The 72,089-nt window shown below is 39.2% G+C and overlaps 3 protein-coding genes and 1 long non-coding RNA gene across 5 annotated transcripts in view; 3 read left to right on the top strand and 1 right to left on the bottom strand.

The window, feature by feature from the left end:
• LOC149079901 (teneurin-m-like) overlaps positions 1 to 10,544 on the top strand; it is a 20,060-nt gene extending 9,516 nt beyond the window's left edge. For both annotated transcript variants that reach the window (XM_089240402.1, XM_089240401.1), the window contains 11 exons: positions 39 to 315; positions 429 to 696; positions 789 to 929; positions 1,324 to 1,573; positions 2,293 to 2,528; positions 2,615 to 2,772; positions 2,898 to 3,942; positions 4,974 to 5,239; positions 5,346 to 5,654; positions 6,523 to 8,128; positions 9,008 to 10,544. In XM_089240402.1, coding sequence (XP_089096528.1) covers positions 39 to 315; positions 429 to 696; positions 789 to 929; positions 1,324 to 1,573; positions 2,293 to 2,528; positions 2,615 to 2,772; positions 2,898 to 3,942; positions 4,974 to 5,239; positions 5,346 to 5,654; positions 6,523 to 8,128; positions 9,008 to 9,873 — 5,422 coding nt within the window. In that variant the 3' untranslated portion in view covers positions 9,874 to 10,544. The remainder of the gene's footprint in view (positions 1 to 38; positions 316 to 428; positions 697 to 788; positions 930 to 1,323; positions 1,574 to 2,292; positions 2,529 to 2,614; positions 2,773 to 2,897; positions 3,943 to 4,973; positions 5,240 to 5,345; positions 5,655 to 6,522; positions 8,129 to 9,007) is intronic.
• Positions 10,545 to 21,854: 11,310 nt separating this feature from the next.
• LOC149079900 (uncharacterized) lies at positions 21,855 to 43,554 on the top strand. The gene is made up of 13 exons (XM_089240400.1): positions 21,855 to 22,136; positions 29,429 to 29,551; positions 31,008 to 31,285; positions 31,432 to 32,281; positions 32,461 to 32,598; positions 36,074 to 36,354; positions 36,709 to 37,471; positions 38,672 to 38,809; positions 38,903 to 39,180; positions 40,128 to 41,625; positions 42,104 to 42,235; positions 42,367 to 42,650; positions 42,946 to 43,554. The coding sequence occupies exons 1-13, from the start codon at positions 22,067 to 22,069 to the stop codon at positions 43,426 to 43,428; spliced, it is 5,316 nt and encodes a 1,771-aa protein (XP_089096526.1). The 5' UTR covers positions 21,855 to 22,066; the 3' UTR covers positions 43,429 to 43,554.
• A 2,294-nt stretch (positions 43,555 to 45,848) lies between these two features.
• LOC149079899 (uncharacterized) lies at positions 45,849 to 54,874 on the top strand. The gene is made up of 4 exons (XM_089240399.1): positions 45,849 to 46,106; positions 49,827 to 49,952; positions 52,315 to 52,583; positions 52,677 to 54,874. Exons 1-4 carry the CDS (start codon positions 46,028 to 46,030, stop codon positions 54,648 to 54,650), a joined length of 2,448 nt encoding a protein of 815 aa, XP_089096525.1. The 5' UTR covers positions 45,849 to 46,027; the 3' UTR covers positions 54,651 to 54,874.
• Positions 54,875 to 62,941: 8,067 nt separating this feature from the next.
• LOC149079898 (uncharacterized) lies at positions 62,942 to 71,762 on the bottom strand. Its single transcript, XR_016193653.1, has 3 exons — positions 71,491 to 71,762; positions 69,929 to 70,201; positions 62,942 to 63,192 (listed from the first exon to the last, which is right to left on the bottom strand). It is a non-coding gene; the product is annotated as an uncharacterized LOC149079898 (long non-coding RNA).
• Between the last annotated feature and the right edge of the window lie 327 nt (positions 71,763 to 72,089).

The following is a 72,089-nucleotide window of genomic DNA, read 5'->3' as shown; positions in this document are numbered from 1 at the left end:
CATAACAAATGGCTATTTTCCCTAATTTACTCACGCAGGTTTGATTTAATGGTCAACGGTGGAGGTGCTGTAACTTTGCAGTTCCAGAGGGAACCATTCAAGCTCCACGAAAGAACAGTTGTAGTCCCGTGGAACGAAATAGTCGTAGTTGAAAAGATAACCATGAAGGTTAAGGAAGATACGTTGCCGGATTATAGATCCAACCTGTGTACGGATCACGATTACGACAACATGAGGCCAGTCGTATTAGCCACATGGAAGCATGGCTTTCAAGGCGGATGTCCCGAGAAAAGCTCCATTCTAGCTGAATCTCAAGTACGTACGAGTAGTGGTTATCTTGTATACATCAAACAAGTGTAAGTGATTTTCTTGAAATGTCATGAAATATGAATTTTTGTGACAATCGTATTTGTTTTCCACATCCTCAGGTCGTTCAAGAGAGTTTATCGATACCCGGTACTAATCTACACCTGGTTTACCACAGCAGTCGAATGGGTGGTTATCTCTCGACAATTCAATTGAGGCTGACACCAGATGACATACCAGCAAGTCTGCGATTCATACACCTTCGTATCACCATCGAAGGAATATTGTTCGACAAAACTTTCGAAGCTTCTGCTGCCATAAAGTTCACCTACTCGTGGGATAGACGGAATGTCTACAGGCAAAAAGTTTATGGAGCTGCTACAGCAACTGGTATTTTATAATCGGAATCAGTTAAATAAAAAAAGTAACAGTAATTTTTGATTTTTTACATTCCGACTCAATGTAATCGTATTTATTTTCAGTTCATGTCGGTTATGAATACGGCACGTGTCCCCATATCATCTGGGAAGTTCAGACCACTGAAGTCAGTGGCCATGACATGAGTATATCAGAAATCGGTGGTTGGAATTTAGATATACATCATCGGTACAACTTTCATGAAGGTAAATTATATTGTACAAAAAAAATTTCTGAATTTTTGCATTACAAATTTATTTGCATGTAAGAATAGTGGGCGATGCTGATTTCGCGTTGCTGGATATTCATGAAACGTATATTCCAGAGCTGGACTAATCTATTACCCGACAAGCCCGGGGCATGTAAAAATTTTGACTCCTGTATTTCCTTTTACCACATGCCCGACGCGGGCATGTAAAAGAAAGTTTAAACACTAGTTTGTTTTTTTTTAAATTATATTTTAATGATGAAAGTGTTCCTAGGTATTGTTACACCGGCTCGTAGTCCAGCTCTGATAGTTGTGATAGTTTCTCTGAATACTTATGTTTGAGTGTCGATGTACGTTAATTCTTGGATTTTGATTAATATTGCTTCATGCAGGGATACTTCAGAAAGGAGATGGCACGAACATGTACCTGAAGAACAAACCTAAAGTTCTCGCCACTGTCATGGGTGACGGCCACCAGAGACCTGTCCACTGTCACCAGTGTAATGGCATCGGGAAAACTCAGAGGCTTCTGGCGCCCGTAGCTTTGGCTTCGTCACCTGATGGGAGCTTGTACATCGGTGATTTCAATTTGATTAGACGTCTTATGCCTGATGGTCACGTCATGACTGTTGTGGAACTGAGGTAAAAAAAGATTATATGTTTAGTTTATCAGTTTAATTTTGCTGACACTACTCCGGCCTATGTAGCGCCCGTTGTGGTGGAGGGATTTCACTGAAACTTTGTACATACATTATTTAGATTATGGGTAAAAGGTAACTGCAATAAAAAAAGCCACAATTTCCACCTTGGTGGTCAAAAATTGCACTATTTTTGGTATGTTTCTTTTCCCCCAGTCCATATATCTTATATACCAAATTTCATCAAAATACCTCCATCAGTACGTCTGAGTAGTGCCACTTTATTTATAACCACCCTGTGTTTTTCATGGTGAACAGGCATCAGTAGATATTTCGTACGATTTTTAGTCCGCTGGAAACCGCAGTGTTTATGTAGTTTTTAGTTCTTCTGCCACCTAAGAGATATAGACTGTCAAGCCAGCATAACAGCTTTCTTAGATATGAAATGCGGCAGTTCGCGCTACGTGCGTAAAGTTCCATCAGTGCACTTGTACAAAATGTAACATCTTATTTTAAGGTTTCGGATGATGGCTGACAATGGTGGCCGGCGTCACGTCTTAATTGCACCAATCAAAATTAAAGCTAAATGTCAAATTATGAATATAGAAATATATGTCAGCTAGGGGGTTATTTAAGAACCAATTTTTTTGTGTTTCCTTAAAATTTGGCGTATATAACATAGAAACAATATATGATGATAACAATCTGATGTTTTTCTTCTAGCGCTGCGCAAGTAGCGTACAGATACCATTTAACAGTGCATCCAACTGACAGCAAACTATACATATCTGACCCGGAAAAACATCAGATATTCAAAGCAGTTGAATACGCGGACATAACAGACGTAAAAAACAACCTAGAGGTGGTTGTGGGCAGCGGCAGGAAATGTCTTCCAGGAGACAAGATGCTCTGTGGAGATGGAAGAAAAGCTAGAGATGCAAAATTGGCGTATCCCAAAGGTACAGTTTGTACCCTGTTCAAACACATGTCCCCGGTAGATGCTTGCCAATTTTGGTAAATCATTAATGCATTTCTTCATTCCCAGGTTTGGCCATTTCTGCCTATGGGGAAATGTACATAGCTGATGGAACGAACATCAGAATGGTCGATCGAAATGGCGTGATTCACACTATAATTGGTGACCACTATCACAAGAGCCATTGGAAACCATTTCCATGTGGGAGAACTGTATCACTATCTCAGGTCAGTAGTTTTGCCCTGCTTATTTTATGAAGTGTGCACAGAATACAATTTATTTTGTCGAAGTCAATATGGATTGGTTAAAAATATTCTTATATTTATGTTTTTATTTCCGGATGCCATTTTAGGTCAATCTCAGATGGCCCACAGAACTAGCCATCAATCCACTGGATGATTCCCTTCACATCTTGGATGACCATATTATCCTAAGGCTAACTCCAGACAAACGGCTGAAGGTGATCGCTGGTAGACCCCTCCAATGTCCAATCTTGGCCTCCAGCAGCGAGAAATCCGATATCGCCACTGAAGCTTACTTGGAATCACCTCAGAGTATATCATTTTCTCCCAAGGGTGAACTCTACATCGCCGAGAGCGATTCCCAAATGGTGAACAGGGTGCGAGTCGTGAGCAGCGATGGCAGGATATCGACTTACGCCGGTGCCGAGTCCAAATGCAGCTGTCTGGATGTCAACTGCAAATGTTTTGACGAGGAACGTGTACTTGCCGCAACGTCACTGTTGAGTACTATATCGTCGATAGCCATTACGCCGGATGGTTACTTGCATATATGTGACCAGGGTAATCTCAGGATACGGTCCGTAGTTGCATCTCTGCCCGAAGCCAATGAGCTCGGAGAGTTCCACATTTATTCTTCCGAGACTCAAGAGATCTACATCTTCAACCGTCATGGTCAGCACGTCTCTACGAAGAACATACTGACCGGGAGAACTATGTACCTGTTCTCGTACAATGTCAACACCAGTCTCGGCAAACTGAGCACCGTCACTGACGAAGCTGGGAATAAGATATACATACTTAGGGACTACAGCAATCAGGTGAATACGATCGAGAATACCCAAGGTGGAAAATGCCATCTGGAGATGTCTAGGATGCACATGTTGCAAGGGTTCACTACTCCGGATAATTTCAAGACCTCCTTCGAATATCTCGGTAGTACGGGTCTGCTTCGTGGGAAGATGGACAGTGCCAGGAAAGCTGTCGTCTACAGCTACGATGCGTATGGTAGGCTCACGCAGGCCGTGACTCCTACTGGGGAAGTCATCAAGCTCAACTACAATCTCAGCATGAAAGGCGCGTCTGTTACTGTTACGAGAGACGATGAGGAGTCGATGTCGTTGCTTATCAGAGGATTAGACGTCACATCGAGATCAGGTGAGAAACGTCATGATAGTGTGTGTCAATTCTCATTTAATATGTGAGTTACATACAATGTGTTTAGGGAGCGTGTAAAAAGCTGTGAAATCAAAAATTTCATTCATCGATATCTCGACGAATTTTGGTCCTATACAGGTAAAAATCTTTGTATAGTCGACAGAGACTAAAGCTCTACAGGGCATAAGTTTTTCCTGATTTGTGGCCGTATAAAATTTTTGATGACCCCCCCCCCCCCTCATTCTAACGCAAATTTTAGTGCATCTGAGGATTTTCGGCGAACTCAGAACCAAATTTCTCAAGCTTATCAATGGCAATCATTTCTATTCTTTCTCCTCTAAAGAGTTTGACGTGGAATTTACGTGAACGTGCTTTGCTGTTGAAACCATTTTACAAACACTGTGATTCCGCACAGAGACAGAGCACAACATACAAAAATGTTTGGTCTTTAAAAGGTATTGGAAAATTCTCTCCATCCCATCACTAACCCTGACAGTGGCAATCTCTCAAACTTGATCTGCTTCGTTTCGGTCACCCCGATATATCTCGGGTTCTTACCATTGTTTTATTTCCAATGTGGCAGTTGAAATGCGGATCAGGAAAATTTTAAAAACCGCTTAGAGAGTTAAGATGCTCCAAAGTCTCGTAATTTCCTGATGGATAGTTAAAGGCGTTATAGTGAAATAATTTACGATAAGAATCAGATTGCTTTGATCACTGTTCATTATGATGAGCTTGGTTGACCGAGACAGCTCAGAACGCACTAACTGTAAGGTTGGTGAAACAATCGTTGATCACCAACAATCAATTGGTGAAACAACATTCACCAATCTAACATTGATTAGTGAATATTGTCATTAAGTGTGCTGAAATACTCACGAATTGCAGTAACGTACGTTACGTTTTTTTTTCCTGTGACCAGTAATGTATGTCACCAATATTGAAGCTAATGCACCGGGGACCACAAAAGTGAAACACATTCGTGTAGAAGCAAATCAACGCATTATTAAATGCGCTTTTAATCTTTACAGGTAACGTTCAGAATCGTATCACTCAGTACCAAGATGGCAGCTTGATTCTTGCCTTGGATAATGCCGAAACCATCGAGATAGAAACGGTTCCTAGCCCAGTGATATCAGATCAAAGCCAAGTTCTTGGAGAGATTTTCCCAGTTCCAGCCAAAATGAAAACCAGTTTAAGTGACGACAATGTCCACAGGTTCGAATGGAAGTATTACCTGAGAAGGGAAGGTAAAGGCAAAAATCGGCAAATAACTCAAGTTGGCCGCAAGATGAAGGTGCATTTACTTGAAAAATAAGCGTATCTTCATATTTAATGTGTGATTAGTTAATTTTTTGGATGTTTTATATACACATATTCATTTTTTTTCCCTCTTTCGACAGGTGAATGGAGAAATTTTGGCTGCAGTGGAGTTTGACCGTGAACGTTATAGTGAAATAATTTACGATAAGAATCAGATTGCTTTGATCACTGTTCATTATGATGAGCTTGGTCGACCGATAGAGTGGCAGTCGAGTCAGAATATAACCCCCGTGAACCTGAAATACGATAAATTCGGGCGCTTGGAGCGCTGGAGCAGGGGTTCTCTGTCAGAAACTTACTCGTTCGACATCAATGGCAGATTGGCTGATGTGCGGTACGCTGATAACAGTGGCATCATGTACAAGTACGAAGATGGACCCACTGTTTTGGTACGTCATTCGCGAATTTTTCGTTTACATGAGGTTCATTTCTGATAAGTGATTTAGATTTCTTTCTTTCATGAGTCGCGTAGGAAGTCGCCATATTGGTTAACTTAGACACGGTATGTATGTCCCTCAAAGAAAGAGGTAGATATCACGTGATCCAAAAACGCTCATTGGCCCGGGCAGCGCCGGGTTTTATAGCTAACAGAAGATAAAATTACGTGCTTGCTGTATCTAGCCTTTCGATGATGGATTAAATCAAGTGCTTCCTAAAGCTGACCTTTAGAAGATTGCGTGTGCTATTTAAATCTATCCTCCGGATGATGGCTAGAGCTGCGTGCTTGATGAATCGATAAGATGGCTAAAGTTGCCTGCTCATTAAATCTAGCCGGCTGAAGGTGGCTAAATTTGCATGCTTGCCAAATATAGCTTACGTAAAATGATGGCTAAATGTACATGCCTACTATCTTCAACCTATAGAAGATTGTTGTAGTTGCTCACTGGAAATAGCGGAATTTGTATGCTCACTAAATGCTTCACCACAGATGATTGGCAAAATTTCGTACTTGCTGAATGTACAGCCTACATATGATTGGTAAATTTGCATTCTCACTAAATCTAGCCAACAAAACATGATCTATGGCCGGGATTGCAACGAATGATGAATTGTGAAAATACCCCAGAGTTACATGATTGAAATTTCGCTCGTAAACATCTGAACTAAGACCATGCAAGTGAGACAATGTAAGCCCCCTTGATCATCGACGATAATAAGTCGTTCTATATTTTAACACTTTTTGTTGAGTTTTTATTTATGTTTTTATTAGTTTGTTACTCTGACATTTAAGATTCTTTTCTCTCGTCCTTTCCATAGCCTACAGAAGTCATACTGCCAAGTGGAAGCCGTTATATTCTACAATACGATTCGGTTGGCAGTCTGCAGAATATCATCATGCCCAATGGTCACAAACACGAAATCGCAATGCAGATATCGTTCGGGTTCTTCAAACAACTCTACCTCTCTCCAGGAGTGAGGTATCCTTATGTGGTTCATTACAATGACTTGGGTCAGATGCTTGCCAAGTACCTACCGAAAAACCGAGGTAGAGTCTTGTACAAGTATAACAGGGCCGGTCTCCTACAGACGAAGTTCTGCGGCAATGAAAGGACCGATTTCCACTATTACGACCAACGGTCTCTCATGAAGAACATGGTCAAGGTGGTACCGATGCTTGAGATCAAGATAGATTACAGGTATCAAGGATCGCTCGTCAAAGAGGAGAGATATCGATTCAGTAGTAGGAGCGGGATGGACGGAGCTAGGTTCAAGTACGTTTATGATGGACGACTCTCATCGGCCGTCGTCGAAATAAACGGCAAAGGGTCTACCGAAATGAAATTCAAGTATAACACAGAAACCGGTATCTTGGAGCAAGTTCAGCACTTCATCATCCATCGGCCGAAGATGAACAGTCTGTTCATCCAAGACGAGATGAGACAGTATTCGAAGACCATCGGTCTCGACACTTACGGACGGTTCATCGTCTTGGCAGTGACCCTTTGGAACAAGGTGATATACTCTCTGAATCTCCAGTACGACAATCGCAACAGGGTCAAGCAGATGCACATGAAAGTCGGCAGAGACACGGCGACGAAAATATTCAACTACACCTACACACTAGACGGATTTCTGGAAGAGGTCTACAGTAACGCAAAGTCTTGGAAATACACGTACGACATCAATGGTAACATGAACAGCTTCAACGAAGGCCGGAGACAGATATCTCTCAGATACGACAATGGTGACCGTCTCACCGGAGTGGATGGTACCGACGTCTACAATGTAGACTACAGGGGGTTCATCATCCAGAGGGGTGACGAGAAGTTTACCTTCAATCCTGATGGTCAACTTATCCATTCCTTCCAGATCCATCAGTATGAAGTCTACTATTTCTACGACCATAGAAACAGACTCATCAGCCGTAAGGACCACAGGGGCAACATCACTCAATACTTTTATGCCGATGCGTTGCATCCAAACCGCTTGACTCACATGCATTACCCAAAAGACGAGGTCACATTCATCTATATTTATGACTGCAACGGGCATCTGATGTATATCCAGCAAGGCGGGGTGAAATATTACGTTGCGAGTGACCATCTGGGTACACCGATAGCCATCTTCAACGCTGAAGGTACTCTGGTCAAAGAAATGTACAAGTCTCCATTCGGCGAGGCCATATATGACAGTAATCCTGATTTCTACATACCCGTGGACTTTCAGGGTGGCATAAAGGATCCCTTGACGCAACTGATTCTGTTTGACGGCAGACCGTACGATCCTCGAGGGGGCCAATGGCTCACTCCAGACTTGGATTCTCTACCCTATTTGATGAAATCGCCATACAACTTTCATCTGCATCGATTTCATAGGAATGACCCTGTGAATGAATACAAGGAGGAGGACAACCATTTTACAGGTGAGTGTTTTCGTAATTAAAGAATAATCAAGTGAAAGTTTTTTTTTGTGTGTGTGCGTGCGCGTTTGTTTGTAACTTCATCTCATGGCATTTGTTATGAACGCAAGCCATTTTCTTGATCGGCATCGAGTATAAGATATTTGAAGCAGTTTCAGCTTCTAGGTTTATCACCTCTAAACTTAGTCATGGGTGTCTTTCCAAACAAATTGGCGTACTTCTGCTCATAGATTAGTGTGACGTTCCCCAAATTGTGGCTGATTGAAAGCACTGGAACACTGACAAGGGGATGTTGTGGAAGTGGTGGGTAACACATATGAGTCTGGATTTGCTTGATAAGAAGATGGCGAATTTGGCACTGTTTTTTTTTCTATGGGGAAGAGGGGTGTGGTAGGATGAAAAAGTTTGGATAACTCAACTAAAAATTAGAATTGGAATCTACATAGATCATGCAATTTTTATTGTACAAGACGTTTGTTACTGAATATAGGAAACCCAAGGGTGTATGATTACTGAATGAAGGGAGTTATAGGTGTGAGATTACTGAAGCAAGGGAAGTCATGGGTGAGTTGTATAACTACTGAAGCAAAGGTAGACATAGATGGGGCGTATAACTACTGAAGTGAGGAAGCAACGGGTGTATATAAAACACATTAGGCTACAACCAACATCTTGACATTATATATATATTGGATGGGACCATTCAAAAGTGTTCTTCATTTTAGTATATGTGCTTAGCTGAAGTTTAGAAAAACTGCTTTTATAATGGATGTAGAAATTTCATCACCACAATCCTAGATATAATCTAATTTATTGCCACCAAATTGGCATGTGTACCTAATGCACTGCGTCCTAAAATTTCGTTTCTTTCGCTTTTTATAGATTTGGAGGATTGGTTAGCTGCCATTGGGTTCGACGCGAAGAAGATGCTCCATGCACCTCCTCTAACCAACCACCAGTCAAGACTTCCCGTACTGAGCAACTACTACCCAGTCATTTCTGGCATGGGGTGTGTGGTCGATGTCATCGCGGGTGAGTTCCAACATATCTCGACAGTTCCAAAGACGGAAGTGAAAAGCAACGTACTGAGGAGCATCAACTCACGAATCACAACAATCCAGTCGGTTCTAGGTGATGGCATACTGCTATCGCACAACGGTGGTAAAGCTCTCGTCAGTGCCGTGAGTGACAGCTCTACGATCCTAAAAGACGTCGTCGTAGCCGTTTTGAACGACACCAGCATGCTGGATCTCCATTTCTCCAGCAGCGGACAGGACCACTTCTATTTCGTGCAGGAAGACGGCAGCCTATCCCAACGCAACTGGGACCAGCTGCAGAGACTAGGGGCGATGTTCAACGTCACCATGCACAATATCGATCCCAGCGAAGGTGGTCCCGGCGGACAAGTCGAGATCAAAATCCAGAGTCCCAGCATGTTGCTCAATATAAGATACGGCACCCAGACATCCGAGGAATATCAGCGCATCGTACGTTCCGCTAGGCGGAAGGCCATCGAGGAGGCCTGGCAGCACGAGAGGGACCTCCTGAAGAGCGGCCACAGGGGCCTGTACGACTGGTCCACCGGCGAAAAGGAGGAGATCATGTCCAGCGGGTCGATACCGAAGTATCACGGTGCTTACATCTATAATGTCGAGGACTTCCCCGAATTGGCGGACGATCCTCTGAACATTATCCTCAAGAAAGAAAGTTCCAGAAAAAGACGTAATAGGCCTCGCAAACCGAAATAAATTATTATGGTCACGAGTGTGCGTGCGCGAAAACAAGAAAAACACAGTGAGCTATACTGAAATGGTGTACAGTTTCTATACCGAGTACTTCTGATATCCCAACTCATGGTTGGTTGATCCCATGTGATTCTGACCCATGTTGGGTCGAACTCTAAACAAAAAAAAACATGAAAATATCGTGTACAGCTCTATATATATATATATATATAACATAACTCTTAAACCGAATTCTGCACATCGACTTCCAGACTTCTTTGCTTTATATATACATGTATGAAAATAAATCATATATATATATATATATTATCACAATTTTTGGAAATTATCGTTTTATTTCGGATAAAATTGTTGCACATTTTAACGTTTGGAATGATATATTACGAGAAGAGGGGGGATGATCACACACATGGCACGCGCGAACCGGTTTTTGTAATAATGATGATGGCAATTTTCGTTGTGTGTATTTCTGATCTCAAAGTTGCCACAGGCATTTTTCCTCCACCCCCCCCCCCCCCATTTTCTGTCACACACGTCATTTCTTTTTTCCAAGCTTGTAAAGATAGTGCACAATCAGATGTATGAATTTATATTTGAGGAGCAAAATGTGTATGTTAAGTAAATAAATGAAAACAAAAAAAAATCTGTATATTAAAATTTTTAACTAATATTTATCTACGCGGTGTTGAGTTTTATTTCTGTGATGACTCTCTCTCTCTACATTCATACGGCAGCATGCAGCTCACGTGAGAGCTGTGATGCTCCTGTGGCGCCACGCTGAAAGTGCCAAATAACGATCGTCATTGGTCGTTGTGGTTCTTCGACGACCTTGTCCAGGTGTTCTCGATATTCATCCAGTGTTCTGAAACTGTTTCCACAAATGCAGACGACACCAGGCGTAGCATCAAGCTCTGTAGCCACCTGCACTTGTGATTGCCCTGCCTCCAATCTACCGACGATTCCCCATATCATTCCGTCGTCCATACGTTTATGGCTACTCCTTTTACCTGATCTATATATGTATAATTGATTTTCTATGTGTATGTTCTCTATACAAATCTACAATTTTAGATGGATCGTCACCAAAGTTCGCATATATACCAAATGGGCCCCGACTTGAACTACATTACTTAGGCTACTTTAAAATTTCGTCAGAGCAGGGCAAATGCCCCAAAGGGACAAAAAACTGTCGGGCAACAATGGTTTTTGGGCCTCAACAATCACTCTTTCCGAACGTTTACTTTGGTTATCGTGATTCCCTAGCAATGTGTTTCATATATGCCTTTACAACGGTTTGACACTTCTTAAATGCTGCCAGTATATGTATAATAGTTTATCGCTTTATAATGGTTTGCCACTTTTTCAATAGTCGTTAGAATCATCATCAGCATCACTTTGAGAGTCTGGCAAAGGATTATCCCCATAGAAATCAGTGTTAAAATTGCCGATTTTACTGTATAAACGAGGAAATTTAGTGGGGGTTTCCTGCCACTTATCAATAATTTTGAAAATTGTAGTGAATTCTCAATTTTTGAAATATTGAGTTCGCTTAAAGATATACGAAGCCCAGGAGAGATTAAATATGAAGTAATTAATGATACCGGACCTACTTTTGAGTTGGGTACTCAACTCATGCAATAACACACACACGCTCACACATTGAATTAAACTTTTTATGTATATCTTTTCAAGCATGAAAATTAATGTCTCCGTATTGTCTTTGTAACAGGCAAGCTGTTAACAAGGATGTACAGTAATACTTTTATTCACGAGACACGTGAGATTTAAGTTGTATCGAGAGAAGACATTCTAGAGAGTTCGATTTTAACCTTCATCACGAAGGGTTGTATGTTTCGCAGGTTAATGCAGAATAAAGGAATGCTTCATGTTCGTCGCTTCGTATACACCTCACCAATCGTCACATTGGCGCCCAACGTTTAAAATAGACGCGTGAGTGTTTTTAGCTAAGCGGACATCCTAATTAGGTACCAAGTGAGTGAAAATGGCATACTTGGCGAAATATCGAAAAGACTAACTCCGTCGCCTTGCCGAAGAGATGGGCGAACCTACCGAACCCGAGATGAAAGTGATAGAGCTGAAGAAGCTGATTACGTCCAGTAAAGAATACGATGAGGTCTTCGCAAAAGGAGTGCTACAGACCCTCGTAGAAGAGAGAATTCGACAAGAAGAAGCAGAAGAAAGAATTCGACGAGAAGAAACAGAGGAGAGGATTCGACGGGAAGATGCCGAAGAGAGGAACCGGCGAGCAGAAATGCAGTTCGAACTCGAGAGACTGAGGATAGAAGCGGGGAAGTGCCAAGCTTCCGTTCGACCGGCTGTGACAAATCGGGACTTTCAAGTGTCGGTTCCGCGTTTTGAATCATCAGATGACATTTCACAGTTCCTGGTCCTGTTCGAACGACACATGGGATTACACCAGATTCCGGAAGAATTGTGGATTACGTATCTCATCAATAGCTTACCGAAGGAGGTGGCTAGGATCTGTGCCAGGGAGCCTGACGAGAAGTTCAAGGACTATCGGTATCTCAAGGAACTGCTGTTAAAGCGATTTAAGCTACATGCGGACAGATTTCGACAGCTTTTTGTAGAGCATCGGAAGAACTCGGAGAGTTCATGGCGTGATTTTTATTTTGAGTTGAAAACGTATCTTGAAGGGTGGTTAACAGAAGTTAAGGTCGCAACATTCGAGGACTTGATTAATCTAGTCATAGCTGATCAGATGAAGAAGAAGTGCCCTCCACAAGTGAAAGAACATTTCATCGATGTATGGGCCATGTTGATCTCCCCATCGGAACTAGCAGAGAAACTCGACGCGTATGAAGATGCCAGGAGTACTTTCCCAAAGAAATTCAACCAGCAGTACGATGTCGAGGGTCGTCGAAAGCAAACACCGTGGAAATATCCATGGACGTCATCAAAACCAGTGATTCGTGCAGATGAACAGACACTTCCCATGATCAGCCTGGATGAACAGCGACCTGTAAGCTGCTATGGATGTGGATATCCGGGGGTAATTAGAGCGCAGTGTCCGACCTGTAATCCCGAAATGACAGCGACAACCGCTCAGTTTGGTCAGTTGGAACTGAATCTATGCTCTTCTGTAACAAAACCCGTAGCATTGTTAAAAATTCATGTAAATGGCAAAGTGGGAACTGCCTGTGCCGACAGCGGTGCTACGCACTGTATCGCAAGTGATACTCTGCATCGTATTTTGAAAGAGCAAAACGCCAAATTCCATCGGGAAACTATCGAGATGCGTCTTGCAAACGGACAGCAATCAACGGTGAATGTGTGGACCACAACGGTATTGGTCAACATCCAATGGAAGCGACTAAGGACGAAATTTATAGTTCTTCCTGGAATCGTCGGTAACAGAACTCTTTTGGGAATCGACTTTCTAGAGAAAGCTGGTATCGTGTTGGATCTCAAGCGAAGGCAATGGTTCTTCAGGGAAAATACTCGGAAGCGATTCCACTTTGTGAACGAGTCTACGATTAAAACTGTTCAACATGTAGTAGAGCATGTTAACTTGAATTCTTGCCAACTACGACAAGTTGAAGGACAGCAACGGAAACAAGTGCTGAACAGGTCGTGGAAAAAGAATGAAAAATTTTTCAGTCCAGGGGGAGGAGACACTCCCGAAGGCGAAGTTCACCATGGTAATATGGCATCGGAACCTCAGCGGTGCGATTGGTCTAGACGTCTCAGGAACCAAACAGGTCACGTCCGTGACTATCCGCGTCATGTTTCTGGCTATCCACTTCCTGCTGTCCATAGCGAAATCCACCGATCCGCAAGAAGCTTTCATCACCAATCGGTGCAAAGGCAACCACGAGTTACTCCGACAGGCAGGCAAGTACTAGACTTACGTTTCCGCAGGAACGAACGAGTCGAACTTTCCGGTGCCAGGCGACGCAGTCCAGGATCACCAGGATATTATCACATACTGCATCGTTGTAAAATGCCAAGCCAAACAATAACGTCTAGCAATAGCTTCCATGAGTCAAGGACCCAAACAAGTATAAGCAGTGCTAGAGAAGGGAACGATAAATGCAGGGGGAGCGGCATTAAATATTCGGATCAAAACCCTAACGCGCGTCGATCAGAAGGTCGCAGCCATGCCCAAAGAAGTCGTGACAACAGGTTGACTCCCGTGCAAAGTCTTACAAGAGTTTCTGTGAAGCAGAAAGTGGAACAAAAACGGGATGAACGCAAAGGTTATGTTGACAACGGTTCCAAACCGAGTTCTCGAAGGAAGAACTGGTCGAAAAAGTTCACGCCACAACGAGATGGACCGTACCCTGTGCTAGCCCAGAGATCACCTACGAGGTACATAGTCGCTGATCCGGCCAAATCGGGTGTCTCTGTCAGCGTATATCGTACTTCTGCTCTCACACCATGTGCGAAACCGGATGCTGTATCCGTAGTGTCATCACGAAAGAAGGGACGACCACTCAAAGTTGGAACTAACAAGAACACTGAACAACCTCCCACAACGTCTATTGCTGGTTCCTTGCCGGGACGTCCGCGAAACCAGAGGGGGAGTATGTAACAGGCAAGCTGTTAACAAGGATGTACAGTAATACTTTTATTCACGAGACACGTGAGATTTAAGTTGTATCGAGAGAAGACATTCTAGAGAGTTCGATTTTAACCTTCATCACGAAGGGTTGTATGTTTCGCAGGTTAATGCAGAATAAAGGAATGCTTCATGTTCGTCGCTTCGTATACACCTCACCAATCGTCACATCTTTTAATATTCAACTACATAAGGTCATATAGTTTAGATTGTTTTAAAATTAATTATGGACCCATAGAGTACATCAAACAAATTTCACATCTTTAACTAAGCATTTTTTGAAGCAGAAACAGGCAGCTTGAGCCTCTGATAATAACCCGTTCAGCGCCGGGTATTATAGATGGTAGCTTATGAAATTTACAAAATTCTTGCGAGAAACACAGCGAGTGTTGCCGAGGGGTACGATCACACGAATCGTTTGAAACGCCTCGTGCCCTTATCCCCTCCGTGGTCACATCTCCGCCCACACGCATGTGTACGCTTACGTATTCGACACTGAATATTTGCATACATACATACATTGGTTATTAGTACCTTTGATTCGGTACCTTTTGTGAAAATAGTGACAATGTGCAAATTCTCTCAATTTTGCGCACGAGTTTATTTGCACTGCCCACTATCACAGTGAAATGCATTTTGTAGCTGAGCTTGAATTTACTAGAGCCGATTCGTTGTCGAGTACTGTGTAGAGTTCTACGTTTCTCAATCGCAAGGCCCCGACATCAGCGAAACCAGGCTGTGGGTGATTCGCCGTTTCACTTTTGCCCACTTACATCATGTTAATCGTGTGTACGACCGGCCCTTCCGCTGCCAAAAATAAATAAACCCAGGTGCGGGCTGAAAAAAGTTGAGAACAACTGTTGCGGAGAAATTATATATACATACCGCCTAGAGAGGCTCTGTATCCAGGATGTATTCATTGTTAGAGCACACACCAAACCTGGCAAACTTGAAAAAAACTTATATGAATTTTCATTTGTGCCATTTTAGGTACCAATTTACCCACCGTTCGCTGTGCGAAGCAAACTTTCACATATAAGATGACACTTTTTTGTGTGTGGAAAAATGCAGGATATTGCCATTTGTGATAAAAACTGTCGATAACCATCGAAAAAGTTACCAATCGTTTCTGAAATCAGCAATGACGGCAAGCAAGAACCACTGCAAATAGCGGTGAATTAAAAGATATTTCACGAACTCTTAAAAGGCCTCGAACGTGACAAGGAAGGTAAGATAAATAATTGTATTTATATTGCCATAATTATCACAAAAAATGTGAAAGTCGATTTCATTGAATACTTAAATTGATATGAAATTATTTCAAGCAAACGGTACATTTTTATCAAAACAAATCGTTACGACCAAAAATGCGGACACGTCATTGAATCGCGGGACGCATAGTCATGTCAATCGATCATTATTATGAATTGGTGCTGTCATCTGTTGGGAAGAATAAAAACACGGTGAAAATCATTATTGAAATACGGTCTACGTGCTGCTCTCTAGTGATAACTTTAAACACTGAAAGTTTATGTTCTTGTCAATAGATGGCAGAACATCGTCCGCTTCATTCTGAAAATTTTTACCTATCAATTTGATATCAAATTATTCGATTTCTTTCTTTCAAACTACATTCATCTAATTTCCCAGATAAAATTTTTGTTTACTAGTTTTTAATCAATGGGAATAAAATATGATCAAAAATGAAGACCGCCATTCTGTGAAGTTATGTTTCACGAATTATGAAACAGTTCCTCTTATCAAGTCTGAAGTTACAGTATTTTTCGATATTCATTATTACTCAGAATTTAAAACTGAGAAAGGAGGAAGCCCGCGCTCACACCCTTGATTGCGTCATTTTTCCCAATTTCCCCAACAGATGGCGTAATTTTTCTTCTATGAAAAAAAAAAAAAACCCCCACCACCACAATAATTCTTCCCAATTAAAACAGAGCCGCTATATATATGTTACGGAAATTTGATAAGTCCTGTCATTAAGAATAGTTACCACCCAGTTTTGTAAGCTTAACGAATTTTATTTTTCACATTTACCGGTGATTATGTATAATCCCCAGATCGTATTTATGGTAAATATGATAAATGGCCAATAAATTATTTAAATTAAACGGAAATTGTGTTCAAATTTCAGTCTAGGATGACAGATTCGGTCAGTGATGTTGCAAAAATTTAAAAACGTTGTTAAATGTGAAGAAAGCTAACATTAGAATGCTGAGATAATAATGTTTAATATTCTCACAAGTTTTTTATTTTCATAATACATTTTCATTTATCGTATTTTAACGTGGAAAGATCCTGAAAAGATAGTGTAGGAACAAATGCTTACAAATACACTCCAGTTCCACACCACCCTGGAGGGAGTGGTACTTGACTATGGTCTTTGTAAAAACTTTGGGAATAATGTTGACTTAGAATCGTTCACTGGCCTCAACACATAATCCAATCATACTCACGATTGATCTAACAAGGCCTCAAGATGTTCCTTTCTGCCTTGCCACTGACTGGAATAAATTCAGGGATCTGTTAGATGTTGACGAAGTTCTCGAGCTGCAGCATGCAAACAAGGAGGAAGTTGAAGCAGCAACGGTCATCTTTTCGGACAGTATTAAAGCCGCATTACACAATTCAACTAGAAAAATCAAATACCCGGGAAACAAATTTGGAATCTCTCTTGAGCTAAAGGAAAAAATTAGACTCAAAAATAAAATAAGAAAATCCTGGCAAAGATTTCGTCGCCCTTTGGATGAAGTTGCACTCAATCGACTGGAAAAGGAAATCAGGAAAGAAATCAAAGGATTCGTCAACGAGCGCTTTTCGAACTTCGTTGAAGAGGCCACTGCGAGTGAAGGTTCCCTTTGGAAAGTTTGGAAGATCTGCAAAAAGAAAAGCAAGAAAATTACCAAAATTCAAAACGAACGAGGTGAATTGGTTTTCACTGATGCTGAGATAGCGGAAGTGCTTGCCGAAACTTATGAGGGTCAATTCAAACCTAACACGAATCAACCGATTGGCACTCAGCGGGAACACTTGCATAAAATTGAGGAATTTCTCAACAGACCACGTCATCAGAGTCTTAGTGAGTTTCAAGATTCAGATGGAGTCAGCTATGGAGGAGGTTAGAGAACTTATTAACAAGCTCTCGATCAAGAAAGCCTCTGGACTGGACGAAATCTCCAATCTTGCTTTCAAAAATCTGCCCTTATGACTCTCACCAACATTTTTAATAGCTTGTTAAAAACTTGTCACTTCCCGAAAATATGGAAACTTTCAGTAATCAAACCTATCCACAAATCTGGCTCTAACTCTCTCATAGCCAAAAATTTCCGACCGATCAGCCTTCTGAGCAATATATCTAAGCTGTTTGAACGTATTCTTCTTATACGATTCAATAGCTATCTCGAATCTTCTAATTTTCTTCGTCCTGAGCAGTATGGATTCAGAAGAAACCACTCCTGTGTCACACAGCTGCATCGAGTCGTAGAATTCGCAATACAAGCCTTCAACCACTAGGAATTCACCTGCGCAATGTGCTTGGACATTAGCAAGGCGTTTGACAAAACGAATCACGTAACTCTGTTGGCCAAGCTTGTTGAATACGGTTTTCCTGACCACTACGTGCTTCAACAGCTATCTTAAAGACAGGCATTTTCTGGTAAAAAATGGAAATGCTTGTTCTTCTGTTCGTCCAATAAGAGCCTCGGTTCCCCAAGGATCAGTTCTTGGGCCTCAGCTCTTCTCCATCTACATCAATGACTTCCCTGCCCCCCGAATGGGCATACTGGGACTCTTTGCGGATGATGCAATTATTATCACCAACAACAGAAAATCTGATAAAAGCAGAGAAAATCTTCAGGAGACTCTGGAGCAGGTTGAAGATTGGTGTGAGGATAATGCTGTCGAGCTTAATCGTGCCAAGTGTCAGTTCATCTGGCTAACAAGAAGAGCCAAATTCACTAGAGCACTAATGTACCTGGGCAGAGAAGCCATAAGACCTGTGAAGGAAGTGAAATATTTGGGATGTATTCTAAACCAATCATTATCCTTCGTTCCTCAAATAAATCAGGTAAGAACTAAGGCTACCCAAACCATGGGAATGATGTCACGCATTACATTTCCAAGTGCAAGACTAACTCTTAAAAACAAAGTCATATTGTTTAAATCAATCATTAGACCTATCATGACCTACGTCGCCCCAGTATGGGCTCATGTTTCAAAGACCAATATGCAGCGTCTGCAAAGTCAACAGAATAAAATACTGAGAACTCTTGTGCGTGCCCCCAAAGTACATCAGAGGGGCTGACATTAGAAAAGACCTGAAGATTCCAACCATCCTCAGCTACATCCAACAAATCTCAGAGGATCACTTTGAAAGCATGAGGAACTCAGAATACGAGCATCTGAGAGAGCTGGTCGATTACAACCCACGTCAAAGACTAAAATTTCTTAGACCTCAAAACGTGCTGCACGTGCCATGGTCGGTGCGCTAGGGTCTGAACTACTGAGCTGTATAATCTTTGTCGATCTATCATAATATTTTTGTACTTTTAATTTGCTATCGAAATAATCGATCAACTCTATTGCATAGAGTGGCATTGTGGTTTTATGTACATGACTGATCTTGCACAGCACCAATTTGTATAATTTCGGCTAACACACTTGTTTTTCTATGACTTCTTTTGTATGTTAGATTTATTTTTTATTATTATTTTCTCATTAGTGCATTATGTAGCATTTTGGTGAATTGTACATGTGATTTATTTTTGTGTCCATTATAATACTTGTATTTATCGCATAATATATGTGTGTATATATGTGTGTGTGTGTGTGTGTATATATATATATATATATTTTTTTTTTTTTTTTTTTTTTTACTACTATTGATTTTACTGATCATCTGCTCTATTGCATAGAGTGGCATTTTGGTGAAGTTTGGCTGATCTTTGTGTATTTTACTATTCTGATGGTAGCATTTATCGGACTGTATGTGTTTTTTTTTTTCTCTCTCTATTAACTTACAAGCACTTCACATCTACACAAACACGCACAAACTTGTCTATAACCCTCTTCATAGCTAGCAAGAGCAGTCTGTAAGTCGCCAGGCAGCCCCTTTGGGCTGGGCAGCGACGAGAAAAATTAAATTCTGTCTGTCTGTATTTTAACGTGTATAAGGAACCCTTTTTGCCAAAACTTTTGTCCCAAAAAATTAGAGTAGGGTTCCTTATACATTGAAAGAATTACAAATACATATGTCTTAAGTTTAATAATGTATTTGTAAACTATAATTTAGTTTACCTTATGCAAAGTTAAATTAACTTTGCATAAGGTAATACGTTTTACTTTTAAATTAGCCTTATGCACGTTAAAATACTGTAAATTAGTTTTTTTTGGCTAAATGTGTAATGCACCCATCACGTTCACGCGAAACTGATAAGTGGTTGAATTCAAGTGGTATTTTCGCATGATTTCTTCCATATTTATCATACCTCATACTCGCAAACTTCATTCGGCCCTTTGCAGGCTGTCTGGCGACTTACAGATCACCAGGGATGGTATGTGAAGAAAAAAGACAAGTTTGTGCATGTGTGTAAGGTGTATAGTGTATGTATGTGTAGAGAATGAAAGAGCCAGGAGAGTGTATTGTTTACAAACCTTTGTGAAATGAATGCTCATCGAGATAAAACAACACAATCGAAGAACAAGGGGGAAATTCCATAAGGGAAGTAGCTGATGATATGCTACCCAAAATCCCCAAACAAAAATTTTACATAATCGAGAAACACCAGTGAGAGATATTTAAATCAGTAAAAGGTTAGTTCATGACAAAATAAATACGTACCGAATATTGTAACTCGCGCGCTTTCCCTTTTCGGCTAACATGTTCTCATAGTTAATTTTGCTCTTTTGTTGTTGTTGTTGCAATAAATATGAAGTTAACTTTCTCTTGAGAGCCTTCACTGCTGGGAGGGCCACCTTAGGCTATTAAAATTTTGACAAGTTTTTATTTTATATTTGTTCTTATACCTAAGCCCGCATAAATTGGAAATTTCATGAGAATATTTTGATTTCCCCATTACTTTGTAAAATATTGGTTAAACCGGTGCGCAGAATGAAAATGAATAAATACAAATACAAATACAACGCCACAACAGGCAAAATGCCCAACGAGGTGGCTGATAAAAAGATGCCCATAAAAATATGGATGTCATATATTTCAAAAATACAGCAACCCAATTAAAAATGCAATTAACACAAATTACAAACAATATATACACATGATAAAATATTATACAATGCCCATAAAGAATACTTATGGTTGTCTTATTCTAAGAATGGATAGCTTCTCGATTTACCCCAACATGTTTATCGTATTTCTTTTTAAACGTGTCAATTGTGTTACAATTTACTACCTCCGGAGGTAATCTATTCCATTTATTAACAACCCTATTGGAGAAAAATTCCCTGCGACACCATAACCTTGCATTGTCCCTCACCAATCGATACTGGTGTCCCCTTGTAAAAGCAGTCGATTGGCGGTGTACTAAAAGTTCATGGTCCATCCTATCCATCCCATTGAAAATTTTGAACACTTCGATCATATCTCCTCGACACCTGCGTTCATCCAATGTGAACATATTCAAAAAATGAAGTCTTTCTTCATAACTCAAGCCCTGTGTGCCAATAAGGACACGCGTAGCTCTTCTCTGCACCCCTTCAACCAAGTCTATGTCCCTCTGTAGGTATGGTCTCCAAAACCTTACCGCATACTCCAGTCCAGGACGAACTAAGCCTCGAAAAAGCGGAAGAATGACTTTAGGAGAACGCGAAGAGACCTTTTTGAAAATGAGACCAAGCATTCTATTCGCTTTTTTGACAACCGCTGAACAATGTTCAGAAAACTTAAGTCGATCGTCAATGAGAATTCCCAAATCGGTGACTCTAGTTGCATCCGGGATAGTGACACCATTCAACTCGTAAGAGAACCGTGGGTTGTTCGAACCAAAATGAGCGACCATGCACTTATCTACGCTAAACGTCATGCTCCAAATGATTGATAACATATAGTGTTCACTTTCTCGATGCAGAAAGGCGTAAGTTTCAAGTGACATGAAATTTGTTACTATGTTTTTACGCTTTCCGCGAAATTTCAGCAATTATAACGTGAATTAAAACGAAACGTCACAACTTTCAACTCTCCAACAATATAAAAGAAACGCAATCGGAGTCTGGAGGAGAAAAAGGAGAAATTTTATTAACGTCATATCAGAAAATAAAATGCACTATTATTGCGCATTCCCCCTTTGTTCCAGATAAAATAAAAGAAGAACGAATGCCGATGATATAAAGATAGGGATCCCACTCGTGTCTCCTCTTTTAATTGCCGTTATGACAAAGACACTGGTTAGACATCTGTGACACAATTACAAAATTTACGCACCATCAAAGGTGTAAATCCCACCGCCACTGAAAGACTTGAAGGACAATTTACCTCAAAAACTTTTATTCGTGTTTCTGTTTTTTTCTGAAATATTGCAATATTAATCGTAAATTTAAATTACCATCAGCTTCGAGTAATAAAATATGAATTTGAAATTCGTAATTATTCTAATTTTCCTGAGAATAGATTTTTCTCGTGCTTCTTTTCTGAAAGGTATGTGTTGAATCTCTAATCACTCTTATACTTGTTATTACTATTGCCAAATTGCCAAAGAAATGTTGATTTAATATTCAATTATATTTAACGTAACTCCTTTGCTGCATAGTTTTTTTTTAATTATTTCTGTTGAGCATATATGACATCTTCAAAAAAAATTCGTTTTCTGATTGAAATTGTCAATACGCTTATTATAGTAATTTATAGTGCATTATGTATTTGTATATATTTTTCCCGCGTGAAAGTTATTTTTTGTGTGAATAAAATTTGAATAAAACTAAATATATCTAAATAATATATATATATATATATATATATATATATATATATATATATATATATATATATATATTATTTAGATATAGGCCTACATATATCGTCAGAATCAGCATCACTTTGAGGGACAAGCAAAGGATGAACCGCATAGAAATCAGTGTTAAAACTGCCGATTTTACTGTAGAAATGCGGGAATTTAGTGGGATTTTCCGCCACATCAATAATTTTAAAAATTGTATTGAATTCTCAATTTTTGAAATATATTGAGTTCGCTTAGAGATACGAAGCTCAGAAAATTAAATATGAAGTAATTAGTCGGACCTACTTTTGAGCTGGATATCCATGCAATAACATTGATTTCAACTTTTTATTAATATCCTCTCAAGCATGAAAATTAATGTCTTCATATTGTCTTTTTAAATTCAACTGCATGAAGTCATACAGTTTAGATTGTTTTAAAAATTAATAATGAGCCTATAAAGGACATCAAAGAAATTCCACAGCTTTAATTAATCATTGTTGGAAGCTGAAACCGGCAGATGGTTAACTTGGAAGTTCGGGGGGGGGGGGGATCCAAATACCTAGCACTCCTTAAAAAAGGAAAAAAATAAAGGGAGGTATTTTAAGAGAATCGCCCGATTAGAAATGCGTATATTACAAAAAATATTGAACGTAGACACTTAAGATTAATTTTATATTACATGGCTAATCATAAAGTTTTTTTACAAACTAAATTAAAGGTGCTCAATATGTCCATCTTAGGATGCACGGCATATATCTATACGGTAGTCAAATACCTCTCAAACTTATGGACCATGTTTGCATCTGCTGTTGCTGTTATGCATATCTTCAGTTCGGCTAATGTAGCTAGAGGAGAGGGACATTTAAACGTAGTCTTTTATAAACCCACACAAGAAGAAATCGCTCACTGCGGGGTTCGGCGATCTTGGAGGCCAGTGATGTTTAACTGAATCGTCAGGTCACGTACGGCCGATCCATCGTTTAGGAATACGATTGTTCCAAAATTCTCTAACGTCCAAGCTCCAGTGTGGCGATGCCCGTCCTGCTGGAAAATGAAGCATCTGAATCGGTTTCTAACTGTGGGAAAAGCCAATCTTAACAAACACTGCAGTGGCGGACGAAGGAAGAGGGTTAGCACTACATGTCGGCAACTGCGTAAAACTCGAGATTTTCCTCTTTCCATCTATACATTATTCAATCAAAACAGATCAAAAGCTAAATAGTTATGATTTTTTTAAATCGAATGATTCTTTTTCAAATACCCTGTATATTCATTTCTACGTTTCTTTCATGAGTCGCGCAGGAAGGCGCCATATTGGTTAACTTGGACACGGTTTGTATGTCCCTCAAAGAAAGAGGGAAATATTACGTGATCCTCATTGAAAAAACCCAGGAAGCGCCGGGTACTATTGCTAGTTCTTTTATATTGTTATAAGAGATTCGCTTTCACGGCTGTCTAAAGCGTATGGTATTCACATTTTTTAAATTATACTAGTGGAACTTTTGACTTGTGATTTATTTTTTGCTAACTACATCATAAATTTATTTCAAGTTTTATACTAGAAATTTACTTATTAAATTTTAGCCCGAACAAATAAAATGAATAAATTGTAAAAATTACAATTTTTTTTACTTCCATTCTTTGTTACCCCCCTCCCTCTCCCGTCCCGTTATAAATAACATGACAAGAAATTCTGTATAGCCTTGCCTTCATCAGCGTCACAAAAGGTGTGCGTGTAAACATTTTGAAAAAAAAAAAAAATTCAGAACCAGCTCCTTCAAATGCTTTAAACCGTTTGTCTCTATCTTTAACAGCTTTTTTGTAATGATTGTTTTCAAATCATGTTAAGATTTCTGGACCACCCTGTATATTTCTACATCAATATTGTTCAAAACGAAAGAAATTAATAGATCATCGGAAAAAAAATTGAACTAAAATATTATTAACTGGCATACGCAAACAAAAAATTATATTATTATTTGCCTCTAAACTGTTTTTGAATCACTATCTCTACGACGAAATTTTAACACCTCATTAGATTCTGAAAATCTCTTCAGTATTATAGATAGCAGCAATATTATCAAGTTCAAAGAAAATGTTTGCTATTATTATTAGTGTTGTTACACTATTGGCTATTATTCGAACTGTTCTTCCTCTTGAGAAACTGGATAAAAAAATTAATCACACAATCGCATTGTTTTCTGCCATTGTCAACAGCTACTTATTGCCCACTGATAAAAAAAAAAGATGATCGATCCGATTTCTTCGAAACACAGTTGATTTCATAATCGAGATTGATAATATATTTCTTCTCCTTTGTCTCTGCAGAATGAGCAATTACACGGAAGGTGTTTGCGTTTATCTGCTTTTTTAGAGATAAGGGAACGATTTTCTTGGAAAGTTTGTGTCACGATAACTTCTCTCTGTGTAACCTATATTGTAATTGCTTTTTAATGGGGATTTTCTATCTCTCGTGGCAGTTTCTTGCACGTGTAATATTGTGATATCAACTCTTGTGAATTAACTGCTCATACATAAGTTACATTTTTACTACGTTGTTTATTATACGAACGTACATTATAATTTTTTTTGTGTGCACTTTCTTCTCTCTACTTTTGTTTTTCTCACATGATCTCTACATAAACTGTCAATTTCTTTCAGTTCGTTTTCTGCTGTAACCTTGGCCAACTTTTTGTTTTTCTACTCCCGCTCATCTTACACTTTGTTTAGATTTGCTGTATGTTTTCTGTTTATAAAAACTGGTCAACTCTTCTTTCGTCTCTGTCCGCTTTCTGTTTTCACATCTCATCCACTGTTTTTCTTCTTACTGTTTGGTTTTGGTTCAAAACATTCACCTGCCCTTCTTCTTTCTCTATCCACTTTTTGTTTTCATATTACTAACTGCTTACATTGAACATTGAGGGATCGGAACTAACTGCTTACATTTATTTTCTGTTTTTCATAAACATCGCATAATTTTTCTTTCTCTGTCCGCTTTCTGCTTTTATTTCGCCAACTGTTTGCATTAACTATCTGTTTTCTGTTCGAAAAATTCGCCTTCATTTCTTCGTTTGTCCGCTTTCAGTTTTCATCTTACCAACTGTATAAAATCCCTCTCTGTTCCTTTCCAAAACCTTCCTCAATCTTCTTTTTCTCTCTGTTCACTATCTGCTTTCTTCTTGTCAACTGTTGACTGTCTTTTTTTCTGTTCAAAAAAACTCGCCTACCTTTCTTATTTTCTCTGCCAGGTTTCATATTTGGTCAATTTTAACCGTTTTTTCGTAACCATACATTTTCTGATTTTTACTCAACTACTGTCTGCATTTTCCTAGAAGTTTTCTCTGCCCCATCTGCGTATTCCTCCCTTTTCTTTGTCTACCACATGTTCTTCACTTCCCTTTACTTTTCAACATCTTATTCTTTCATCACTATTCTGTTTTCTTCTTACCAGCTGTTCACATTTACTGTGCATTTTCTGTTAAAAATACTAAACAACTCAAGATTTTTTTTGTCCAACTATGTGTTTGTTCAGAAAACTCGCCTCCATTCTTCTTTCTCTGTCCGCTTTCTGTTCTCATCTGCGCGTGTTTTACTATTCGTTTCTTGTTTTTAAAAAATAAAAAACTCAATGGTAATATTAGTTCGCTATGAACAATACCATTAACGTTTCTGTGGTCACCAATTTTCGCCAGAACAGCTTTTTTCGCAAATTTGTTACAAAACGAAGTATGTATATCGAATTAAATTCCTCGAAACTACACTTCAGTTGGAACTTCAACTGTCCATGTCGACAGACACCCACTGTTATTGCTAACCGTGACTCTCAAATACAAATAAAAATACAACGTCACAACAGGCAAAATGCCCATCGAGGTGGCTAAGAAAAAGATGTCCATAAAAAAAATGGATGTCATATATTTCAAGAATACAGCAACCCAATTAAAAATGCAATTACAAACAATAAATATACTTGATGAAATATTAATGTGCCCATAAGAATACTTAGAGTTGTCTTATTTTAAGTATGGATAGCTTCCCGATTTACCCCAACATGTTTATCGTATTTCTTTTTAAACGTGTCAATTGTGTTACAATTTACTACCACCGTGGGTAAGCTATTCCATTTATTAACATCCCTATTAGAGAAAAATTCCCTGCGACACCATAATTTCGCATTTTTCCTAACCAATCGATCGACTCTCAAACGGTATGACAGGACTCTATCTTCGAGTCCCATTGGCTTGAGTTGATAATAGTCGATAAAGCCTGGACTGCGTGTGGTTAAAAAGTAAAACAAAGATTCGCTTATTTTTATTTATTTTTTCTCACCGAAAATGTGCTAGTAAATCGTGGTCACTAGAGTTCGTGATTGGCTGAAGTTGGTTTTCTGCGGTTTTCAAACTTTAAGGACTGAGTGTGAACCGATCTCCCACTCGAGAAAGTCTCCCTGCAGATAACAGCAGACTGTCAACACGATACTTGCATACTTATTCAAACATTAATCTCAAACATTGAATAATTTTTGGTATTAATATCATTAATAAGTATAAGAACTTAGAATATATAAAAGCGGCAAGCTATTAAGTCATATCTGAAAGTACTAGGGCACTTTCAGATGATGCATTAATCGTTTGAGAGAGACTTTAACATGTATTGCTAGTGTTGGAAGTCACTGAAACGTTGCTAAATCTCAAACCTTTTTGACTATCTGCAAGCTCGTGAGTTGTCCGGGAAAGTCAAAATGATCGTAAATGCTAGAGCTGGCCAAAGCTGGAGGGCTAAAGCTAGAGGTGGCCAGACTTCATAGGTCGACCATGGCTGATAAAAGAACAGATATATTTCGTGGACGTCAGGTTCTGAAATCTCGGTATATATATTCAGAATCAAATTTAAAAGTTAAAATCAAACAGTTTTTAAAAAAAAATTATTTATCCACGAAACCTTCAATCAGAAAAAAAGTAAATAACAATCTTGTAAATTTGATAAAAGTTTTGTATTAAAGTGCTTTTGTAAAACTTAGAAATACAACCGATAAGCCGATCGGTTACATTCGATCATGTGCAACTGATCAGCTTACCGGCAGCATTTTTCAAGTTTAATAAAGGAACTTTCAGTTTAGCCACTTCAGTGTTCTGGAAATGTGGATTTCTCACGAATTGGTGACATGCTAAAATATATAGTATGCATATATACACTGAAGAGCCAAAAAAACTGGTAGACCTGCCTAATATAGTGTAGGGTCCCCGCGAGCACGCAGAAGTGCCGCAACACGACGTGGCATGGACTCGACTAATGTCTGTAGTAGTGCTGGAGGTAATTGACACCATGAATCCTGCAGGGCTGTCCATAAATCCGTAGGAGTAAGAGGGGGTGGAGATCTCTTCTGAACAGCACGTTGCAAGGCATCCCAGATATGTTCAATAATGTTCATGTCTGGGGATTTAGGTGGCCAGCGGAAGTGTCTAAAGTCAGAAGAGTGTTCCTTGAGCCACATTGTAGCAATTCTGGACGTGTGGGGTGTCGCATTGTCCTGCTGAAATTGTCTAAGTCCGTCGGAATGCACAATGGACATGAATGGGTGCAGAGGATCAGACAGGATGCTTACGTACCTGTCAGAGTCGTATCTAGACGTATCAGGGGTCCCATATCAGGCTAACTGCACACGCCCCATACCTACTACTACACCTCACACCAGCTCCGGTCATATATCGCCATACGGTAATTTCCAACCAGTGGAGTTGAGTGGGAGATGAAGGCTCCATCCATTGGTGGTCGCCCTAGGCTCGGTAGGTAAAGAACTTGCTTCGAATGTTCTATGCCTGGATTCGAACGCATGGACCTTGATGGTAACCTTCATAGTGGAAGACGAGCATCTTTAGCACTACGCCACTCAGGCACACACGCCCCATACCATCACAGAGCCTCCACCAGCTTGAACAATCCCCTGTTGACATGTAGGGTCCATGGATTCATGAGGTTGTCTCCATACCCGTACACGTCCATCAGCTCGAAGCAATTGGAACCGAGTCCAATGTCGGTGTTGTCGGGCCCAGGCGAGGCGTAAAGCTTTGTGTCGTGCAGTCATCAAGGGTACACGAGTGGGCCTTCGGCTCCGAAAGCCCATATCGATGATGTTTCGTTGAATGTTTTGAATGGTTCGCACGATGACACTTGTTGATGGCCCAGCATTGAAATCTGCAGCAATTTGCGGAAGAGTTGCACGTCTTTCACGTTTAATGATTCTCGTCAGTCGTCGTTGGTCCCGTTCTTGCATGGCCTTTTTTCGGCAGCAGCGATGTCGTAGATTTAATTTTTTACCGGATTCCCGATATTTACGGTACACTCGTGAAATGGTCGTACGTTAAAATCCAAATTTCATCGCTACCTCGGAGATGCTATGTCCCATCTCTCGTGCTCCGACTATAAAACCACGTTCAAACTCACTTATATCTCGATAACCTGTCATTGTAGCAGCAGTAACCGATCTAACAACTAGGCCAGACACTTGTTGTGTTATATAGGCGTTGCCGACCGCAGCGCCGTACTCTGATTGGTTCCATATCTCTTTATTCGCATACGCATGCCTATACCAGTTTTTTTGGCTCTTCAGTTTATATGTGTGGTACTAACGTTTTGTGTTGTCAGCATTATGCTTGTTCAGAACTCTAGTGGTCACTGCTATCTGTCTTCTGTACGGCAGATGCCCGAATTTTTGTTTCATATGCAGATGCCAGGACACGCTGCAAAAGCACTTCGTGAGGAACGACGTCATCTATACGCTGCTTTCATATATTCAATTATCAGATCTTCCTTCTTGCATACTGCTTTCTCTCCTGTCCAGGGTATTCGGAAACACAGTAGACCTTAGATTATTCGATACTCACGGGACGTATGTCGGAAAACTGACCATTTGTGTGTGTGGTAAGTGAACCACATACTATATATATATACTGACTTGACTGATCTCTTAATTAATTTTTATTTTGTATAGCTCCAAGTATAGAGGACATATCATGTTCATTTGAAGACACGATTTGTGCATGGACCAATAAAGGTGGTAGTAAAGGTGTGCAGTGGCGTTTATCAAATTCAAGTGAAGGACAATTGATAGGAGGTAATGAGCACTGTGTACTTTTAGTTAGGAATAACCATGTGCGAGTGTGTAATAGTCAAACTCAGTTATAATTACCTCGGTTGTAACGACTAATCGGTGTTAAAGTGAATAAATTTGCGTTCTCCTGTCTGATTCTTATACATAATGATGTTAATAACCCTTGCTTACAAAGTCGATGAAAACGCCATGCTTCGGTTATAACGACATTTTTTTTTTCGACGCTTTTGCTCCCGTTTTCTAATAGCGTTTTCCTACCAAAATTAGAGGGCATGTTCCTTTGTTGTTTTGATTTAACAATAAAAAAATTTTAAAAGTTATCAAACAGACATGACTATTTTGGGATGTATGTCAAGGAAGATTCCTCTCCCACTTGTTAATACAAGATGTTTCGGAAGAACTACCTATATTAGGAGATGATGATTTTTCGAAGAAAATGCACCCCTCCACCTCCCCGGGGTCCCAAACCCCCCGGTCTCTCGTTTGCCGGACGTGTGCTTTACCTCGAAACTATGGAGACAGATAGAATATTCCTTCCTTAGATAATACATATATGTTGAATGGCTCCGCGTACATGGACGGCGGCAACAATCCACGAATAGCTCGTGAGTGACATTAGGCCACCAGATGTCGACATGTATGTAGAGGAAAATGGTCTAATCATCAAGTGAAAACTATCGTGGGATGGTTTGCACTCTTTTCCAAAAAAAAAGATTTATCACATGTTTGACATTCCGACTTGCTTATCGGTATGTGACGTATTTTCTCGTAATTTTGCCAGACTTTTTAGTAGAAATGTACGAATTTTATCAATGAAGCGCTTACTACAATTTTGTTTAGTTTAATTTCACTAATTTAATTAATTGAGCTTTATTTCCACCAAAGGTCATACGTACGCAATAACTTGTGATTTCCTCGACAGTTTGTAACAATCTTGGGCACAACTCGCAATGTCCCGGATTTATGATTCCATTTTTCTGCAGCTTTCTTGCTTAAATATGGTCACCCAACGATCTTAATGAAATAACTTCATTTATAGGATTCGGTTGCATATAATATTTCATGCATAAAAGGACTTAAAAACGTTAACATTATGGGGCGGAGATACGTGCGGGATGGGAGGGCAATGTCCCCAATTCCCCCACCTCCCCCCCCCCCCCCCTGCGTTGAAGGTGGAGCCGACTGATCTAATGTATGTGCGAGTATATGAATTGGCATCATCATCGTCATGCCCTAGCAATGATCATCGTGCTCCCCTCCCCAGATTTTCAAGGCTATCTCCGCCTATGGTCACCATTGGTTTTAACGACAATTTGTTATTGATAAAAATTCGTGGAATCTTCCAGAGAGTTATAAAGGAGTCTGACCGTATTTGAATAAACGCAAAAAATTAAAATTATGGACTTCTCTTGACTTTGGTATTCTCTAATAAAATGCAATGTTATACTCATTTGTTTAGGAGAACGATTCCTCATACTAAGGAACACGCTTGACCCTTCCAGGAGCGTACTGGGAAATCTGTGGAGTCAGTTATTCACGTGGTCATCGCCAAACATCACACTCACCGCACACGTGTTCTGCGGCACAGATACGGAGTTACAGATGAATTTCTTAGACATCGGAAATCGTGAATCAAGACAACATGGAGTAATAGCTTGCAGCGAGAAAGATTCGTGGAACTTCATAGTCATCCCCCTGCATGAATATCTCAGCGGGAAATCACCGAGGCAGTTTCAAGTAAGTTCAGCTGCTGCTCTCATCTTTTTCCTGATTGAAGTTTAATATAGTCATGCTAGATCCCATCGAAATGGAACTGTCACTCTTAAATCTATGAACACTCAAAACTAACTATGAACTCAAAACTGATTTCTTATATTTCACAGATTATTCTGCAGGGCTCTGTGAAAATATCGCCATTGGCATTGAAGCATTTGAATTTCGTTCCGGATGATTCAATCACCCCATCCACCAGAACAATATCCCTGCCTGTAACGACAACCAAAGAAGATACGTCATCCTCGGTGATTACCGAAGATGGCTTTTCAGCAACGACTCCCCCACCTTATACAACTTCGGATAATCTTAACAGTCGCTCAACTTCTTCGTCGACAAGCTCTGATCGACCAGCAACGACTTCAATAAAAACATCAAGTAGATCTCCCACAGAAATAAGTACAAAGATTTTCGCATCATCCACAGAAACAAGTGCTTCCTCCACCGAAGAACAAACTTCCCCAGAGAGTTCTTCGGAAGTTGCTACGACCATTGTATCTCATAGTTCTGATGCAGAAATCGTCACCGAGACTTCGACAGCAGCGTACTCGTCGACATCGTCAAGAGATACATCCGTGTCGCAAACGCATGGCACAGACACTGTCTCCACATTATCATCGACCCCAAGAACAACGGCGACAGAGCAACAAACACTAGTCACAAACTCGACCTCAACCCATATGTCGCCAACTGTAGCGACAATGACCTCAGACTCTGAAGAGGCTTCGTCTAAAATTACGTCAGATGTCTCATCACAAATAACCACTGCTTCCGAGATTTTTACTCACGGTACAACCAAGATAACTGCCCCGATCAACACTGAAACAATATTTCAAACATCCCCTGTGGTACCAACGTCAGAAATATTCTCTACTACATCCAGAGTGTCCCGTGATACAACGGAGCCATCGTCAGTCTCAACATGGACCTCACCAACACAAAAGACGACGTTACCTCAAAGTAAGCTTTAAATACAGAAAACGTCTTCCTTCTTAGACGAAATTATTGCTTTAGCTTTGTTTGGCACTAGCAAGGGTGGTGGCGTTCTGGTTTTAATTGACTTATGAGGACTGAAATTGCATGACTAGATCTTTGACACAAGAACCTAATTTTCAATAGCGAATTCTTTTTCATTTCAGTTCTCCGAATTGATGACCTTTCGTGCACATTTGAGAATTCTTTTTGCCTCTGGTACTCGAAAGGTGGCAGTTCTGGATCAAAAGTTAGGTGGAAAATGGTGGATTCAGCTACTGATCCTGGTATATCAGGAACCAATGGTAAGTCCTCACTTTACTTCCCAAAAAAAATTCAAGGAAACAGACTGGTGGTCTCCACCGGAAATCGAACTCCGGTCCTCTTGCAATCCCGGTGAGATCACTAGCTAGTATACCAGTCAAACACACTGAATTCACTTCCCTATATTTTAGATAGACGGATTTTATTCACCATTTTTCTTTCCATAGAATGAATAAGTAGTGCTGCGATCTATCAAGGAAACATTGAACGAATTCTTGTCACAGTAAACTGATATTTGATCGATTCATGTTCATCTCAAAAATGCAAAAATTGGTTTTAAAATTAAGATAATTCAGTTTTTTATTTAAAAAAATAACAAAGTTATTTAAAAAAACAGGTTAACTTGTTAGTACGGTAATATGGTCCGAGAAATTTAATAATTGCATTAAATTTGAAGAAATACATATAAAGTGCAGAAATCAGTTATTCTACAGATTGTCCAGGTATCAAATCGGTTAATCTGCAGATTAGTTAGGTAATGTGCACATTAACGGCTTTCGAGCTTTAGCGGTAGCATATGTAGTATGCGTAAGTAATAGGACGTGCGTCTTGCAAATGGTATACGATTGATCTTGGAGGTGTAAATTAAAAAAAAAAAAGTGTCCAAAAAATGTTTAGCATTCATGTTGCAACGGGGTTGTATAGTTATAAAAATTAACATTCTATACGGACATTCTGTGCACATAAGTCCAGTTAGAAAGTTGTAGCCCTGTCTCTCCCGATGCCAACAAAAGATATTCCACGTTAGTAAGTGCAATGTTCGAACTAAAAAAATGAGCGTTTGTAAGTGTAATATGCGAAACATGGAGGAAAGTTGAGAAAAAACGGCGTTAAATACGACTAAACCGTTTAACCCGCATTTAAAGCTGTTTTTTCCCAACTTTCGTCCGTTTTTTTTACTTCGAATATCTCAGCGAATATTGCACTTACAAGCGTGGAGTTTCTTTTGTTAGCATCAGGAGAGACAAGGCAACAACTTCACATTTGGGTTTCTGAGCACAGAGTATAGTCAGTTAACATTTTCTAGATAACAGCTGTACAAAACCCCTTGCAACATGAATTTCATTTGTGAGTGCTACACATTATTCGGTGCTTTTCCTTATTGGAAGTATGCCTCCAGGATCAACGGTTCACCTGTAAAATGTCATACTCCCGGTTACTTACGCACCCCTGTATATACATTAAAATAAAAATAACGTGATCCACACGTATTCCCAAGGGATCAGCATGATCCGTCCAGGGAATTTGTTAGTGTTAGTAAACATCCATGCCCGAACCGGGATTCGAACCCAGACCTGCACAGTGAGAAGCTAGTTCCCTAACCACTCGACCGCCAGGCGGAATTATCTGATAATTTTAACTTCAATATCTGAAGTCTTATGTAATAGGTACCATAAGGTGAATGTGCATATGTAAATAGTAGGCTAGGGTTTTTATGCCCTAAAAAACCTAAAAATATTCTTTCACAAATAGGCTGATCGTAAATTCACGAGAAAAATACGCGAAATTACAAGAAATCGCCAATCATTATCAAATACAAGGGCACACTAATAAAATTGCCAATAGTTGCTTGAGAAATAGCCAATTATTGCTAAAATCACCAACTGCGGGAAATGAAGCTAGGGAGGAGAGGTCGGAGAAAAAAACAAATCTTCATTGTTATGCTGAAAAATATGCAATATCAAAACATGCCTCAAGTTCTGAAGATCATAAAAATGCATTAAAAAATTACCGAAAATCATGAAAGAAATGTTCTACTTCATAAAAATAGCAAATACATAAAATGCATAGAATATATGCAAGGTCATAAAAGTCCTAGTTTGTCCTACATTAGTCCTACTACTACTTAGTCCTATATTGCGCCAATTTCTTTCATTTGTTTTCCATACTTCCGCACAAAAAAATCTTTGCTTGGAATAGATAAAACTTCTAAAATAAATATATGTGATTGGCATTACACCCATTTCCAAGATCCACCACGCGGACACCGTGGCACAAAATAAATTGCCATATGCCATATTTGGATTAGTCATGGTTGTAAAATTGAAGATAGTGATATCACTATCACTAGATATGACTCCTTTGGCTTGCCCCTAGACCAGGTTTTTAACGGCCTATGACACTATAGAGCGGGATTGCACAAGCTCCGGCCCGTCAAAGTTGATCACGTAGTACCAATGAACACAACACGCTAAATACCTTGGCTGAGTATATTTCTTTTATAAAAATACAAGATATTGCCAAAAAACAGTTTCCAAAGGCAAATAAAGCTGCCAGTTATGGCCAAAACATTTCTCAAAGGCAAGTAAGGTTGTCGTTTACATCAGAAAAAGTGTCACGTGCAAGTAAAGTTGTTAAACACGAGTTGCCAGTTACTGTAAAATAAAATGCCAAAGGCAAGTGAAGTTGGCAATTATAGTGGAAAAAGTATGGAAAGGCAAGTAAATTTCCCACCTATCGCTAAGATTGTTGAAAAAAATCGCCAACAGCGGAACACGATGGGTACTGCTAGTCGAAACGTTCAACTTCAGTGATGAAGAACTGCACTGCGAGCCGCTCAAGTGCGTTAAAACTGAACCACGTGTAACTTAAGGGGATCTCTAAATTTGCCACTGACCTCTTAAGTGTTCTGGAACTCTGCCGGGGTCATTCAAGTGATCTGTAAATGCGACACTTTGTTAGTTTTTATAAAATTACGTTTGAGGTGGCGGCCACATCAGATAACCCCGAGGGCCACATTTGGTGAGCATATATGGTTTTGAGAAAGGGTCTTCAACATTTCTCAAGTCGCGAGAGTCCATCATGAAATGAAGAGCATCACTGACGGCAAATTTGACATAGGTATGCCTCAAAACTGCAAGTTGTAATCTTTGAATGTAATTTTTGTAGGGTGTTTGATCGAAGATTTGATCAAGTGCTTGCGAGCACCAAATCTGACACGAGCAACAAGTACTCTTAGTGCTTCGAGCAACAGGTTGAAGATGGCTAGCTTAGAAAAAATTTCTCTTTAGAAATTCGTTGCGACCCACCAGAAATTCATTATAATAATATGTATAGGCATTTTCTTCCGAAATTTCAATTTTTTTTAAATATTATTTGCATCAATGATTTTTTTTTATCGTCGGGGGGGGGGGGTGGTAGGGACTGTTCGGGCCTCCCCCTCCGCGTACATCTCGGTAGGAGGAAGAGCTGACGAAATTTTTCTGACGGGGGGGGGGGGGAAGTCCAGAGTTTTGCTGACTTCTGCTGACAAAATGGGGGAGTCAAAAATGGGTAGAAAATCAACTGACGTTACACTTGAACGGCCCTAAACTGCATATTCACTCCGGGTAATGATTCTTGATCTGCATAGTTTCTGCGGGCTTAAAGGGACACCCTGTCCAGTGAATCGCTAAAAGAATTTGTAACATTCATTTTATAATTATGTCAAAGAAATTTTTTACGTACCCATTTCAGGTACAGGGTTCATTGTACTCGAAAATAAAGAGAACGTCATCAAAAAACACAAAATGGATTTGTTATGGAGTCCACCATTCACTTGGTCGAACCCTAACGTCTCGCTCGAGATGATGATCTACTGCGGCACCGGCTCGGAACTCCAACTCAATCTACTGGACAAAGAGCATAAAGTGAAAGCTTCCTACGGTGATGTAGAATGTCCAGATGAGAACCAATGGAACTCGGTATCAATTCCTCTTCGTGAGTACCTTGAGAAGAATCCTGCACGTCGATATCAAGTACGCTCTATCAAGTTGACTTATGGACTTCGGTCACATTCTACTAAGAATATTTTATCGAATACACAGTAATACCTGTCTAAGTTAGACACCTACGGTTTCATTAAAATCTGTCCTAGTTGAAGAAGTGTCCAAGTTATAGAGGTAAAGTGTCATGGGCATTCTGTATTAAAGAGAGTTATTTCCGGCTCCACTGGAAACAGTCCGATATAGCGAGGTGCCCGGAACCCAGAGGTGTCCAAGTTTAGAGGTTTCACTGTGTATGGTATGAACGTGAATGTTAAGGTATGAAATCGTGTTATGGTTTCTTTGTGTTTCGAAATGTTAAATGAAGCTTGTCATTTTTCATTTCAGATGACTTTGCTAGGCATGGTGAAAAAATCTCCATTGGCCCTGAAAAATTTGAAATTTATCACTGGCCAAACCACAGAAACTCCAGGCTTTTTATCATCAACCGACTCAACGACGGGGATTTCGACAACAGCAGCACGGTATACATCAAGTAAAAAAGATACGACCCTGTTTTCAACCACAGAAGCTTCGAAATTTACATCGTCTATAACTAATTCGCCCATTTCGTCTACGCCAGAAATCGGAGAAGATACAACGCCAGTTTCACGACCCACGCCAACAAGTACCAAACAGGAATCGACACCAACGTTATCGACTCTTATGTCAGAATCAACTTCTGAACAAGTCACCGTAACGAGCTCAGAAAACCACGAACACACCTCATCTTTATCGACTCTTTCCGAAAACACGGATTCATCGTCATCAGCCTACTCGACAACGGTTCCGAAAACCTCTCGAAAATACTCGACATCCGATGGTACAACTTCAAAATCCACGTCATCTTCTATCATGTCGACATCATCATCACATGAGCCCATCTCATCCCCGAGTCCAAGCGATGAAACAACAAATTCGTCAACGAAATCATCGTCGACACCTGTTTCCGACGAACCAACCACTTCGACCAGAGTCACCTACAACCATACAAAGGTCACGGATGTTCAAACAGACATCACAAGAACATCTGAAGGATTACTCTCCACTATTTCTGTCGAAATATCTTCAACTGTATCGACGACAGAGAATATAACTACAATTCCAATAGGTACGTATATCTAGACGGCGCTGCTTTCATGACGTCTATTGCTTTTAAAATTATTTATGAACGGGTATATATTTAGAAGATGTATGATGTACAGTAGAACTTGAGCCTCGATTAAACCGAATTTCGGGCAATTTGAGATACCTTTTATGGATTTACGGAAAATTCACCGCCAACAGTTCGACACGAAGGAGTGAGTTAGTGGTTGAGCCCGTGAGAGATCAATGACCTCCTCCTCTTCCTTCTAACCAGATCATGGCCCGTCGCTCTGTCTCAATGAAGAGATGTAAGCAGGTGGTTGAAGAAGACCTGGGTCATGCTGGGAGATAAATTAGCGTGGAGGGACCCCCATCAAAGATCTTATCTAAAGGGCCCCAGTTCTAAGATGTGAGGGTTAACGTTGGAACTACAATTAATAACTGATTAATGGCAGCGTGAATGAGTGAGAGAGTGAGGCAGTGAGTGATAAAATGGTTAGTGAGTGAGCGAGTGGTAGAGTGAATGACTTAATAAAAGAACGAGCGAAGGACGGAGTGAGTGAATCACATAATGAGTGTGTGAGTGACAGAGTAAGCTACCTAGTAAGGAAGTGAGTCTTGTTCACTCACCAACTCACTTGACTGTTCATCCTTTGCTTACTTCATTTGCTCATCATTTTGCCTTATTCTCTTTCAACCGCATAATTCTTTAATTATCGGTCAACATCACCCGGGCTATACATATACTACTACCACTACAACTTGCCCGTACATGCATCTTGTAAGCATACCTGTGCGGAATTCCTAACCAATCAGTACATGCCGGAAGGTGTTGTTTGCATAAGTGTATATGCGTTTTCCTAACCTATTTATGTTACTTACATCGTTTTTGCCAGTGCTGCCATCTCACTTCGATATTTTGAAGTGAAAATGGTAAATGCCTGAATTTCCGACGACATGTCAGTATCGTGTTGCAGGTCGTCCTGTTCTCTGCGAAGCGACTTTTTCAAATGGGAGAACGGCTCGCGCGCGCGCATTCGCTCCCTGTAGTCACAAAACGGAATAAAACTAATTTTTGCCGACCACCACTGTGCTGGGTTCGAACCTGGATCCTCGTGGTGAGAGCCAAGTACGATACCAACACGACTGAACTGCGGCTACTTTGCAAACGCATGCAAAAGCAAGTTTTAATCTGAAGTACATATCGCATTCATCTCCTTAACAGGTACATCTATCGAAGACATTTCCTGTTCGTTCGAACGCTCATTTTGTTCGTGGAACTCGAGAGGCGGATCAAAACTCTCCAATGTGAAGTGGAGGCTTTCTAATGTGACCATTGACCACGACATTCCTCACGTGGAAGGTGAGTATTGAGTCACTATATGTTATATATTCACGATTCAGTTCGAACATATGAATCAGATATCAATCAAAACCCGTAAAACGATCATTTCAGACGAAGGGTTTCTCATATTGAGGAACGACGAAGACATCTCAGAAGAGAAGCTTGATATCCTCTGGAGTGCACCATTCACATGGTCAACACCAGACGTCAATCTCACTGCTATGGTGTACTGCGGTGGTGACACGGAACTAGAGATGCATCTCCTGAACGAGAAGGGTCATGTACATAAATACTATGGAGATATCGAATGTGTCAAAGAATACGATTGGAATTTCGTTCATATACCATTGAAAGACTATCTCGAAAACAACCGTACTCGCCAGTTTCAAGTGAGTCGAGCCTTTGTAAAATTTTGAATACTTTACAGATTGCCTGATATTATTATTGTTTCTGCCCGGTAGCCGAGATGTTGGTGTCATCCACACTTCGTCACCTCCAAGGTCAAAACGTTATAGATAGACACAGAGCCGCCCTTGGGGGTGTGTGACAAGTGCGGCTGCATTGGACCTCCCAGTAATTTCTGCGTGCCCAAAACATTTTTTTTTGGTTTCAGACGGAGGAAGCCCAGCAACTATCGACGTTTCGATAAGACAGGATGGAGCTGACCCCCAACTAAATTGAATGTGGCAAAAACATCTTCCGATTTTATACGGAAGGGGTCACAATTAACTGTGTGGCGGAAAAAAATTGTAGGCAAAATGACAGAGGAACGTAACTAATATCCGCGTGACAAAAACATTTTTCGACTTTAGGCGGAACGGGCCCCGCAACTATCAGAGTGCCGAGAAAAAAAAATCGAAAACAAAGAGACGGAGAGTCTCCAAATACATTCAATGTACCAAAAACATTTTTGATTTGAGACGGAAGGGGGGTCCAACAACTTTCGGTGTGCCAAAAACAAAAATAAAAGAGAAGGGACGTAGGGTCCTAACATATTCCCACATGCCAAAAACATTTTTTGTATCGAGATGGAAGTGCTAAAAACATTTTTGGCACAGCCATTTTGAAAGAAAAATATTTTTCATTAATTCTGTTAATTAGGGCCCTGCACCTGTAAAAACAGAACAAATATTGACTGGTATCCTGAATTATCTACACCGCAACTGTGAAAATGCTTATTAAAATCAATATAAGAAATTAGTGAACGTTATATAGTATACTTCATGCGCGGCCTCTAGAAATTGTCATTAAACTGTAGGTCAAGGTATGGAAGACAAAAAAAGGAGATGCATTTAAAAAAATTAATTTCCTTGATTCTTATTCTTCTTTTTTTTAGATCACATTGAATGGAATGGTCACGAAAACACCTCTAGCAATGAAGCATTTAAGATTCACGGCCTTCACTGATCAAACTACAACCAAATCTTTTGATAAAATATCGACGACGATTTCCGTGACGGAAGAAGAAGCGTCTACCATGCCAACGACTTCCGCGCCACCTATGACTTCAGATTCGACGACAGAAATGGAAACGTCTACTTCTATGTCAACGATGACTACTGATTCTGTGACAAGAGAAGAAAAATCATCTTCAGCGCCACCAATGACTTCAGACTCAACGTCAGAAAGCAAAAAATCAACTTTCGTAACACCGACGACGAGAAAAGACACCACAACAAAGGAACATAAAACATCCTACAAGCCACCGATGACATCAGATGTTGTGACAGAAGAAGAAAGATCATCGTCCACAACAACAGCCGTGACGTCTGAATCATCAACAGACAAAGATATAAGAACTTCCACCTTGCATTCAGAATCTACTGCATCTTCTCGTGAATTTTCATCTTCATCGTTTATGACAAGTGAACAGACTATATCCGATAAGATGACTACATCGTATAAGACGACTACATCAGATGAGACCAGTACTACATCGGATAAGACGACTACATCAGATGAGACCACTACTACATCGGATAAGACGACCACATCAGATGAGACCAGTACTACATCGGATAAGACGACTACATCAGATGAGACCACTACTACATTGGATACGACGACTACATCAGATGAGACCACTACTACATCGGATACGACGACCACATCAGATGACACCACTACTACATCGGATACGACGACTACATCAGATGAGACCAGTACTACATCGGATAAGACGACTACATCAGATGAGACCACTACTACATCGGATAAGACGACTACATCAGATGAGACCACTACTACATCGGATAAGACGACCACATCAGATGACACCACTACTACATCGGATACGACGACTACATCAGATGAGACCACTACTACATCGGATAAGACGACCACATCAGATGAGACCACTACTACATCGGATAAGACGACTACATCAGATGAGACCACTACTACATCGGATAAGACGACTACATCAGATGAGACCACTACTACATCGGATAAGACGACCACATCAGATGACACCACTACTACATCGGATACGACGACTACATCAGATGAGACCACTACTACATCGGATAAGACGACCACATCAGATGAGACCACTACTACATCGGATAAGACGACCACATCAGATGAGACCACTACTACATCGGATAAGACGACCACATCAGATGACACCACTACTACATCGGATACGACGACTACATCAGATGACACCACTACTACATCGGATACGACGACTACATCAGATGAGACCACTACTACATCGGATAAGACGACTAAATCAGATGAGACCACTACTACATCGGATAAGACGACTACATTGGAAAATACGTCACCGTCACCCATTTCTGACTCAACAACGACTTTGCCACCAACCACGGGTAAGTTGTGTGAAGTATTTTTCTTTCCTATAATCCTAAAAGAGAGATGAATTTATAAGTAGATGTTCATAAAACGTGTGTATATCGATTATAGAAGACACTATTTTATCATACTGAAAAATATATTAAAGTTTGAGCTCTGATATGGTAAAGCTCTACTGGCGAAGTTGTTTACCTCAGCTACGAAAATCGCCTGCTGAAGCTTCACAAACTTTTCAGACACAGAAGCGATTGAAGAAAGGTTCGGGCAGATCTCCTCTTGATTTGATTTTGAGCAACGCTGTCTATCGACGAAAATTCGATCTTATTTTTTTTTTTCTTTACTAGCAAAAAAGACCCTTCGTGAGAATATTTTTGCAAAACGCATTCAAATATACGATTTCCTTCAATTTTTATGAAATTTTTTAATCATTCACGAATATGCGGGATGCCCCGTACATTGCAATTGATTTGATCTTCTTTCATTTCATGGTCACAGTTTCACCGAAAGAAGTCATATCATGTTCCTTCGAAAATACGTTGTGTTCCTGGATTACTAAAGGAGGCACAAAGAAAGTGAAATGGGAGATTTCCAATTCATCTATTGATCCTGAGATTCCTGAAACAAAAGGTATATAGTCATCCATTTGTATCTCGTACAATCATGTTTCGAACCCAATTTAGCTCTAACCAGAAATTGTGAAAATGAAAACAAACTTGTTTTATGATGACTTTGGAGGCTTATATTTTCTTTGTATTTAGGAGGAGGGTTCTTGATTCTCCGAAACAGAGACGATTTATCGAAGAGTAAAATGGACGTTTTATGGAGCGAAACAGTTAGTTCGTCTTTGAAAAACGCCACCCTGCGTTTCCTGATGTACTGCGACGAAGACTCTGAACTCCACGTGAACATAGTCGATCAAGGGCGAGCAGGAAATCACCAGCAATGCGGAATTATAGAGTGCCCTCACTACAAGAAGTGGAATAATATCTCGATAGTTTTGGGTCAATGCTTGAGCAGCGGACAGCAAGTACAGAGCTTTCAAGTGAGTTTGATTTTAATGAAAAACACATTACCTGGGTGCCATTACTTTAGGTGAGGAAAAGGGGTTTACATGATGTTCCAGAAAACTACCGCTAAAATGAAAGCGGCGATAGTACGCGTTTAGTCAAGCAATTTTTGAAATGGTGGCCTTGGGTCTGAAACCACTCATTAGATAGATATGAGTATATATTAGTTTAGAGAAATTATTTTTCGTATATTAGAAATGCTCAAATATACGAAAAATGAGGATGTATCAAGTTTCAAATGTTTTATTATGCTTTTTAACCTCGATTTAGATCACTCTACACGGCATCGTGAAAAGTTCGCCACTGGCCATCAAGAATTTGAGGTTCGACTCTGATCAGACAGTACCAGAGACAGTCAAACCGACGACCACTGTTATATCAACAATAACAATAACCGCAGAAACAACTGAGCGCAGGACTAGTAGCACCACCAGCAGCAGTGAAGACCACAGAACTGAGCAACCCACGTCATTCTCGACGCATAAAACGACTCCAGGGAACAATGTCACACCTATCAAGCATTCGATCATCGATCAATCACCACTCCAGGTTTGGCACATCGCACTCCTGACCGTCGTCTCGTGTGTAGCGGTGTTCGGCGGACTCGTATTCTACGTGAATTCCCGGTCTGCCAATAAACGTATCAGGAAGTATACTATGGAATCGGAACAGAGAAGTGATGTTGAAATGGAAAGAGTCCACGCTCCCGAGTTGGCAAATATCACCGTTCAAAACGAGGACACGCGCTTGTAAAATCACCATACGTGCGTTTATCAAATTAGCTTATTATTTATCACACATTGCCATTTGAATTCAATTTTCATTTTGCATTTACTGATTATTCCACCATTTAAGTATCATCAATAAATAATTATTAAATATTTTGTGCGTCCAAATATTTTCATTGACTCTGAACATTTCTAAAATCATTTGAAATGAATAAGGGGGTGTTCAATGAACAATTTGAATTTGCAGGGGGGGGGGGTCTAACAAGCAGGGCCGCAACTAGAGGGGGCGCAAATTTCTCTTTTTAACCTCTCCTTCAACATTATCAGGGGGCGCCAAAATGCGTGTTTGTCCCGGCTGACCAAGTAGTTGCGGCCCAGCTAACAAGAGCGCCTGGAGGAATCCGAGAAGTAAATGGGCTCCTTGGAATCATTTCACGGGGTCCGTGAGATTTAAATGAGAAAGCAGTTAACTTATAATTTTTATATCATACAGTGAAATATCTCTGGATAAGTGACACATCCACGAGCCCAGAATTTTTGTCTCTTAAATAGAGGTGTCTCACAGATGGCAGTTTGACCAGGGCTGCAAAAGAATCTAGACACCAGAAAAATATTTTATTGGAGTGTTTGAAGCATCAAAAAACTTTTACCCGGAGAAAAAGGTCTAGAATAGTGTTTCTACTGATTTTTCCAGGGTACAGTGACCCTCTTCCATGTTGGCAGATATGCTGCTATGAATTCCAAACATTTTGTGCTGCTCTCAGCCTGAAATTTAGTTACTACACAAAAAAAAAAAAAAATTCAGGTGCCAATACCAATTTTTTTTGTCACCACCGCGACCTATAGCCAGGGATTTGTCCAACCCTGAGTTTGACTGTGTAATGAATGTTCTTCTGAAATTCTATTATTATAGTAAGAGTTCAGTATTATAATTGATCAGTATAGGGTAATTATAATGAAAAAGTTCCCTTATTTGGAGTAGTTATCCGAATACAGCCAAATTTTTAGGATATCTTAATGACGATGGGGGAAGAGAGATTTAGGAAATAAAAAAAGAAGTTCAAATTTTTTCTACCATCAGGTGCAAAAGTGACGATTTTTTATTGCATTTTCCCCATAGTCCATATAGCGTATATACCAAGCTTTAACTTGAATACGTCTACCAGAACGGGCGTGTAATGATACTGTTCATAGGCACCGGAACCTATGGGCTGAGGCAATTTCAGCCCCTCCACTAAATTTTGTAAGGAAACTGCGTCCCGCCAATAATTTCTGAAAAAACAATGCAATTTCCCTCTCTTGCGTACGTGCTTGAGTCCCGTACATACGGGACGACCAGCAACTTTCAGCCCCTCCAATGTTTTCTTTCATGTTTTGGCTCCTCTGCTTCGTAAATAAATTTCATTAATTAGTGCACCAATGGATCAATTATTGAAATGACATAAGACAAGTTTGTGTTTTATTTTATTTTTTAAATTCTGTGGATAATACGTTGCCGTGGATTATACGGTTTTTTTTTCCTTTCTTCAAATTTCGCTTGAGGATTCAGCGCCACCTAGGCTTATTTTTACGCAGCAAAATACGGTACACAAAATCAATGAAAAAATGCGAAAACACAGAAACTCCGAAGAAATGCAAAAACACAAAGCAGCGCAACAATGCAAAAAATTTTGGCAAGGGATGAGACAGAGCTGCATACTATGCGGTGAACGACCTGATGCTTCACCATCATCCCATTTATTTTGCCATTCAAGCAAAAGGTTTTTCCAGATGACTGACTGCCTTAGCCGATGATTGCGGTAGGAGTATTGTTTCTTTTGATTCCAGTTTCAATTGCTTGTTTGGCCATCCTGCCTGCTTGCTCATTGCCCCACAGGCCAGCGTGTGCTCTAACCCAAGATAGCTGTGTTGGCGGATTACTGTGGAGCAATTTTCTTGTCTATCTAGCCATGTTCACTCCTGGTGGTTGAAATCGAGCTATTTTTGTACTTCACAGATCTCTATTCCATGTTTTAATTAAGATATCCTAAAAACTTGGCTGTATTCAGATTTTTTGAGGAAAAACTACTCAGAGTACGGAAGTTTTAATAATAATCACCCTATATACTGTATTTCCAAACGAGAGCAATTCCCACATTCTAACAAATATTCTCCGAGATACAGATATGGATCTAATTAATCACCTTAATTTTTTTTAATGTCATTATCTCATCGATAATATCGATTATTATTATTGACAAAATGCATTATCACTACGCAGAAAGCGACAGTGGAAAAGAATTCCACTGCTGATGATGCAGAGATAAGGAGAGGGTTTCTGTGTGTGGTGTCGGATGTGTGTTCACAGATCACCGCCAACTTTGTTAGCTTTTTTTTTCCTGTGAATCACCAAAAATATAATAAAATGTAATGACTGATTGGCTGGAGACACTTGCAACATCCTGTAATGACAATTCATTGTGCAACGAAAGCGGTACTTGCATCAGTCGCACTTCGATCGCCTGTCCGTAGTAAGAGAATGGTGCTCGCGTTGATGGAACTTTTCAGTGAAACTACTGAAAACTATAATACGTAGTTGAAACTTTTTTGTGTGTTTGTATGGTTTTCCAAATAACATTATCATCATGAATTACATTATAATTATTTTGTTCGTTATCTTTGATGTCGGACATCGAGCTACGACATTTGTTCTCAGAAACGCAGGTACGTACACCGTTTGATATTTAAATGTGTATGCGAATTCAAATAGGTATTTTGATGCGATATTATGTTTGTTTAATCCGTGTGTGGTTTCATATCGGGGTACATCCATCTACCATCTAAGACCAGCTGTTTTCGACCCCTGGTACGCGTACCCCACCGCTAAGCGATGGTGTAGGCATCATCATGGAAGGTTAGAGCCATACTGACGGCATCGTGGTGGTTGGTTTTCTGTGGTTTTCCAACCTCGAGGTGCGATGTGAGAGAGAGAGAGCCTATCTCCCATTTAAGTCTGTCTACAGAGAGCAGACCCCTACAGCATCATAAAAATAATCACGCGTGACACAAGCAGAAAACAACCAATCCGTTCGTCTATGTTCGAGTGGCGTGGTGGATAAGATGTTCGTCTATCACCGCGAATGTTTCTGTCAGGGTCCTGGGTTCAAACCCGAGGGAGGACGTAGACAAGATGTTTTCCATAACGAGCTTGAGGCGACCACCGATAGACACGCCTTCATTTCCAACCCATCTCATTGCTTAGAAGTAAATTGTGATATGACAGGAGTTGTGTTTGGTGAAGTAGTCTTATTTGTCTGCTTTTGAATTCAGATGGTGGCACTTGACAAACAACGCATACCAAGCATTCCTAAGAAACAAGTTCCACGTTAGGTTCACGATGTATACACGCACCTTCCCACATATAATTCGCTAGAGGTCCCGTAGGAAGAAGTATGGACGAGGTACATGTGTAGTTGTGGTGGTACGTGTATCCCCTTGAGTAAGTGTCGTTTCATTCACGGGTACATGGGAAAATAATCAGCGATTGCAGGCAATTAAGTAATACAAAACTGCTAAACATTAACTGTGTAGGCAAACAAAAGAATAGGCAAAGCTTTTGCTGCTCATTTCTAGGAATGTACACCTCGTCGCATTTCTAGAGTAAACGTCTCCTACGTTTTTCTCCTACTCATTTCTAGAGTATAAGAACGTCTCCCATGCTTATTTTGTGGTGCGCTGCCCCCCCCCCCTGGTGTGCATTTCAAAGATTTCCTCATTCCCTACGCATTTCTAGGAGTACACTCGAATTTTGAGAGGTTCATATGCCTTCCACGAGTATTTCTTGAGGTATTCACGCTTTCTACGCGTTTCCGGGTGTGGCCACGCTTCTTGTGATTTACTAGGAATATGCACGCTTCTTGTGCTTTACTAGGAATATGCACGCTTCTCACGCATTCCAAGAGGTTCATGTCTTCTACGCAAAGGTTAGCGGGGGCTGCACAGGACAAAATCTCCCACAGAAGTCTTGAATTATTTTAGCTTTCGAAAAACTTTTAACATTGACAGAAATTCAGATATTACATATAGTCTCCTTTTTTTAAATATTAAATATTCAATTTTTTTCACAAAGACATTTACATTTTTGTCTCTGGGGGTGAGGCGTCAGTCAAAGCCTCCTAGATAGGGACTAGTATCAGTCTCGTAATTACACTCATTTTTCACTCATAATTGGAAAAGATTGATGGATGGCAACACTACTCATAGCAAGTATTGCACGGAAACAAACTACGTTAGGTTCACAATACGTGACATTCCGGCATGTACCAGTTAGTTAGAAATTCCGTAGAGGAATGTGTACGAGGTGCATGTACAGTTAAGTAGTAGTATAAGGCTTTGGCCCAGTTTACTGAGGGGGGGGGGAGAAGGTCCCTTTAGTAATTTGGAATCCAAAACATTCCTCCACGTCATGGAGATTATTGAGCTTCCATATTCAAGAAAATATGTGGTATCACAGTTTAATGTCATCCGCCTAATGAATCAACTCGGATTGTATCAAAATGGCAAAATAACCATTGGAAAAAAAAATACAAGGTTAAATGTACCATTAAATTATTATTAAGGAAGGCAGGATGTCGTGCCTTCAGTGATGTCTGCAGTATCGTACTTGCCCGGTTTGCAAGAGGACCTAGGTTCGGTTCTAGGCGGATACGAGATGGCTTTTCTTGCCGAGTTCACCTCGGCATAAGATCCAAAAAAAAAAAAGTCTTATTTCCTTATATTAAAGCATTACGAAGACTATTTTTCACAGCCACGATCTATTGACGTTAAGGCAATTATCGAATGGCAGATTTTTGAGGGGAAACAAAAAATAATGTTATGAAATCGACGGGGGAGGGGGACATCCTAGTTACGTCCTTGAGCTAACCGCTTGCTCTACGGGGCTTCCATGAATTCTAATCAACTAATCAATCTCATAAATATATTTCAATGGTGTTCTGAAACTCTCGGGAATTCCTTTGTAAGTCTTATACACTTGACGAGATAAAAATTTGACAGTTCTTCGAATCTTCCAGAAGCGATGACCTCAATGCAGTCAAAAAAAAAGAAGAAGAAAAGGAATAATAGCACCCACGCAATTATGTAAAGAGAAAAAAAGTTATTGTTTTGTTGAACTTTTTGTATCGATAACCGATAACGATCATAGAACCGATAAAAAACCATCAAACGTCGTTTATCGGGAGCTCTGTTTTTGTTTATTGCTGTGACGATTTCGAAACTTATTCTTGTCACGTCATAAATTGTGTAAAACCTCTTTTGCGGACACCGGCGGGACAAAAAGGAAAAAAAAAATGGTCCGTAAAATAGAGGTGACCGTTAATCGAGGGTTTGAAATGCGTACTTTTACTGTACAAGAGAAATTGAATCGTCAGATTTAAGAAAGGAATGAAGACAAAACTGACAAAAATTACTTTTTGTACTCTACATCAGTGGTGCTCAACCTGGGGTCATATGATATAGACTCCTTGTGTGGTCCTGGGATATCTTAAGGAGGACACGAGTAAAAATCAAGTGGGCCGGGAGCCATGGAAGGCGTTTAAGAGGGCCACAGAGAAAAAATAAAGATTTTAAGTAAAATATCGGGTGTGGGGGGGGGGCAGGAAATGTGACCACTCTTAAAAAAATCCAGTAGAGTTACTCACATAGAACTTGGATGATCTTAACGCATGTGCCCTTTTGGGCATTACTCGGTGAGTCATGCCCATGAGGCCTACGTGATGAGTGAGAAATATTACTACGATTTTCGCGGTGAGGGAAAATATGTGAGCTCTTAACTCCAACTGAAAATACATTTTCGGAAAGGTTCTCGCCCGGGACTCATGATGTTGAGACGGACTTGCATAGGATCCTCACAGAAAGCAACTAAAACTGAACACCAGCCCAGGGTAAATGCGGATACAGAGTGATACGTCGAGAGGGTTGTTTGATTGTTGTAGGTTCATTGGGATCGTCCGGTAAACTGTAGTTCGGACGCCGCCATCCTACTCGGTGCAGATCTGACTGGGCCACACGAAAATAATTTCCGAATCAAGCGTCAGCGGAGCCAAATTCGGGAGGGGGGATGCCTCCCCTCTTTATGTCGATCGTGTGGTTTTTAGCTATAGCTACAGAGCTAAAGCCATTGATCCCCGGCTTAGGACAACGTGCACCAATGATAAGAAAAAAGCAAAAGTTTCTGGCAGACGTAAGACCTTCAAATTGGTGGCTATTGATTAAAAACACTTCAACTTCTTCGTTTTCTTCGATTTCGCAAAACTTGATATTTTCGGACTTATTCCCTTCTTAAACCAGACGATTCAATTATTATTATCAGGCCGTAAAAGAGATTTTTACCGTGTGTCAAGTTTCATAATTTTGTTAACTATTATTATTTTTTCCATTTTTCAGCTCTACCATCCATCGAACAAATTTCTTGTTCATTCGAGAACACGACATGCTCGTGGTACTCCGAGGGAGGAAACGCACTGTGGGAGTTGTCAAATTCCTTCAAAGATCCAGATATTCCAGATGGAGGTACGAAAGCTGAGTACACACATTACCAAATTTAATTATTGGACGCAGTGAAAAGTTTCTTGGCTCTAGCTTTTCTCTTTAGTTTAGCGTTTCTCAACCTTTTCTCGGTCTTGCCAGACTCCTGAAGTTATTTCAATGTTCCAGCGAACGTTCGACGCAATATGCATGTTCTGATGAGCCCTTGAAATGGCATCCATGTTCCAAAAAACAATTGAAGTCACATACATGGTTTAAAAACCACCAAGAGATTATCCATGTTCTAGGTATCATCTGCAATATATGAATGATCTAGGGCAGGGTTTCCAAAGTCACGGAACCTTTTTTTGTTATAAGGCTGTGCAGCGAGCCCTTGATGAGGGCTTTGCCCCCCCCCCCCCATCTGCCGGATGCGTATTTATCGTTTTGTGGCCTGTGTACAATACATATTATTTTTCCGCCATTCATTTATTCATTTTGGTCTAGTTTTCTTGACTATTCATTCCTCCAAATTAGCTGCCCTGGACTTTGGTAGCCAGAGACGTCCCGGTTTTTCAACATCTTTCGTCCTGTTCCCAAAAATGTTTTTGGGATGCCTGGTTGTCCCGGTTTTTGCACACACGCATATTTTAACTTAAAAATGTGGCGCATTAAATTTGCATCGGTATGCGGCATGAAAATAAATAATATATGGTATTATGTGTACAATGTTCAATGTCTGTAAATTATTATTCATATTTTTCTGTTTCCACCGGCCCGCAGATGTGGAAAGGGTGAAGATCACTGCTCTGGAGCACCCTCGAAATAATATCCATATTGTAGGGAACCCTCGAATGAATTCGTATTCTAGGGAACACTTAAATGGACCCATATTCTAGGGAACACTTAAATGGACCCATATTCTAGGGAACACTTAAATGGACCCATATTCTAGGGAACACTTAAATGGACCCATATTCTAGAAAACCCTTGAATGAATCCGTATATTCTGGGGAACCCTTGAATGAACCTATATTCTGGGGAACCCTTGAATGAACCTATATTCTGGGGAACCCTTGAATGAACCTATATTCTAAGGAGCCTCATTGAAATAATATCTACAGGGTGATTCAAAAAAGATGAGAAAAACTTCAAGAGATGATAGTACACACCAATACAAACAATTGTCATCAAAGAATGCATGGTCTAACATGAAACGCAAACCCGCTAGCTCGCGCGTTTCGAAACGGCCGCTCCGCAAATGTTAAAACGGCATTCGTGTCGAAATTTATCGGGAGAAAAAGAACATCATGCATGCAAATGTATTCTGGGGAAGAAGAAGAAGAAACCGTATATGCAAATCTGCGTCGCAGTGCATCAGACCGGGAAGCAAGAAAGGTGTCTGTTTCGCACAGCTGCTGATGCAAGCGCGCGAATGTTTTCGAATTGGGAAACCACCTGTGGACGGAAAACGCTCACCGTACATTCGTGTTGCCTCTTTGTTACTTCCGTTTGCAGCTCCGTAAATAAAATGCATATCTGATTTTTTCAGTATTACTAAAGTGCGCCATTATCCCGTACATTACAACTATTAGAACGGTTGCACGCTTGAATAATTGAATAGGACTGGCGTTCGCGCCTTTTATTCACTGTGACGCAGATTTGCATATGGTTCTTTCTTCTTCCCCGGGTTACATTTGCATGCATGGTGTTCTTTTTCTCCCGATAAATTTCAACAGGAATGCCGTTTTAACGTTTGCGGAGCAGTCGTTTCTAAATGCGCTAGCAAGCGGGTTTCCTTTTCATGTTAGACCATGCATTATTTGATGACAATTGTTTGTATTGGTGTGTGTACTATCACCTCTTTAAGTTTTTCTTTCTTTTCGGAATCACCCTGTATATTCTAGGGAACCTCATTGAAATGTTATGCATGTTCTAGCAAACAATTGAAAAATTAAACAAGTTTTAGAGAGCCCTTAAATTGTTCAAGAAGTCATCATGGTCACACATGCACATTATATTCCCGTTTCAGGGTATCCATAAAACCACTACCACTCCTCCACCACCCCACCTGGAATAATATTTTCGTTCCAGGAAACCCCTTGAAATAATAGCCATGTTCCCCACTACCTATCGAGGAGCCCTTGGCAATATCTCTGGGAACCCCGAGGTTCAGAAATGCTGCATTTATCGTTATTCTGTAAGAAGAAAAAACTTAATTTATTTTTTAAATTATATAATACTAAATTTTTTAATACTAATACACAAATTGAACAATTTATTTGTTTTTTATAATGCTTTGAACTTTCGAAACTTTTATGAAATTAAAAATCGTTTTCAAAAAGCAAGTATAGAAATCGCTTTCTTTTGTTATACAACGTTGATGGAGTTTCTTTCTATTTAAAAGACAGTGGTTTCCTCGTCCTGAGGAACAGGAATGACACCAAGAAGATCCTGGACATCTTCTGGAGCGGTGCATTCACCTGGTCATCCCCAAACATGACATTGTCTTTGATGATGTATTGTGGCGTCAGTACGGAATTGGAATTGCATTTGATGAGCGAGCTTGTACATGCGCATCATGGAATCCTAGATTGTCTCAATAAGGGCAAATGGAACTTGATTAGAATTTCGCTGTACAAATATCTCAACCACAACTACACTCCTGAAATGAAGGTACGTTTCTTTAGTCGATATTTTTTTCAAATGACTGTGATTTTCAATTTTTCGTTGGAAATAATCTGTGCCAAAATTTTGTTTTCTCACTAGATGTCACTGAATGGAATGGCTACAGAATATCCATTGGCACTCAAACACTTGAGGTTCATTGACGACGATGATGTCTCAGATAGAACATCGGTGAGTCCAGAAACAACCGTTAACACGAAAGATAGTACATCGAACTCCATAAACACTCCAACGATAATAACCGCATCAAACACTGGTAAATCGTTAACGTTTCCTATCATCAATATAACTGTGTCGGACAATGAAGACTCGACGTCTTCCAGGTACATCACTGCGTCGGACAGCACAGAATCCAGTTCGCTTGGATATAGCACAGCGTCGGACTACACAAAATTCAGTTCTAGTTCTCCCGGATACACTACTATGCCAGATAGCACAGAATCAAGTTCTCCCGGATACACTACTATGCCAGATAGCACAGAATCAAGTTCTCCCGGATACACTACTATGCCAGATAGCACAGAATCAAGTTCTCCCGGATACACTACTATGCCAGATAGCACAGAATCAAGTTCTCCCGGATATACCAATACGCCGGCCATCACACAATCCAGCTCTTCTGGACACAACAATGCGTCGAACAGCACAGAATTCAGTACCCTCGGATACACCACTATGTCGGGCAGCACAGAATTCAGTTCTCCTGGATACACCTCTGCGTCAGACAGTACAGAATTCAGTTCTCCCAGATACATCACTACGCCAAACAGCACAGAATCCAGTTCTTCCGGATACAGAACTACGTTGGACAGCACAGAATTCAGTTCGCCTGGATACAGCACAGCGTCGGACTACACAAAATTCAGTTCTAGTTCTCCCGGATACACTATTACGCAAGATAGCACAGAATCAAGTTCTCCCGGATACACTACTACGCCAGATAGCACAGAATCAAATTCTCCCGGATATACCAAGACACCGGCCATCACACAATCCAGCTCTTCTGGACACAGCACTGCGTCGATCAGCACAGAATTCAGTACCCTTGGATACACCACTATGTCGGGCAGCACAGAATTCAGTTCTCCTGGATACACCTCTGCGTCAGACAGCACCGAATTCAGTTCTCCCAGATACATCACTACGCCAAACAGCACAGAATCCAGTTCTTCCGGATACAGAACTACGTTGGACAGCACAGAATTCAGTTCTCCCGGATATACCACTACACCGGATGGCACAGAATCCAGTTCTTCCGGATACAGAACTGCTTCGCATAGCTCAAAATCGTCCCCGCAATACACTAATTCATCAGGCAGCACGGAAACTATGTCTTCGAGACGCACAACTGTTCCAAGCAGCACTGGATCGGTGTCTCCAAAATACACCACTGCTTCAGACAGCACAAACTCGAGGTTCACAAATGGATCAAGCATCACAAAATTTACGTCTCTTAGTTACACCACTGCACCAAGGAGCACAGAATCCACGTCTTATGGTCACACTACTTCTGACAAAGTTAAATTGACGTCGTCCTACATATCTACTGCAACACATCCAAGAAAATTCACGACTTCCCCGAAGAAATCATCCACAGTGAATGTCACTGACCATTCCACCTTCTATCCAACGACAGCGTCAACGACAACAAAAAATATCAGATCTTCGACAACGCTTGAAGCTACCACGAGAATTCCGACGACGGAAGAAACTATCCCATCGACAGAACAAACATCAACAGAAGATCAATATTCATCCACCGGGGACGATGGTACTTCTACAGCTTACATGACAACGGTCTGGGATACCACGTCGACAACAACTGGACATACAGTACCGAAACCCGGTGAATTGGTCAACCACCAAGAAAAGGACAGCTGGAAGTCCAAAGTGATAATCGCCGCTTGTTCGTTAGTGATTGGTGGTTGCGTCATCTATTGGCTGATCAAGAGGTTTCTCAGGAAAGGCAATTACGCCATTAACTCTAGATTTTTGACCGATTTGTCTCTTACTAAAAATAATAAATATGAACACTTAGAGATGAAGCAAATGTGATGCAAATGTGAAAAAGTGTGAGAGGAAAAGTTTTTTATGCAGTCAAATCATGTTCTCTCATCATCATTGTCATCACCACCATGTCCTTATACATATGGATTTTCTTTGCGGTCCTATGCCGAGGTGGAATCGACATGAGGAAAAACCGGTACTTCATTAACATTCATGAACTAGCTTCTGGTTAAAATATTCGAATTCTAAAAAATAAAAGAAATTTGTGTTTCTCTTTTTGCTTCTTAATTGGACATTTCCGCTTTTGAGAAAATAACGGTTTTGATGGTGTTGTGCTATCTGTAGGAATTCAAATCGAAGATGTTTTTTCCCCTTACCTTTGAAAATATGGGGATTTTCCACATTCTGTAGAATGATAAGCGAGGACTCTCGGTGCTTTTTTTTAACGTATGAGCCTCACCCGGGGACCTCGGATTCATTGGAGGGTCTTATGATAATTTGAGATCTTGCAGTACGATTTTCGAGAGAGAAAGTATGTAAACTGGTAGGCTGTGAATTTTTTAACCAGATGGGGGCACCAGAACATCACTTGCCAGAGACGCTCATGAGATGGCGATGTCGATCAAAGGAAATCTAAAATCTATGCGTAGTCAAGAGGTTGGAGCCCTGTCAGCATATTGGGAAGCATATTCATGGATCATGACCTTTAATTATAACCATCACCAGAAGAAAAGCATCCGTACAAGCACTCTGACTGAAGCGGAAATAACCATGGTGCTAATTATAGGGTGTTCATCTTAGTTGTCTATGAATATCTCCTGAGTACGAATCAAGCATCCACCTTCAATGGTTTAAGTGAGCACCATGACCCCCTACGAGGGTAGGCCTGGCAGGGCTCCTGCAGGGGGTAGGACCCTGGGACAAATCGTATTAATACTATTTTTAACTATAAATTCAATATGGAGGAGGCCCTCCAAAGATCTCAGTATAGGGAGCCTGACTCCAGGTTGTGAGCACCGAGATACTCGCGGGAAAAGAAAAAATATATGGAAATTCTTATATTAAATGTGCCCTCTAACTTTTTTCACAGATATTGGGCACATTCTCTTTTATTTTACTGCACTGCCCTGTTGCTTCTCTGCGCACAGAATTTCGATGCCTATGTGAAATGACAAAATAGAATGCTAAATTATATAATGTGAGTTTTCTCTGCTCAGCAAAAAACCCTGTATACAGGTAAGCATTCTCAGGCTCTAAACATCCGTACTTTGCAAACTCATTCACCCCTAAAAAATGACGCTTCCTCAGTTACTTTTGTTCATAACCAATAAACGGGTATAAATAAAATTTTATCAGTAAAAATCTGCCTTGATAAAATATTGAGAATGAGTATAGAGTACAGCATTATATTACATGTGGAGAAGCATCACAATGAACTGGAACCCCTTCTGCCACCTAAAATAAAACTGTTATAATTCTTCGATTGAAATTGCTGACTGGTTTCTGAATGGTGTGAGTACCGCAAAGAAAAATCAATATAGGATGATATTAATAAGTATTTTACGAGTAATAATGTTACGTGAATTGTCACGTTTGCTTCAAAATTTTAACGTTTGACGTTTGTGCCCGGTATGTTATGTTAGTATGTGTATATTAGTAAAATGCGAAGTTTTAAATTATTCATATTGAGGAAAATCTTGTCAATTCTGCGGAGATGATTGCTGCAGTCGGCTGTTTTGAGTGTGAAGTTATGGAGGGGAATCAAATTATTGCTTTCATTATTGCTCTATTTACAAATAGAGAAATCTATTACCTCTAATAGTATAAGACATTTTAACATGTAAAAAAAGGTTTAATTTCATTAATAAAAAGTAGGGTTTGAAACTTCTGTATATTTCTGTGGTAAACAAATATTTTAACAACTTAATAAAAAACTATATTATTTTCATAATTATTACTTTCTTCTTTATTAGAATTGTAACGTATTGTGTTTTTTTCTTCTAAATTTTCTAATCTAGAAATCTTACCTTTAATAGTTATAAAATGTTAATGGAAAAAATATGTTTAATTTCATTATAAAAAGTAGAGTTTGTAATTTTTATATATTTTGGCGGTAAACAATGTTTTTTCCTCTCATTGGCTTGTTTTTCAAAGTTTAATTTATATTGTTTTTGTTTGTAGCATTACATGAATAAATTTTTTTGCACTAAATGCATTTTTCACTTTATCTCCCACTTCCTCAGATTCAGTGTTAAGTTAATTGCAAACTTCATTCCATGCGTTTCTCGTCATGTTTTTGTCCATGTAATTATCCAGTCTTATCCTAATGTACAGATCTAGCTTCGGCCAAGAACTTCACTATCAATAGCCATTCTTGCTAATTTTAAAAGTAAAATCTAGAGAGAAAATAAACTGAACCAAGAACTCTCAATTTAATGAAATAAAATGTAGGAAAAATTTATAACCAAACCACTCAGAGAAACTCCGTACGGCTGAATATCCGTAGTGTGTGAAGGCATGCATTTAGTCACGTAGGCCACTGCGTTCTTGGAAACGGCACGGCAGCCGTGTGTTGTAGTGGCAGCGGACGGCGACTTGTCAGCATTATGTGAAAGGTACCACCCAATTGTTCACGCCACTAGTGGAATGTCCCCGCACGAGTAGTCCGTAGCTTATGAAAGAAGCCCTAAGTTTATTTTTTATAATCGGAAAGGATATAGACTTAGATCTAATTGAGCCACAAGAGAATTGTATTTATTTGTTCTCCTCATTTTTTACACTGATGTTAATTACCGCACATAAACATGAACTGTCAAAATTTTGAACCAAACGTGACAATTTAACTAATATTATTACTCATAGAATATTTATTTTATTAACATATTTCATTGATTTTTTCTATAATTTTTTTTCTATGCGGTACATTATCAGAAACCCAATAGGAGAATTATAACAAATGTGTTTCTTTATTTGATAGGTGACAGCAGGGATTCCAGCTCAATGAGGGTTTCTGACACATGAAATATAATACAGTATTCTCTGTATACTTATTTTTAATATTTTCTAAAAGTCACATTTGTACTGGTAAAATTTTATTTTTACTCGTTTATTGGGTATGGATCAAAGTAACTAAGAAAGGCATAATTTTTTCGTGATGAAAAAGTTTGTAAAGTATGGGCGATTAGAGTCTGAGAATGATTACCTAAGTACATACACAGAGTTTTTGAGCAGAGAAAAAATTCCCTATATTGTATAAGGTAGCTTTTTATTTTGTCATTTCACATAGCTATCAAAATTCTGTGCACAGAGAAACAACAGGTCCGTGCAGGTAAAATAAAAGAGAATGTCCCTCCCCGTCTGGAAAAAAAACGGATCCCTTAGTTATACCAGCGCAAATTTTTTGTTTGCTGCAAACCAAGTTTTACAGAATAAGGACATGATTTTTGTGGGTCATTAGTGGATCATAGAAGTAAAAGAAATGTTACCAGGTGTAAATTACAAACTTGAGAATGTGTCTAAAAGAAAAAATACCTAATTATAACCAATATAACGGTGATTTTCATCAGAAATAAAATACCGCATCTGGATACTTGATTAACCGGGCAATCACTCATTTAGGTATCTCCCCCCCCCCCCATAGTAATGCTGAAGGATAGGTCAAATGGTTAAATTTACGCCCCCTTTCGTGATGCGCCCGGGGCACCAGACCCACCTGCTCCCCCCCCCCCTATACTTGCGGCCCTGCCTATTGGTAATACTATGGCCATTTTAAGATTCAATGGTTTCTCCTTGAAGTTTTGCTACAGCCTTTACCTCATCAACCGTTCGTCGTAGTGGGTACGGTTCTAATTTTAAATATTCTCAAAATGTGACCAGAAATCACCCTGTACGAGTTTTGAGGATGAAAATGCAGCGTACACAAAATAAAAAAAAATGTAAATTTTTATATGCCCCCCCCTCCTCTAACTTCCAATTTGACAGTTGTCGCTCTTTCTCTTCTGAGCCCAACAAAAAAATTAGGGGCCGTTCAAGTATGACGTAAGCAAATTTTTAGACATTTGCCACCTTGCAGCAAAAGTCAGCAAAATTCTGACCCAATCCCTCCCCCCCCCCCTCAGCAAAATTCCGTCATCAGCTCTGCCCCTCTGAACCCTAACGCATATTGGTGGGATCGAAGTGTATACTGGGGAGGAGGGGGGCAAAGGGGTTCGTGCCCACCTCCCACGATCAAAACTTTATTTTTTTAAAGCAAAAAAATATTTTTTTTGATTTAAATTTCGGAAGAAAATACCTTTATATGTTATTATAATCAATTTCTCTGTTCATTTCAATATTATTTGAAGGCCATGAGAACTCAAAATTTATAAGTCTTTAATAAATTCATTGCGACCCCTACCCTCTAAGCCATATAATGATAAATCGCATAAAGGCCCTTGTCCCGCGGACTAAATATGACTCCGGGGGTTATCTGATGCGGCCTGCCCACTTCAAACCTAATTTTATGAAAATGAACTAAGCGCCACATTTACAGATCGCTTAAGTGTACATGGTACAATTCCAGAACATTTAAGCGGCCCGTGGCATATTTTCAGAACACTTAAATGACCCGGGACACAGTTCCAGAACACTTTAGCGATCCGGGATACATTTAGAGATTACTAAAGTGGCTCTGTAGGGCACTTATCAATAGGGTGGAATGTTACTTCAAGTGTCCATAAACTATCGAAGGTTTTCTCGTATTTGGCGCACCGAGTAAGATGCCATTAAGAATATTTCATATTTCCATAAAGGGTGGTTGATGACGTAAGCATAATGCAAACCCCCCTCCCCCTTGTCATCAAAAGTCAGCAAATCGGAAATCCACTGCGCCCCCCCCGATCGATGATGACGTAATACTTGAACGGCCCCTTACATGTTTTTAACTGCATTATTCCCTGAGATAATTAAATTCAAAAATTGGAGACAGGTCCGGACTTCGAATTTCGCGGCCCAATGCAAAAAAAAAAAATTTGCGGTCCCTCTAAAAAATTTTTATGTAGTTGCTCCTCGACTTACAAACTTTTCGAGTTACGAACTCGGGGTTACTTGAAGGGGAAAGTTTTTTTTCAGAAAGATTTTATTACACTAATTTTTTTCATTGTTTCAGCAACGCGTTAATAGTCTGGATTGTAATCAAACACGATCACGATCCATTGAGAGGGAATGACATTTAAATTAATTTTAAAAAATTCATAAATTATTAATAATAATTAATGTGGGCCACCTGCGGACACTTCATCGTGGCCCGAAAAAATTTTGTCATGCTTTTAATGCGCTTCATCATCTCCATCAGATATATAAATATACGTTGAAAACTAATTTTTCGAATTTTTTATTGCCGTTTTTGTTTAATTAATGTAAATTAATAGAAGTAAAGGAATCAAGTACTGGAATTCTGTGACCCCCCACAAGCGTGGGGGCTGACAGGCAGGATCGTCTTAAGAGCATCATGAGCCCCCCGAGCCAAGGAATTTTTTTGGAGACCCTACCTGAAAAATTCAAAACTTCTCGTTTTTCTGAGGCACCTCTTCTTTTGAGGGCCATTGAGAACGGCCCAGGGGGAGGCATGCGTTAAGACGGCACCGTCTACGGTTCACACCAGGCGTCCTCCTTTTTTCAGTTTTGAATCTGGTAACCCTATGTGAATACCACATAATCCGGATTTTCACTAATTTGTTCGATCATCCATATTGTCCCATTTTTTTTTTTTTGAGGAAAGAAATAATTTTTTTTTTTACATAAAAAAATCGATTATTGCAAATTTACGAATTTTATTACCGAAATTTCCGTCTCATAAAAAAATTTTATGCTAAAAAATAACAAAAACTCTCTCTCTCTCTATTTTTTCATCATCGCATGAGTTGCCTGAAATTTCGAGATTAGATGGCAGCACCAACAGTTTATAAATCAAGCCTCAGAATCTCCAGAATTAATGAAGGAAAATTTCAGAATTAATGAAGAAAAATTTCAGAATTAATGAAGAAAAATCTAGAACTGATGAATGACAATTCAAGGATTGATGAAAGAATGAGTTCTCTGTCCTTTTTTTAATCTTTAAACCCAATATTAAGAGACCGAACTGTACATTTCAATGGGTAAATTGTTAGGTGGGAACTTTGTTTTCACGGGGCCACGCGATTTCCTTGCATTTCATGGCGCTGCCGTCGCGCCGGCTGGATGCTTTCTCACGAGCCGTTAAAACCCAAAACGGCTCAGTGATTGGCTGATGAGAGAGTGACGTCAGTATAAACATACTAACGTAGTTCCATCAGTTTATCATATTTGGCAAGAAATTATACTTTTCTATCTCAGAAATAAGTTGCCAAGATGACCTTATGTTGCTATCTTTCAAAACAGAACTCTATCGGGAAACCTTATGACCATGTAATCTGTATTTTACGGGACAAAATTAGATAGAACTCGGAGAAAATTTCAAAATTTTCCCCGTTATCACGTCATTTCTTGTAAAAATACGCATTTTGTGGATTTTCGTCTTCGAGAGAAAAAAGTTTTTTCAAATCGGGAATTTTTAATTCTAATGAAAATTTCCCATCCATGAAATGTCCCGTTTTGAGATAATTGTTGCATTCAATACCACTGTGCTGTTGTTGCGTACATGCTCAAACCATGCCCAATTGTGGTCCTCGGACTTATCTGATGTGGCCTGCGACCTCAACCGCCGCACAGTTAACCAGAGCACACTTAAACGGTCCGTGGCACATTTACAGAGAACTTGAATGGCTCTTGGCACAGTTTAACATCACTCAAGTGACCCGCGACGTATACACAGATAACTTTTAGTGACCTCCGGCATGGTTCTACAACACTTGAACGGACCTGACACATGTCCAGATCATTTAAGTGATCCGCGGCACATTTTAGATCACTTACGTGTCCTTTGGAACAGTTCACATCGCTCAAGTGGCCCGCGACACATTTACAAATCAGTCAAGTGACCCACGACGTATTTACAGATCACTTAAGTGACGTGCAGCACAGTTCCAGAGTAATTAAGTGATGTGCGGCACAGTTCTAGAGCATGTAAGCGGCCTCCGGTGCAGGTCCACTTCACTCAAGTTACCCGTGGCGCAGCTCTAGATCACTCAAGTGGCCCACGGTACATCTCCACATGAACTAAGTGGCCCGTGACACATTTTCAAATCAACGAGGAAGTGGCCCGCGCTGTCCTAAAGATTGAGTATCCTTGCATTAAAGTAATGTTGAAGCGAAGGGTCGATGGAAAGATTCCAGTTGTGTAATTACACGGACTAAACTTTTTTCACTTCCAAGCTTGGAAGTAAAAAAAGTTTCGTCATGATTTTTATCAGTAGTGTTTTAACAATAAGAGAGCCACTAAATCAAATGGACCCCAGGACCAGGGCAGCAGGCAGATCTGGTGCCCCGGACCAGAGGGGGCGCAAATATAATCTATTAACCCCACCTTCAACATTAGAAGAACGAGGCACCAAAATGCGTGCTTGCACCGGCTAACTAAGCATCTAGTTGCGGCCCTGTCCAAAAATTTATTTTTCAGGGGAGGGGGACACAGTAATAGAGAGCAAACGAATATACCATGTTATAACATATATCTCTGCCATTTCCTTAGGTTTTGAGAGGATGGACCCCCCCCCCCCCCACTACTGATGGACAATTGAAGCAGCACCTTGAAGGCTTTTATTGATTCTCAACATTTTTTCGAAAAATTGAAATTTTCATAACTACAATTTTATAATTACTTATAAGTTTTCAATTGCGTATTTCTTTCATTCATTCTAAATTTTCATTAGACTTTAATCATGTCTCTCTTAAAATTCTAAATTTTTGTAATTTTTTTATTATATGTTCATATTTTTAATTAGAAGTTTTTTTTTAATCATTACCGTGTATCCCAAGATGATGTCCAACCCAGAAAGCACAAACGTGGTAAACTTTTTCTCGCTGTAGATATATTTTTTTTTAACCTAGTGAGTTCAGCCCTGACTTCAAGGATTGTAGGTGCGTTATCGTTGAATTCAAGGTCTGAAAGGGTAATAACATTTCTTTTGTATAGGCTACCATTTCTGTCAAAAAAGCGATACCCAAATACCTTTATATATTTAAAATTCAATGTTATTCAAAATATCTTTCCACTTCTTGAATATCAAAATTCATGAGCCAAGATCTAGTGAATATAAATAAATTAATACAGTAACTGAGGATAGGAATCAGACTTGTTTAGAAAAAGTTCGAAAGCACCTCCACTCCAAATCCTAGCAAGTCAATAAAAGTTTCACATTTTTGTAAATAAATCACAAAATAAATTGAAACTGGAGTATTTATTGATGAAAAAATATCAACTAATGTTCATTTACAATATGTATGATTGCAGCCACTATACACATGCAAAGGACTTCAAACTTTCGATCATTTCTACTTTCTTAGCATAAAAGTGTCAAACTCCTGTTGGATGTTCTTTTTTTGGTGATTAAATGTTTCCTTTCCAGAACTGAAACTAATGAATCTTTGATATCATGTAGTGTTTTGTGGAGAAAGACCCCAGCTTTCATTTTATCTGGAAAGAGAATGAAAACAATTGTAAAATACTAGACAAGCAAATTATGATGAAAAAACATTCATTAACAATTAATAATACAAATACGAACTCAAATGCCACAACAGGAAAATTGCCCAAATTGCCCAAGTGAGGACTGATGCTGGGAATAGGTTTTTAACTCAAGCAAGGACGGTGTTTCAAAAGAGATGGGATGGTTTTAAAAAGATGGCAGAACAGGTGAAACAATCTCATTTTCACCTTAGCAATACATAGAACAAAAAATGTGCTACAATACACTTGAGAGCAGAAGAATTGACTTCTGGGGGGGGGGGGGGAGGGGAAAACAAGGAATTTCCTACAGAAAAACGAGTTACCAACCCTTAAAAAAATGATTTAAATTAATTGCAATTGATTACAATAGCATGTAAAAGGTGTTTTTTCTTTTGTAATATTTATTTTTCTGAAAATATTTGAAATCATTATTATATATTTGAAATTTTGCTGACAAGGGAGGTGGAGGGTATCGGAAAAGGCTAAAATTCTTCTTACACAATACAGTAGATGCGGTTTATTGAAATCATGCATAATGCTATCATTTGGATATTGCTATCAATCACTAATGCAAAATATAGAATGGACCAATACTGTAACATGAGAAAAGTTCATTGATTGTTATCAGGACTTATGGCTTTCTTTATTTTTATTTTTATTTTTTTTGCACTTAGAAGCCGAGGTTTAACCATACTTTTGTAGGAGATTAAAAAATGTAACACCACCCCCATTGACAAACATTTCTGTATTCTGGATGATGAATTTTGCTTGCACATGACATTGATAGGCTATCTGAATATTATTAGCTGCTATAATCCATGTACATGTGAAGCTGCTTTTGCAAAATGAACTTCAAGCAATGCAGGCACACAAAAGGTAAGATCAAAAAAAGAAACTTCAGTTCTCAGTCAATTAACCAAATTCAGTTTTTGCTTGAAAGACTGCCTCGAGGGATCTATGAAAAAAAAAAAAAACACACACACACACACACACACACACACAGTATTACATGAATTAAACACGAATGAATTAAAAAAAAAAATATTTTAGCTTCAAGGGAAAAAACCCAGCATGATTTTTCCTCAAAACAGTCCTAAATAATGTTTTTCGACTTTTCAGAGACACACTGCAATAAAATCAAATTTTGCGCCACACTTAGACTCCATTTTAACAATCACATGAATTTCTGGCGACCATTTATCTATTTTATAATCACCACGTCAACTGATATTTGTCAAGCCCTGAGCTTTGTGGAAAACTAAAATGAAGTTGCCCTGTTTTCATGTATCCTGTTTAACCAAGCAGGACTCAAGATCATCATATTGGCTTCTGGGTTTCTTTCGGCTATAGTTATCAATTGGTTATTGTTATCAGAAACTAAGACTCTCATTTCTTTTTCTATCCTGTGTATATAATATGACAAGTGTAAGATAACAGATGCAGATGAGATGGTATGGGGCTCCTCTCCAATTGCTTTTAAAATATACTTCTATCCTTATATGTATACATTCATCCGTCTTAACTAAACCCAGAAACTTTTCTCCAACTCCCAATCCCATCTCGTCTGTAATCACCACAAAATTTATTAATCACGACAGTTCCCAATTGTCCAGGGTAAATATGTTGTAAAAATTTTGTGTGTGTGTGTGTGTTTTTTTTTGGACACAAAATAAAATGTTCCAGACTCTGCCACGAAGCTGGGCTGGAAGAGATCTCGGCAACGGGATAAGTCCAGTGGCAAAGTTCTGGCGTTCATTCATTCATTGTTATAAGAAACTATGAGTCCTCATTTTGGAAGAAAATATTGGTTTGTCTTTTTCTTCATTTTTTATGAAAGCCCCATTTTTTTTTGTGATTTCAAACCAGGCCTTCGATGCTTAGAACTGAAGTTACGTCCACTTTAGAGTTGCATTTTTACCAGGATTGGCAAGTTTTTGATGGTTTAAACTTTCACATCAAAAACCTCAAATATTGCTTTTCAATATAAAAATTCCCATTGGAAATGCACATGTTAATTGCATGTAATATTTAATGGTGTTATACAAAAAATAAATACTTAATATGATTGTAAAATAATTTTCTACTCTATACAGAATTATTTTGGACAATATATGTTTTCTTTCTTACAAAATATACACTTTGAATAAAGCATAGCATAAATGCTGAACGAAAAACTATGGAAGGATTTAATATTCTTCAATCCTCCATTTCTTTAACTGCTTATATATGTGTATTGATTTATATAAACCATCTGCTGTACTTTTTTCATAAAAGATAGGTATTTAAAAAGTTATTTTACGTCATATATGTAATGTTGATTTTTGTTATTATTAAATTATCTAAATAATCACTGATACTCAAAGCAATACCCTTATTGTGCATAACATTAGAATATATCTAGCAATCAATAACAAATTGTAGGACTAAAATTTTCTTTAATTTGGCATTGCTGGCTTGTATATGATGCTTAAGAAACTCCTGTAACTTATTCTTAGTGCATAAGTAAGAATAAGTTTTTGAATATGACATGATATATATTTACAATGCATTGGTTTTTTGACTGAAGCTGTATCTAAATATGCAATAAGTATCATGTCCCGCCAGCTCTTCTTTGATTAAAAATACTTGTTAAAACTCTGGATTTATATGACCTAAGCTACAAAATGTTTATACAATACAATACAATACAAATACAACGCCACAACAGGCAAATTGCCCAACGAGGTGGCTGACTTAAGAACATGGATCCCCGAGCCATTCTTTAGAGGCCCTACCTACTACTGCTACACCACACATGCACCCCCCCCCCCCCGCGGAACCCCCCAACGAACCGGTACATGCGGGAATGTGCGTGTACGTGTAGTGCAACCTGACGTAAAGTTTGTTTCTGTGTAATGCTTGTTATGTGTAGTGCTGTCATCTGCCCCCAGTTTTTCTAACTATGAGTGAAGTGTTATGGTTGAATGATTTACCGTTGTAGGACTGTTGCTCTCTGTGGCGAGACTTTTTAACGGGGAGATCGGCTCGCATTTGCGCCTTGAAGTTGGGAACCACAGAAAACCAACTTCAGCCGACCACCACTGTGGGGTTCGAACCCGGATCCTCGCATCACGAGTCCGGCACTATAACCACTCGACCACCACAGCGTTTAGGTGAGAATAAATGAGCATAATTAGTGTATTAACAGATGCTACATGAGAATTTTTACATGGAATAAAATTTTGTGGGTAGATCAGAAAATTTAAAATATCAAAATAGATATTTTGTGCTCAGTAATTCAAAATATAAAAACATGTTAATCTACATAAAAGTAAGTGTTTTATTCAACATATCTATCAGGTTAACAAAAACTATTTGACATCAGTAAGTTTTTGACTGTTTTAATACTGAGCTAATTTCTGAGATCACAAACCTATCTCTGATCTCCTATCACACATATATTGAATAAACAGCTTCACTTTGCTAAGTAAATTGAACACAGGAAATCGGTATTGTACATAAAATGAAACATATGAAAGTGTTTTTCACCATGTTATATACTTATTGTGTTCAAAACATTATCCAAAAGCATTCATTTAAGATTTTGACGGTTTTAAATCAGTTTGTGACACTTATCATGTCAAAAACATAACCCCAGTTTTTACATAAAGTAATCTGTGAATGAAAATTTTAATGGTGTTTTATCAAGAATGTTATTTCTGACATTTTACTTGGGTTCGAAACACAATTTCTAAAAATTAATTGACTATCATTGTAAAATTGTATTTATTATATTTAGCCATTTGTTGTTAAATGTCATAGACCAAAATCTAAGGTCTATAAAAATCTAAGTGTTTGTCTAATTGCAGTGTTTTACATACACGATATGTTAAGTGAGATTTCAAAAATTCCCATGTACATCAGGCAGGGTTGTTTGGTTTAAACCACGTTGGTTTAAACCTTGGTTTTAACCAACTGGTTTTTTTAAAAAAACCACTTTGGTTTTTTTCAAAAAATCAGATAAAAGTGGCCTAAATATTATTTTTTTCCCTGAAAAATATCATATTTGTTCATTATTAGTCAAAATGTTTCATATTTACCTCATTTTATATCCTTGGGGTACATTCTGACGGTATATCTTTAAATGACATAAGATTTTATAAGTGGTTTTTTTCAAAAAGTCTCATAAAAGTGGCCAGAATATATATATATTTTTCATATGAAGTATCTTAGTCATTTAAAGTTATATATAAAAGCCAAAAATTCTCATTCTTACAACATTTTCTAACCTTTGGCTACATTCTAATGCTCTATCTTTAACAAATTCATGAATAAGGATTGCATCACACATCTAAATGTAGTGGCATATTACATATCTCACAGGGTTTCTTTTTCCCTTCACAAAGAAGCAGCTACAGTAGTGACACCATCATGCTAGGGGCAGGTGGTCCTATAATCCAATAAAGACACCAGCTGTCCTTAAAGGACAAAGACTAGTGTACTAGTTGTTACATTACCTCACATACATTTTCATTCCCATAAGAAGTAGCACATCTCCTACTGTATATCTCCCAGTCTTAATATTCAATAGTTGTTTTTTTATACTTTCACACACACTGTTAAGCCCAGTTAATCAAGGTTCTACTGTATAGTAGTAACAAATTTATAAAAAATAATCAGCTATATACAGGGTGATTATAATTTAAGTTTTGATTCCAAAACTATACAATAAGTACTGATCGGAATGACCTGAATTTGTACGGATACTCCTGAAGCAATGGACGTTTCTTTCGCAAAAGAAAAAAGTGCAAATTGTGCAAGTAGATGATGCTGTACTTGGCCAGCAGTATAATCTATTTAGTGCAACTACATCATTTCGGCACTTCCACAGCATCAGTGTGTGGATAGAACTTCTATCAAGATGCACATTGCAATACCAGCAAAGCAGCTGCTGAAGACCCATTTTGACAGGATGCACCTTAACCCTTGTAACTACTGGCTGTGGGGGTACCTCAAAATGTTATAAACAGTGGTCAGATTGCAAACTTTGATGAATTGTAATCTCCAGCATATTCCCTATATGTTAGAAGTTCCTCATTCCTCAGGAATATGAACGGGGGAAAGGGGGCGCGTTTGGTTTAATAAAGCTGAATTGCAAGCACATCCACATTATGACCATGGCATATTCCGATTCTGCTGTTGAACAAGAATTTTTGTGCTTTGAACCTCATAGCCAGAACACGCGGTGGACAACATATTTAACATTTTTTGAGTAAGTTGTAGTTATTTGTTCAATTACTTCATTTTTTTTTTTGTGATGTTTCCGTGAATTATGGACTCGTGCAATGCTATAATTAAGTTATAATTTTGCCTTGACTGGCTATCGTTTCCATTCTGCGAGCAAATTTCCCACATGTTGGATGATGTCATTAATTTTACATTTTTAAGTATTTTTTCCCCTTTATCAAATAAAATTGAATTTTTTCAGGAATATTCATGTCAATTTTCAAGTCATTTTGACAATCACTCTTTTTTTAGTGTTTTGAAATCAGAACCTTAGTTATAATCACCCTGTATATCGTAAATCATCGTTAATTAATCTGCATTATTTATGCATCATTAAATGCATTATATTCACCTAATTTTTATTACTTTTTGCAAAATAGCTTCGTAATTAAGTATACTGAAAGTAACTGGAGAAAAACCTTTATATATTATATGATTAATAATAACATTAAAAGAATTTTCAAACACACAGTAATCCATTGAGTTAAGCAAAAAATAATTAAATGGCAAAAGTTGGTTTTTGTTCAAATGTAATAAATATTTATTGATTAATTAGCATGGGAATAGTGTTAATTACATTAATAAACATTTTATTTTTGTTAATTATTGGAAGTTTGAATGATTTTTCAGAAATTTCATTGTTTTTAATGTTAATACTATTTAAAACAAAAAAACCGGTTTAAACCAAAAAAACCTGGTTTAAACCAAAAAAACCGGTTTTTTTACCAACCCTGACATCAGGTGAGTGAAATGATACTTTTGCCAAAATTTGGGATTTGAATCGGAGTGAAAACTTAGTGTGGTTAAAGTTATATAGAAATGTCCTCTCCACTTGTCAATACAAGATTCATCGAAAGACTGGTTATTTGTGGAGATGAAGATGAGAACCAGTCTTTCGATGAATCTTGTTGAAGTTATGCGATGCATAAATGAAATATAACATTTTTATAAAAAAAAGTATAGAGAATAATTGAGGCTAAATCTAAACATAATATAAATGAGAAAGTATTATAAATTAGTTATATAAACAGGGTTCCACTGTAAATAATTGTGATTTCCCCAATTCTTTGGAAATACAATTTCCTGTTCCTGGAGGCTCAAAAATGTCAGGAATTTAGAAACCTACTATCAGCCTCTCGCGAAAGAGTTTCCTTTAGGGGCAGCCCATGAGGCTTTGCAACCAGGCTGCAGTTAAGCTCGAGCTGCCCCTCGTGGAGGGGGCCCATGGTACTATCTCTAATATAACATTGATTTTTCGATTGTTTCTGCAGTTTTCATGGCTATAACATTTTTGAAAAAAAAAGAAGGCACAATTGAATATAAAACTTAGGTTAGCATGTTAATGGCTTCATTGCTACCAATATGTCATTAAATAGAGGTATAAGCTCAATAACTAGAAAAGATGCATTAAGATGGGGAATCACTCACAATTTCTTACCTCTCTGCTTTAGTAAGAGCCAAGGGTTTGCCTAAAGTGACTATGCCAGTGCTGTACTTTGATTCCTGAACTTTCAAATAATATGTTATTTCAGCAGGACACTAGACATTCATCTTTCCGCTACCGTGACTTTTGCAACCTCCATGGCCAGTGCATCTGCTGGTGAAATTTCCTGACCTATGACAGACAAAGGTCTTCCACATTCATTCTTTTGTATCCTTCTGATTCTGCTTTTAATAGAAATATTTCGACTGCCTTTCCAAAGATCAAAATCTACAAAAAAAAGAAGAAAATCATGTATTTCAAAAACACAACTCAGGGCCAGAACTGAAGGAGGGGAGGCAACAAAATTCAGAAGGGCTGCTAATTTTACGTGGGAAAAAAAAACAGTTGTAAAATCATTAATCAAATTCTAGTGGTGGGAGCAGTAAAATCACACTTGGCCCCACAAAAATCGCAGTAAACCCTTAAAGCGGCAATCCTGAGATATCTTGTTAAACTTGATCTACTTATTTTGGTCATCCTGAAATATCTCGGGTTCTTTTAGCACGCTTTTATAAACATAAGTGGCAATTACGATGCACATCAAGAAAATTTTAAAAACTGCTTAAAGGGTTCAGGTTCTGGCATAATTTCCCTTTTCAGTTGTTGTTAATTTTAAAGTTGTTGCCACCGGCGATTTCATGGTGGGGTGAACAAAAAAAAAAATGTTTTAGCTTTGTGTTTGCTTTCCACGCAACAAACGTATATTTAAGAAATATGTCAGATACTAAAGATATTCGTTTACGTAGATTAAATGAATTAATGGAAATACAGTCAAAAAATGTTATAACAACCACGTTATTATCACTATCCAATTCTTCAACGTTTCCTATAGTGGAAAAACCATTTCTTTATTCTGATTAGCTTATTTATTTGTTCAATATAAATTGAAATAAATCTTTTAAATGTGTCATGGTATCTTCATTGAACCTTGTTTTTCCTGCATGCTGGAAAGGACCAGACTACAAATTTCAATAAGCTGGAGTCTCTCCCAATTTTTATGGCATACCAGCTAAGCTAATACAGGAAATAGGCTACTGTAATTTTGATGCCAGTAAGTGTCATCTTAATGCATGGGATCACCCCAGCATGTGGGGTCGTCCCCCACAGTCCGAGGGCTTCGAGAGCAGCATGACAGAGATCCAGTTTAAATTAGACTAAGTATGGCAATTGGTGGGCAACAATTTCTGTCCAGGAGGGGGGTCCCCATTAGGGACGTTTGATACATTAATTTTTGGTCTGCTTGGGAAGGAACCCCAGCACTGTGTACGCCTCTGGGGCCCGTTATGCTCTTAGAACGCCCCTGCCCAGCAATTTTAATGATGGTCGTATAACGATTTCTTTGATTTAAGGAATTTTAGGAAGTTTCTGGCATATATCTGATTTAATGTTACCCCCCCCCCCCCCCCGATAAAACAATTTTCTCGACTTAAAGAATGGAAATGCCGGTTTTACACAATTCGTTAAATCGAGGTTCGACACTTTATTACTAATTAATTTTAACAAACGAATCAACTCACCCAAGATCGATGAACATACGTGCTCCTCGCTTTCAATTTCATGTCAATAGCTTTCGATCAGATGATTGCGAAGAATATTGAAGCTGAGTGCTTTCACATTCTGAACGTATTAACAGTAGTCGAAGCGGAATGTATTGTTTGTTGGCCGTTTATTTTCGTCATGCAATGACATAATTACAAAATAAAAACCCGAGAAAAAACAAGCGCAAAACGTGAGGGAAAAATGGCGGTAAGATCAGGGAAGAAGGAAAGCATAAACAAAATAAAATTTTAACGCCAACTATGTACTGCCACTTTCTTCACCAAATCCCCAGCAGCCGGTAACCCATTCATTTTTTTTTACATCATCGGCAGCCAATCATATCACGGAGCCGTTTAGGGTTTTAACGGCTCATTGCTTACTCCAGTAATATAAGCTCGATGAATCTCTGTCGTCTGCTTCTCTCCAGGTTACTTGTTTTGGACTTCTCCTTATGCTCTTAAAAAATAACCGAACTGGCAGTTCAAACTTCCAGTTCTGTTTGTGAGCTTTGCGTGTAGGGAACCGAACAAACCGTCCGTCGTCTGCTCATTAAGAAGCCCTTCGTTTTGTACGTCTC

This window comes from Pholcus phalangioides, unplaced genomic scaffold (assembly GCF_987345545.1).
Source record: "Pholcus phalangioides strain wild (caught in Gottingen) unplaced genomic scaffold, Ppha-v1.0 ptg000012l_1, whole genome shotgun sequence".
Lineage (NCBI taxonomy): Eukaryota > Metazoa > Arthropoda > Arachnida > Araneae > Pholcidae > Pholcus > Pholcus phalangioides.
This window is presented reverse-complemented; position numbering and strand designations above follow the sequence as displayed.

Bases quoted from the DNA above. Each gene is read 5' to 3' on its own strand.
- LOC149079900 (XM_089240400.1), top strand. From the start codon at position 22,067: ATGAATTTGAAATTCGTAATTATTCTAATTTTCCTGAGAATAGATTTT. The intron at 32,599-36,073 runs GTAAGTCCTCAC...TACCCATTTCAG, and splicing joins TGGTATATCAGGAACCAATG to GTACAGGGTTCATTGTACTC. The intron at 37,472-38,671 runs GTACGTATATCT...TCTCCTTAACAG, and splicing joins TATAACTACAATTCCAATAG to GTACATCTATCGAAGACATT.
- LOC149079899 (XM_089240399.1), top strand. From the start codon at position 46,028: ATGAATTACATTATAATTATTTTGTTCGTTATCTTTGATGTCGGACAT. The intron at 46,107-49,826 runs GTACGTACACCG...TCCATTTTTCAG, and splicing joins ATTTGTTCTCAGAAACGCAG to CTCTACCATCCATCGAACAA. The intron at 49,953-52,314 runs GTACGAAAGCTG...TCTATTTAAAAG, and splicing joins TCCAGATATTCCAGATGGAG to ACAGTGGTTTCCTCGTCCTG.